Below are 72,089 nucleotides of genomic sequence, written 5' to 3'. Positions count from 1 at the left end.
TGAGTTTCTTACAATTGTCTGCATCACTGATGTTGAAAAGAAGAATTCAAACAACTGCAGAGGACTGTATGATGTGGTGGAGATCAACTGTGGGCCAGGTGTTCGGCGAGGTGTAAACATCGGTTTAGGTGGTTCAATATCAGGCTCATCCACTCCGTGCCACTTGCCATCGGAGATGCTTTTTGAAAATGGAAGGGGCTGTGTAATGCTGCTTCTCTTGTCCTTCCTTTTGCCACTTTTTGCAGGGGCAGGTAAAGAAGATTTCAAAGATTTTGCTTGAGATGATGATATGGAAGACGGATCAGATCTCTTCCTCTTTTGTGGGTTGGCCTTTGGACTGCAGTCCTCATCAGAAGAGGAATCATCATTTGAAAGATTACTGCAAGATTACATAAAGCAAATGGCTTTAATGATGAACAGACGCAACAATTCCTAAATCACATTTTTACATAGTTTTTACATCAGAAATGACATGTGGTGTAACATTCCAAGGTAGTGGAGCACTGATCAGGAAATTTGAAGCCGATATCGATCTAACGGCAAGATCGGCCAAAACCGTTTTCTTTTTTTTTTTAAGTGCCCATTCGAACCTTTTATAAAGTCACCAAAATTACATTAATTTGTGAATTATCAACAGTTATGATAATAACTGATAGTTGTCAATATCAAAAGGTCACTGTGACATACTGGTAAGCAGTAGAACACGTGAGAGCATCACACACAGCAGAGATACAGTACGTTCAAAAATAATAAAAATACAGTAGATCCATTACAAGCTCTAAAACTGCTCCAATGAGGAATCATTCATCTCCACGATTTGTCTTTGGTGTTGTCTTAATGTACTACCATAAAGACTCTCATATAGAGAGAAAATGGTCAACTTAATAGGTGCAATATGTATTATTTTACTGTACTAAATCATAAAATTACCATAATATGTCATTAGAGAATTAGGAAACATGCCAAGTTGAAATACTGGCTTCTCCGATAGCAATGCTACAGCCAGTATATTCTACTTTGAAGTTTCCATTCGGTCTGAATTTCTGTTTATGTTTTGGCCTGTGTGATCCCGCCTACTGCCCACTCACCAATAGTATCTCGACACCACCGGGTTGCCAGATTTGAGCAAGTTTGAAGGCAAACAACACTGCACGCTGCAATCATGGATGCCAGCAAACGAACTGGATCAGAGATAACGGATTCCACCTGACCTAAAAAGCCTCGCCATCCATCTAAAAACCACCATGACCAGAGGCGAAGTACAACAAGGATAAATATTGGAGATGCCTTTGGAAGATGGAGACCCCCTTAAAGCCCAGAAATGCTTTATAACGAATGCCGAGTTAGCTAATTTGCAATTGTCAACATTCTGGCAACCCGCATGAGCTTTGAGTCTGTGATGGGGCAGACGACTCTCCAATATTTTGAATTTGGACTGCAGTACCCATTTCAAACGCTTGTTGTCAATCTTACATAAAGCACCTTTAATATTCATACACGTGTAATCCTTACACATTTTTAAAAACAACATGAATAACAGCATGTCTGAAAGTTTAAATTGCGTGAATACTTAGAATTGCCAACAATTCAGGGGCTCTGCATCGCTCAGCAAGTAAAGACACTGACTACCACACCTGGAGTCGCAAGTTCGAATCCAGGGCGTGTGGAGTGATCAAGGGCCGAGCAAGCCCTCACTCATTAGAGTAGCAGTGTATGTGTGATTCCTCGCGTGCTGCAAAAAGATGGTGCCTATTGCCAATCACAGACTTAAAACGAAGATCGACCGATTTAAATCCTAAATTGGCTAATCGATCGGTGCACCCCTAGTCCAAGGATAGTGAAAAAAAAAAATGAGTATTTTTCTTATACAACTGAAACTTTGTATTGCAGCACTTTTCATGTTATTGTCATCTTAAGATAAATCGCTGATGTTGTATCCTTCCTCATACTGTAAGTTGCTTTGGATAAAATATCAATTAAAAGAAGAAATTCTTTTTAAAAATAGTTGTTGAAAAGTTTGAAAAACTTTTCCCAAACATGTAACCAACATGTAGGTAGCCATTTTGTTGACAAATTAAATAAGACCGCTTTAGATCCTAAAGAGGTGTGATATTTGCCATCACTTTGTCAGATCATAAATATCAATATTTTGACATTTTATGAAATTGCATATTTTGATCAGGTCATTCGGGTTGGTTTTCATTTAGATTTATTTTCTAAAGATTCCTCATTTTAATCACCTCTGAAAACCTGTCAATGAACATGGTTTAATTTCTGATTTTGGCATATATTTTCCTCCATATTTGACTGCTATACTGTAAGCAAGTTGGATTTTCCAAACTTTTTGGATTTTTCCATGAAATGCATTATTTAAATAAAAAATAAAGTGATTTCACATTTTTAGAGCCAATAAAATGTGAGAAAACTCACCGATCGAGGAAGTAATCAAGACCATCGATAAACATCTCCTCTCCGCTGGAGGCGTCGCTCTCCTCCTCAGATGATTCATTCAAATCTGTCGTCTCGTCGCTCTCTTCCTTGTTGATACTGTTTACAACATCTGTCGTCTCGTCGCTCTCTTCCTTGACAATGATTACAAAATCCTCAGAGCTGTCCTCATCCTTGTTAGTTATCTTCTTTTTACGTGGACCCATTGCAAAATACAGTGCTGCACAGGGTCGCAGATAACGAGCCAATCACTGCAGCAAACAAACCGCGCGCGATACTTGTTTGAGGAATGCACAAATCCCCCTTCTTTCTTCTTCTTGGCGGTGGGCAAACTAGCTCATGGTGCAATACTGCCCCCAACTTAACAGGAGTGTGGAGTGCCGAATGTCTGTGCAAGCTCTTGTGTTTTTCTTATGCCGTGTGTGCATGCTAAGAGCACGTGCTCAACAGTTTATTTGACTGCAGTTTGTAGTCCTGTTTCATCCTTCCCTATTCTGGATAATGAATCATTTAAACATTGTGCATCAATTAAAAAAAAAAAGTTAGTCTTTAGAGGACAGAAATGTCCATGTCAAAAAAATGCTATTATAATATTATATATTAATATTATTTTCCACTTGCAATTAGTTAATTTTCCCAGCAAACATGCAAGTGTGGGTTTACTGTGGGACATTGTGAGCAGGGCAAACCCACACTAAAGCCACGTGGGCCCACAAATAATCATATTTGAGTCCATTTCTAGCCTTTGATGCCACCATTCTTTCATCAATGGAGATGTTCTGAAAGGGATGAAAATAGGACAAGCAGGCCTCTCGAATTTGCTGGTACAGCGGCTTGATCTTAAACAGGCAGTCATATTCAGGCGTTCCCTTCTTCTTGTCATTCTCTTTATCTTCTTTGGGATCGCTAATATGAAGATCACCAGCGATGGTGAGAAAAACATGCACCTCCCTAAAGCACACGTACATCATCAAGTCATATATCTGAGGTGTTGTTTACACCTGGAAGACCATTTTTTTAGGTTATTTGCTCATCTGCAATACGTCTATAAGAAGTTTCCTCTCGGATGTCAATAATACATTCAGCAGATTTCCTTGAGATGCTTTTTTTAAAAACATTTTTTTTTTAAAGTAGATCAAGTGGAGAAACCTTTAATACTGCTACACCTCAACTCTTTGGAAAAAAAGTAGCAATGCAGTGACACGATCAGAGATGAAAAAAGTAATTTTATTGATAGTAAACCATAGCAACAATACCCATTTCCACCATTTCATCTGTCCAAAGGCACGCCAGCAAATTGTGCTGTGAAAGCATTTGACCAAAATTGGTCCATTCTATGGTAATAATGTCCATTCTGTTCTAGGGTAAATCCCCCGAATCCCCATTAATAGTAAATATTTGTTCTCGACGACAAGTCCTCCTAATGTTCCATATGTAACTTGTGTAAAATAAAAATGTCAGAATGTACTCAAACACAAATATTGGTGATTAATCTTCTAGTATTCTTAAAGTTGACAACCTTTAGTAGCTAAATGTCCTAAATAAACTCCTGAAAACAGGAAGCTAAACATTAAAATTTGAAAATTAAATTGAATAGAATAGTTTGACGATCTACTGCAGTACATCATTTCTCTTGGTCCACCCACCCAAATGGAAAGTGCAGCTTTTAGCGTCGCTGCTTTAGCCATTTATTCTCCAAAACTGGTCACTTCTGAATGCTTGAGAACTTGTGCCCATTTCTTAATGATACTACAACAAGTTTAAGTTTAAGCCTGCATGTACCTCCAAAGATATTTTGAAAGGACAGCTGGAAACCAAACTATTTTACACATACACCTCCTGTACATTTTGTAATTATCATTCAGGTAAGAAATCACAAAATAAAAACATATTTCTTTTGTAATTTAGTACCATAAAGACTCTCATAAAGAGAGAAAATGGTCAACTTAAAAGGTGCAATATGTATTATTTTACTGTACTAAATCATAAAATTACCATAATATGTCATTAGAGAATTAGGAAAAAATTTTTTGAGGCAAAAAAGATAGGCCCTATTTCTAGGCACGATCGCCAATCACAGACTTAAAACGAAGATCGACCGATTTAGATCCTAAACTGGCCAATCGATCGGTGCACCCCTAGTCCAAGGATAGTGGAAAAAAAAATGAGTATTTTTCTTATACAACTGAAACTTTGTATTGCAGCACTTTTCATGTTATTGTCATCTTAAGATAAATCGCTGATGTTGTATCCTTCCTCATACTGTAAGTTGCTTTGGATAAAATATCAATTAAAAGCTGAAATTCTTTTTAAAAATAGTTGTTGAAAAGTTTGAAAAACTTTTCCCAAACATGTAACCAACATGTAGGTAGCCATTTTGTTGACAAATTAAATAAGACCGCTTTAGATCCTAAAGAGGTGTGATATTTGCCATCACTTTGTCAGATCATAAATATCAATATTTTGACATTTTATGAAATTGCATATTTTGATCAGGTCATTCGGGGTAACCCTGCCTGGTTTTCATTTAGATTTATTTTCTAAAGATTCCTCATTTTTATCACCTTTGAAAACCATTCATTGTTTAATTTCTGATTTTGGCATATATTGTCCTCCATATTTGACTGCTATACTGTAAACAAGTTGGATTTTCCCAACTTTTTTGGATTTTTCCATGAAATGCATTATTTACATAAAAAAATAAAGTGATTTCACATTTTTAGAGCCAAAAAAATGTGAGAAAACTCACCGATCGAGGAAGTAATCAAGACCATCGATAAAAATCTCCTCTCCGCTGGAGGCGTCGCTCTCCTCCTCAGATGATTCATTCAAATCTGTCGTCTCGTCGCTCTCTTCATTGTTGATACTGTTTACAACATCTGTCGTCTCGTCGGTCTCTTCATTGACAATGATTACGAAATCCTCAGAGCTGTCCTCATCCTTGTTAGTTATCTTCTTTTTACGTGGACCCATTGCAAAATACAGTGCTGCACAGGGTCGCAGATAACGAGCCAATCACTGCAGCAAACAAACCGCGCGCGATACTTGTTTGAGGAATGCACAAATCCCCTTCTTTCTTCTTCTTGGCGGTGGGCAAACTAGCTCATGGTGCAATACTGCCACCAACTTAACAGGAGTGTGGAGTGCCGAACATCTGTGCAAGCTCTTGTGATTTTCTTATGCCGTGTGTGCATACTAAGAGCACGTGCTCAACAGTTTATTTGACTGCAGTTTGTAGTCCTGTTTCATGCTTCCCTTTTCTGGATAATGAATCATTTAAACATTGTGCATCAATTTAAAAAAAGTTAGTCTTTAGAGGACAGAAATGTCCATGTCAAAAAAATGCTATTATAATATTATATATTCATATTTTTTTCCACTTGTAATGAGTTAATTTTCTCAGCAAATATGCCCGTGCGGGCAAGTGAGGGTTTACTGTGGGACAGTGTGGGCAGGGCAAACCCACACTAACACCGCAGTTTTGCCTTTTGGGGGCCCTATGTGGGCTTTCTGTAGGCACAGTTGGGCTTCCCCACAGAAAACCCACACTAGCCCCCTGTGGGTTAGCCCATGCAGGGCCCACAGTGGATTTGCCCTTTGGGCACCCATGAGGGTTCTCTGTGGGGAAACCCCCTGTGTCAACAACACAGGACAGTTCAAACTTTGTTTTAAGATTATCGATGCTCTAGGGCAGTGGTTCCACTGTTCCACAGTGGTTCGGTACATTTTCTGCCCACAGTGGGCTCACACGGGCCCCAAAGGGGCATGTTTGCTGGGTTTTAACCAACATAAGTCCTGATCATAACTACCAAATATTCAATCATTTTCAGGATGTTTATATAATGCCACTGTTGTTTTTACACACATACAAAACACATTTCTCAATAAACACATCTCTGACATCCATACCAACACCCACACAACTTTATCTGCATCATTTATTTAATTGTCCAGCAGGTCTCTATAATACAGCAAACAGAAAATAGGCTGAAATCCTGTATTTGCTCCATAGGCTAAACATCAGAAAAATGGCGCCACCTGGTGGGAAATATACAAATATTCAATTTTGAAGCCAGGGCTCTGGAATGAAAAGTATAATATCATAGAATTCATGATTTGGGGGTGGAGGAAATCTGGCACAAACGTTGGGGGAGGGGGGTTGGTAGGGTCGTATGGATTTAACCGCTGGAGTCGTATGGATGATGTTTATGCTGACTGTCTGTGATTTTGGAGCTTCAAAAGAGAAATCTCCATTCACTTGCATTATAAGGACCTGCTGAGCCGAGATATTTTTCTATTTGATGTCATATGTGTTCTGGTGAGAAAAGAAAGTCAAATACACCTGGGATATCATGATGAGTAAATAATGAGAGAATTTTCACTTCTGCAAACTATCCCTTTAATATAGAGGCGAATTGGAAGTCTTCACAAGAATACATGGCATGCTGAGTGACTCCAGTCAGGTCTCCTAAGCATCCTAATTGGCCCGGTTGCTTAGGAGGGTATGAGGAGGCATGAGGTAACCTCCTTGTGTTCGTGATTAGTGGTTCTCGCTCTCAAATAATAATAGTTGAGTCCATTTCTAGCCTTTGATGCCACCATTCTTTCATCAATGGAGATGTTCTGAAAGGGATGAAAATAGGACAAGCGGGCCTCTCGAATGTGCTGGTACAGCGGCTTGATCTTAAACAGGCAGTCATATTCAGGCGTTCCCTTCTTCTTGTCATTCTCTTCATCTTCTTTGGGATCGCTAATATGAAGAGCACCAGAGATGGTGAGAAAAACGTGCACCTCCCTAAAGCACACATGCATCATCTAGTCATATATCTGATGTGTTGTTTACACCTGGAAGACCATTTTTTTAGGTTATTTGCTCATCTGCAATACGTCTATAAGAAGTTTCCTCTCGGAAGTCAATAATACATTCAGCAGATTTCCTTGAGATGCTTATCTAGTCAAAATAAAAATAATAATATAAAAAAGTAGATAAAGTGGAGAAACCTTTAATACTGCTACACCTCAACTCTTTGGAAAAAAAGTAGCAATGCAGTGACACGATCAGAGATGAAAAAAAGTAATTTTATTGATAGTAAACCATAGCGACAATACCCATTTCCACCATTTCATCTGTCCAAAGGCACGCCAGCAAATTGTGCTGTGAAACAATTTGACCAAAATTGGTCCATTCTATGGTAATAATGTCCATTCTGTTCCCATTCATTTTCAAAAATATCTAGGGTAAATCCCCGAATCCCCATTAATAGTAAATATTTGTTCTCGACTGACAAGTCCACCTAATGTTCCATATGTAACTTGTGTAAAATAAAATATGTCAACATGTACTCAAACACAAATATTGGTGATTAATCTTCTAGTATTCTTAAAGTTGACAACCTTTAGTAGCTAAATGTCCTAAATAAGCTCCTGAAAACAGGAAGCTAAACATTAAAATTTGAAAATTAAATTTAATAGAACAGTTTGACGATCTACTGCAGTACATCATTTCTCTTGGTCTACCCACCCAAATGGAAAGTGCAGCTTTTAGCGTCGCTGCTTTAGCCATTTATTCTCCAAAACTGGTCACTTCTGAATGCTTGAGAACTTGTGCCCATTTCTTAATGATACTACAACAAGTTTAAGTTTAAGCCTGCATGTACCTCCAAAGATATTTTGAAAGGACAGCTGGAAACCAAATTATTTTACACATACACCTCCTGTAAATTTATTCAAAATAAAAACGTATTTCTTTTGTAATTTTTTTTTACCCACAGATCATAAACTAATGTAATCTTAGAGCATGCATCAACACCAGGGGTCACGGTCACCCAAGTTTTTCTACTGTATCCATCAACTGTCTATCTTAGACATATCCTTGATACCACACCCTGATTCATGCCATTTCTTAAAACATTCACGCTTGGGAACAAAGCACAAACCCACATTACATGTTGCACATACCAATGGAGTTTTATAATGGCACATCTTGCATGTCCTCCTTCCGATAGTGCTGTCCCCACAGATGTACTTGGGCAAGTGTAATTCCTGAGGAAGAGATTGCTTAGGATCTTGTGCAGAGGTATGAGAAATACTTGTTCCTGTAAGCTCCGAGACAAGTGCCTCCCGAAACTTCTTCTGGGTCAGAGGCTTCAGATTCTTCACTTTGGCCATGTGCCGGTGCAAAATGAAGGCATTTACAACAGCGATGTCCACAAAATGGTAAAAAAGGATTGATACCACTTCCTCGTTTTATGCAGAACTGTGTAATTTCCAATAAATTTATCAGACAGATCCACTCCCCCATGTTTCTGCAATTAAAACATACACTTGATTACAAAACTTGTTATTTCAAAAGGTACATGCAAAGTTCAGAAATTAACAAATGTTACTAACTTATTGTAGTCCAGCACTGCAGCTGGAACTGGGAAGTCCTCAGTGGTCCAAACACCATCTTTTCCCTTCACCCTCCTTTTCGCTGTGTCACCATTGTAGGCTTTATGAAAGGTGGAGCACATCAGCACATCATTCTTGTCCGTCCACTCCACAAACAGGAGGTTGTCGTCCCGAAACCAACGTTTGTTGCCGCAAGGAGCTGGTTTTTTTGAGTGGCCTATTCTGTTTGTTCGAACAGTGCCACAAGCCCAGATCTTCTTACTAAGGAGGTCCCTGAAGAGTATGGGACTGATGTGGGAGCTGTTCACAAACAGTTTGTAGCCAGTGCCCAACAACTTTTCATTCACCAGTGCCATGACCGAATCATAGGCAATACCTTTGCTCTGCTCTGGATTTGGCTTTTCCTCGTAAACGAAGAAGTCCCAAGTGTAGCCGCAGAGGGAATCTGCCAGTACAAATAGTTTGTAGCCCCATCGTTTAGGTTCATTTTTCATAAAATATTGGAGTGTATTTTTAGCTTTTGATGCCACCATTCTTTCATCAATGGAGATGTTCTGAAAGGGATGAAAATAGGCCTTGCAGGCCTCTCGAATGTGCTGGTACAGCGGCTTGATCTTAAACAGGCAGTCATATTCAGGCGTTCCCTTTTTCTTGTCATTCTCTTCATCTTCGTTGGGATCGCTAATATGAAAAGCACGAGAGATAGTGAGAAATTTTTTACCAGTCATAATTTGAGCAGGAAACGGCTGACTGTAGATCTCCGACTTCTTCCAGTAGTCTGTCGATGAGGAACATTTCAACAGTCCCATGTAAATCACCAGAGCCAAGTATGATCTGAAATCTTTTATAGAAAAGTTCTGCCATGGCTTCTTTCCACCCTGACACTTGGCCCCATAGGCATTTGAGTTTCTTACAATTGTCTGCATCACTGATGTTGAAAAGAAGAATTCAAACAACTGCAGAGGACTGTATGATGTGGTGGAGATCAACTGTGGGCCAGGTGTTCGGCGAGGTGTAAACATCGGTTTAGGTGGTTCAATATCAGGCTCATCCACTCCGTGCCACTTGCCATCGGAGATGCTTTTTGAAAATGGAAGGGGCTGTGTAATGCTGCTTCTCTTGTCCTTCCTTTTGCCACTTTTTGCAGGGGCAGGTAAAGAAGATTTCAAAGATTTTGCTTGAGATGATGATATGGAAGACGGATCAGATCTCTTCCTCTTTTGTGGGTTGGCCTTTGGACTGCAGTCCTCATCAGAAGAGGAATCATCATTTGAAAGATTACTGCAAGATTAATAAAGCAAATGGCTTTAATGATGAACAGACGCAACAATTCCTAAATCACATTTTTACATAGTTTTTACATCAGAAATGACATGTGGTGTAACATTCCAAGGTAGTGGAGCACTGATCAGGAAATTTGAAGCCGATATCGATCTAACGGCAAGATCGGCCAAAACCGTTTTTCTTTTTTTTTTTTAAGTGCCCATTCGAACCTTTTATAAAGTCACCAAAATTACATTAATTTGTGAATTATCAACAGTTATGATAATAACTGATAGTTGTCAATATCAAAAGGTCACTGTGACATACTGGTAAGCAGTAGAACACGTGAGAGCATCACACACAGCAGAGATACAGTACGTTCAAAAATAATAAAAATACAGTAGATCCATTACAAGCTCTAAAACTGCTCCAATGAGGAATCATTCATCTCCACGATTTGTCTTTGGTGTTGTCTTAATGTACTACCATAAAGACTCTCATATAGAGAGAAAATGGTCAACTTAAAAGGTGCAATATGTATTATTTTACTGTACTAAATCATAAAATTACCATAATATGTCATTAGAGAATTAGGAAACATGCCAAGTTGAAATACTGGCTTCTCCGATAGCAATGCTACAGCCAGTATATTCTACTTTGAAGTTTCCATTCGGGTCTGAATTTCTGTTTATGTTTTGGCCTGTGTGATCCCGCCTACTGCCCACTCACCAATAGTATCTCGACACCACCGGGTTGCCAGATTTGAGCAAGTTTGAAGGCAAACAACACTGCACGCTGCAACCATGGAAGCCAGCAAACGAACTGGATCAGAGATAACGGATTCCACCTGACCTAAAAAGCCTCGCCATCCATCTAAAAACTACCATGACTAGAGGCGAAGTACAACAAGGATAAATATTGGAGATGCCTTTGGAAGATGGAGACCCCCTTAAAGCCCAGAAATGCTTTATAACGAATGCCGAGTTAGCTAATTTGCAATTGTCAACATTCTGGCAACCCGCATGAGCTTTGAGTCTGTGATGGGGCAGACGACTCTCCAGTATTTTGAATTTGGACTGCAGTACCCATTTCAAACGCTTGTTGTCAATCTTACATAAAGCACCTTTAATATTCATACACGTGTAATCCTTACACAATTTTTAAAAACAACATGAATAACAGCATGTCTGAAAGTTTAAATTCGTGAATACTTAGAATTGCCAACAATTCAGGGGCGCCTGCATCGCTCAGCAAGTAAAGACACTGACTACCACACCTGGAGTCGCAAGTTCGAATCCAGGGCATGTGGAGTGATCAAGGGCCGAGCAAGCCCTCACTCATTAGAGTAGCAGTGTATGTGTGATTCCCTGCGTGAGGCAAAAAAGATAGGCCCTATTTCTAGGCACGATCGCCAATCACAGACTTAAAACGAAGATCGACCGATTTAGATCCTAAACTGGCCAATCGATCGGTGCACCCCTAGTCCAAGGATAGTGGAAAAAAAAATGAGTATTTTTCTTATACAACTGAAACTTTGTATTGCAGCACTTTTCATGTTATTGTCATCTTAAGATAAATCGCTGATGTTGTATCCTTCCTCATACTGTAAGTTGCTTTGGATAAAATATCAATTAAAAGCTGAAATTCTTTTTAAAAATAGTTGTTGAAAAGTTTGAAAAACTTTTCCCAAACATGTAACCAACATGTAGGTAGCCATTTTGTTGACAAATTAAATAAGACCGCTTTAGATCCTAAAGAGGTGTGATATTTGCCATCACTTTGTCAGATCATAAATATCAATATTTTGACATTTTATGAAATTGCATATTTTGATCAGGTCATTCGGGGTAACCCTGCCTGGTTTTCATTTAGATTTATTTTCTAAAGATTCCTCATTTTTATCACCTTTGAAAACCATTCATTGTTTAATTTCTGATTTTGGCATATATTGTCCTCCATATTTGACTGCTATACTGTAAACAAGTTGGATTTTCCCAACTTTTTGGATTTTTCCATGAAATGCATTATTTACATAAAAAAATAAAGTGATTTCACATTTTTAGAGCCAAAAAAATGTGAGAAAACTCACCGATCGAGGAAGTAATCAAGACCATCGATAAAAATCTCCTCTCCGCTGGAGGCGTCGCTCTCCTCCTCAGATGATTCATTCAAATCTGTCGTCTCGTCGCTCTCTTCATTGTTGATACTGTTTACAACATCTGTCGTCTCGTCGGTCTCTTCATTGACAATGATTACGAAATCCTCAGAGCTGTCCTCATCCTTGTTAGTTATCTTCTTTTTACGTGGACCCATTGCAAAATACAGTGCTGCACAGGGTCACAGATAACGAGCCAATCACTGCAGCAAACAAACCGCGCGCGATACTTGTTTGAGGAATGCACAACTCCCCCTTCTTTCTTCTTCTTGGCGGTGGGCAAACTAGCTCATGGTGCAATACTGCAATACTGCCACCAACTTAACAGGAGTGTGGAGTGCCGAACATCTGTGCAAGCTCTTGTGATTTTCTTATGCCGTGTGTGCATACTAAGAGCACGTGCTCAACAGTTTATTTGACTGCAGTTTGTAGTCCTGTTTCATGCTTCCCTTTTCTGGATAATGAATCATTTAAACATTGTGCATCAATTTAAAAAAAAGTTAGTCTTTAGAGGACAGAAATGTCCATGTCAAAAAAATGCTATTATAATATTATATATTCATATTTTTTTCCACTTGTAATGAGTTAATTTTCTCAGCAAACATGCCCGTGCGGGCAAGTGAGGGTTTACTGTGGGGCAGGGCAAACCCACACTAACACCGCAGTTTTGCCTTTTGGGGGCCCTATGTGGGCTTTCTGTGGGCACAGTTGGGCTTCCCCACAGAAAACCCACACTAGCCCCTGTGGGTTAGCCCATGCAGGGCCCACAGTGGATTTGCCCTTTGGGCACCCATGAGGGTTCTCTGTGGGGAAACCCCTGTGTCAACAACACAGGACAGTTCAAACTTTGTTTTAAGATTATCGATGCTCTAGGGCAGTGGTTCCACTGTTCCACAGTGGTTCGGTACATTTTCTGCCCACAGTGGGCCCACACGGGCCCCAAAGGGGCATGTTTGCTGGGTTTTAACCAACATAAGTCCTGATCATAACTACCAAATATTCAATCATTTTCAGGATGTTTATATAATGCCACTGTTGTTTTTACACACATACAAAACACATTTCTCAATAAACACATCTCTGACATCCATACCAACACCCACACAACTTTATCTGCATCATTTATTTAATTGTCCAGCAGGTCTCTATAATACAGCAAACAGAAAATAGGCGAAATCCTGTATTTGCTCCATAGGCTAAACATGAGAAAAATGGCGCCACCTGGTGGGAAATATACAAATATTCAATTTTGAAGCCAGGGCTCTGGAATGAAAAGTATAATATCATAGAATTCATGATTTGGGGGTGGAGGAAATCTGGCACAAACGTTGGGGGGAGGGGGTTGGTAGGGTCGTATGGATTTAACCGCTGGAGTCGTATGGATGATGTTTATGCTGACTGTCTGTGATTTTTGGAGCTTCAAAAGAGAAATCTCCATTCACTTGCATTATAAGGACCTGCTGAGCCGAGATATTTTTCTATTTGATGTCATATGTGTTCTGGTGAGAAAAGAAAGTCAAATACACCTGGGATATCATGATGAGTAAATAATGAGAGAATTTTCACTTCTGCAAACTATCCCTTTAATATAGAGGTGAATTGGAAGTCTTCACAAGAATACATGGCATGCTGAGTGACTCCAGTCAGGTCTCCTAAGCATCCTAATTGGCCCGGTTGCTTAGGAGGGTATGAGGAGGCATGAGGTAACCTCCTTGTGTTCGTGATTAGTGGTTCTCGCTCTCAAATAATAATAGTTGAGTCCATTTCTAGCCTTTGATGCCACCATTCTTTCATCAATGGAGATGTTCTGAAAGGGATGAAAATAGGACAAGCGGGCCTCTCGAATGTGCTGGTACAGCGGCTTGATCTTAAACAGGCAGTCATATTCAGGCGTTCCCTTCTTCTTGTCATTCTCTTCATCTTCTTTGGGATCGCTAATATGAAGAGCACCAGAGATGGTGAGAAAAACGTGCACCTCCCTAAAGCACACATGCATCATCTAGTCATATATCTGATGTGTTGTTTACACCTGGAAGACCATTTTTTAGGTTATTTGCTCATCTGCAATACGTCTATAAGAAGTTTCCTCTCGGAAGTCAATAATACATTCAGCAGATTTCCTTGAGATGCTTATCTAGTCAAAATAAAAATAATAATATAAAAAAGTAGATAAAGTGGAGAAACCTTTAATACTGCTACACCTCAACTCTTTGGAAAAAAGTAGCAATGCAGTGACACGATCAGAGATGAAAAAAGTAATTTTATTGATAGTAAACCATAGCTGACAATACCCATTTCCACCATTTCATCTGTCCAAAGGCACGCCAGCAAATTGTGCTGTGAAACAATTTGACCAAAATTGGTCCATTCTATGGTAATAATGTCCATTCTGTTCCCATTCATTTTCAAAAATATCTAGGGTAAATCCCCGAATCCCCATTAATAGTAAATATTTGTTCTCGACGACAAGTCCACCTAATGTTCCATATGTAACTTGTGTAAAATAAAATATGTCAACATGTACTCAAACACAAATATTGGTGATTAATCTTCTAGTATTCTTAAAGTTGACAACCTTTAGTAGCTAAATGTCCTAAATAAGCTCCTGAAAACAGGAAGCTAAACATTAAAATTTGAAAATTAAATTTAATAGAACAGTTTGACGATCTACTGCAGTACATCATTTCTCTTGGTCTACCCACCCAAATGGAAAGTGCAGCTTTTAGCGTCGCTGCTTTAGCCATTTATTCTCCAAAACTGGTCACTTCTGAATGCTTGAGAACTTGTGCCCATTTCTTAATGATACTACAACAAGTTTAAGTTTAAGCCTGCATGTACCTCCAAAGATATTTTGAAAGGACAGCTGGAAACCAAATTATTTTACACATACACCTCCTGTAAATTTATTCAAAATAAAAACGTATTTCTTTTGTAATTTTTTTTACCCACAGATCATAAACTAATGTAATCTTAGAGCATGCATCAACACCAGGGGTCACGGTCACCCAAGTTTTTCTACTGTATCCATCAACTGTCTATCTTAGACATATCCTTGATACCACACCCTGATTCATGCCATTTCTTAAAACATTCACGCTTGGGAACAAAGCACAAACCCACATTACATGTTGCACATACCAATGGAGTTTTATAATGGCACATCTTGCATGTCCTCCTTCCGATAGTGCTGTCCCCACAGATGTACTTGGGCAAGTGTAATTCCTGAGGAAGAGATTGCTTAGGATCTTGTGCAGAGGTATGAGAAATACTTGTTCCTGTAAGCTCCGAGACAAGTGCCTCCCGAAACTTCTTCTGGGTCAGAGGCTTCAGATTCTTCACTTTGGCCATGTGCCGGTGCAAAATGAAGGCATTTACAACAGCGATGTCCACAAAATGGTAAAAAAGGATTGATACCACTTCCTCGTTTTATGCAGAACTGTGTAATTTCCAATAAATTTATCAGACAGATCCACTCCCCCATGTTTCTGCAATTAAAACATACACTTGATTACAAAACTTGTTATTTCAAAAGGTACATGCAAAGTTCAGAAATTAACAAATGTTACTAACTTATTGTAGTCCAGCACTGCAGCTGGAACTGGGAAGTCCTCAGTGGTCCAAACACCATCTTTTCCCTTCACCCTCCTTTTCGCTGTGTCACCATTGTAGGCTTTATGAAAGGTGGAGCACATCAGCACATCATTCTTGTCCGTCCACTCCACAAACAGGAGGTTGTCGTCCCGAAACCAACGTTTGTTGCCGCAAGGAGCTGGTTTTTTTGAGTGGCCTATTCTGTTTGTTCGAACAGTGCCACAAGCCCAGATCTTCTTACTAAGGAGGTCCCTGAAGAGTATGGGACTGATGTGGGAGCTGTTCACAAACAGTTTGTAGCCAGTGCCCAACAACTTTTCATTCACCAGTGCCATGACCGAATCATAGGCAATACCTTTGCTCTGCTCTGGATTTGGCTTTCCCTCGTAAACGAAGAAGTCCCAAGTGTAGCCGCAGAGGGAATCTGCCAGTACAAATAGTTTGTAGCCCCATCGTTTAGGTTCATTTTTCATAAAATATTGGAGTGTATTTTTAGCTTTTGATGCCACCATTCTTTCATCAATGGAGATGTTCTGAAAGGGATGAAAATAGGCCTTGCAGGCCTCTCGAATGTGCTGGTACAGCGGCTTGATCTGAAACAGGCAGTCATATTCAGGCGTTCCCTTTTTCTTGTCATTCTCTTCATCTTCGTTGGGATCGCTAATATGAAAAGCACCAGAGATAGTGAGAAATTTTCTACCAGACATAATTTGAGCAGGAAACGGCTGACTGTAGATCTCCGACTTCTTCCAGTAGTCTGTCGATGAGGAACATTTCAACAGTCCCATGTAAATCACCAGAGCCAAGTATGATCTGAAATCTTTTATAGAAAAGTTCTGCCATGGCTTCTTTCCACCCTGACACTTGGCCCCATAGGCATTTGAGTTTCTTACAATTGTCTGCATCACTGATGTTGAAAAGAAGAATTCAAACAACTGCAGAGGACTGTATGATGTGGTGGAGATCAACTGTGGGCCAGGTGTTCGGCGAGGTGTAAACATCGGTTTAGGTGGTTCAATATCAGGCTCATCCACTCCGTGCCACTTGCCATCGGAGATGCTTTTTGAAAATGGAAGGGGCTGTGTAATGCTGCTTCTCTTGTCCTTCCTTTTGCCACTTTTTGCAGGGGCAGGTAAAGAAGATTTCAAAGATTTTGCTTGAGATGATGATATGGAAGACGGATCAGATCTCTTCCTCTTTTGTGGGTTGGCCTTTGGACTGCAGTCCTCATCAGAAGAGGAATCATCATTTGAAAGATTACTGCAAGATACATAAAGCAAATGGCTTTAATGATGAACAGACGCAACAATTCCTAAATCACATTTTTACATAGTTTTTACATCAGAAATGACATGTGGTGTAACATTCCAAGGTAGTGGAGCACTGATCAGGAAATTTGAAGCCGATATCGATCTAACGGCAAGATCGGCCAAAACCGTTTTCTTTTTTTTTTAAGTGCCCATTCGAACCTTTTATAAAGTCACCAAAATTACATTAATTTGTGAATTATCAACAGTTATGATAATAACTGATAGTTGTCAATATCAAAAGGTCACTGTGACATACTGGTAAGCAGTAGAACACGTGAGAGCATCACACACAGCAGAGATACAGTACGTTCAAAAATAATAAAAATACAGTAGATCCATTACAAGCTCTAAAACTGCTCCAATGAGGAATCATTCATCTCCACGATTTGTCTTTGGTGTTGTCTTAATGTACTACCATAAAGACTCTCATATAGAGAGAAAATGGTCAACTTAATAGGTGCAATATGTATTATTTTACTGTACTAAATCATAAAATTACCATAATATGTCATTAGAGAATTAGGAAACATGCCAAGTTGAAATACTGGCTTCTCCGATAGCAATGCTACAGCCAGTATATTCTACTTTGAAGTTTCCATTCCGGTCTGAATTTCTGTTTATGTTTTGGCCTGTGTGATCCCGCCTACTGCCCACTCACCAATAGTATCTCGACACCACCGGGTTGCCAGATTTGAGCAAGTTTGAAGGCAAACAACACTGCACGCTGCAATCATGGATGCCAGCAAACGAACTGGATCAGAGATAACGGATTCCACCTGACCTAAAAAGCCTCGCCATCCATCTAAAAACCACCATGACCAGAGGCGAAGTACAACAAGGATAAATATTGGAGATGCCTTTGGAAGATGGAGACCCCCTTAAAGCCCAGAAATGCTTTATAACGAATGCCGAGTTAGCTAATTTGCAATTGTCAACATTCTGGCAACCCGCATGAGCTTTGAGTCTGTGATGGGGCAGACGACTCTCCAATATTTTGAATTTGGACTGCAGTACCCATTTCAAACGCTTGTTGTCAATCTTACATAAAGCACCTTTAATATTCATACACGTGTAATCCTTACACATTTTTAAAAACAACATGAATAACAGCATGTCTGAAAGTTTAAATTCGTGAATACTTAGAATTGCCAACAATTCAGGGGCGCCTGCATCGCTCAGCAAGTAAAGACACTGACTACCACACCTGGAGTCGCAAGTTCGAATCCAGGGCGTGTGGAGTGATCAAGGGCTGAGCAAGCCCTCACTCATTAGAGTAGCAGTGTATGTGTGATTCCCTGCGTGAGGCAAAAAAGATGGTGCCTATTGCCAATCACAGACTTAAAACGAAGATCGACCGATTTAGATCCTAAACTGGCCAATCGATCGGTACACCCCTAGTCCAAGGATAGTGAAAAAAAAAAAAAAAAATGAGTATTTTTCTTATACAACTGAAACTTTGTATTGCAGCACTTTTCATGTTATTGTCATCTTAAGATAAATCGCTGATGTTGTATCCTTCCTCACACTGTAAGTTGCTTTGGCTAAAATATCAATTAAAAGCTGAAATTCTTTTTAAAAATAGTTGTTGAAAAGTTTGAAAAACTTTTCCCAAACATGTAACCAACATGTAGGCAGCCATTTTGTTGACAAATTAAATAAGACCGCTTTAGATCCTAAAGAGGTGTGATATTTGCCATCACTTTGTCAGATCATAAATATCAATATTTTGACATTTTATGAAATTGCATATTTTGATCAGGTCATTCGGGTTGGTTTTCATTTAGATTTATTTTCTAAAGATTCCTCATTTTTATCACCTCTGAAAACCTGTCAATGAACATGGTTTAATTTCTGATTTTGGCATATATTGTCCTCCATATTTGACTGCTATACTGTAAGCAAGTTGGATTTTCCCAACTTTTTTGGATTTTTCCATGAAATGCATTATTTACATAAAAAAATAAAGTGATTTCACATTTTTAGAGCCAATAAAATGTGAGAAAACTCACCGATCGAGGAAGTAATCAAGACCATCGATAAACATCTCCTCTCCGCTGGAGGCGTCGCTCTCCTCCTCAGATGATTCATTCAAATCTGTCGTCTCGTCGCTCTCTTCATTGTTGATACTGTTTACAACATCTGTCGTCTCGTCGCTCTTTTCCTTGACAATGATTACGAAATCCTCAGAGCTGTCCTCATCCTTGTTAGTTATCTTCTTTTTACGTGGACCCATTGCAAAATACAGTGCTGCACAGGGTCGCAGATAACGAGCCAATCACTGCAGCAAACAAACCGCGCGGGATACTTGTTTGAGGAATGCACAACTCCCCCTTCTTTCTTCTTCTTGGCGGTGGGCAAACTAGCTCATGGTGCAATACTGCCACCAACTTAACAGGAGTGTGGAGTGCCGAACATCTGTGCAAGCTCTTGTGTTTTTCTTATGCCGTGTGTGCATGCTAAGAGCACGTGCTCAACAGTTTATTTGACTGCAGTTTGTAGTCCTGTTTCATCCTTCCCTATTCTGGATAATGAATCATTTAAACATTGTGCATCAATAAAAAAATAAAAAAATGAGTCTTTAGAGGACAGAAATGTCCATGTCAAAAAAATGCTATTATAATATTATATATTAATATTATTTTCCACTTGCAATGAGTTAATTTTCTCAGCAAACATGCCCGTGCGGGCAAGTGAGGGTTTACTGTGGGGCAGGGCAAACCCACACTAACACCGCAGTTTTGCCTTTTGGGGGCCCTATGTGGGCTTTCTGTGGGCACAGTTGGGCTTCCCCACAGAAAACCCACACTAGCCCCCTGTGGGTTAGCCCATGCAGGGCCCACAGTGGATTTGCCCTTTGGGCACCCATGAGGGTTCTCTGTGGGGAAACCCCCTGTGTCAACAACACAGGACAGTTCAAACTTTGTTTTAAGATTATCGATGCTCTAGGGCAGTGGTTCCACTGTTCCACAGTGGTTCGGTACATTTTCTGCCCACAGTGGGCCCACACGGGCCCCAAAGGGGCATGTTTGCTGGGTTTTAACCAACATAAGTCCTGATCATAACTACCAAATATTCAATCATTTTCAGGATGTTTATATAATGCCACTGTTGTTTTTACACACATACACACACATTTCTCAGTAAACACATCTCTGACATCCATACCAACACCCACACAACTTTATCTGCATCATTTATTTAATTGTCCAGCAGGTCTCTATAATACAGCAAACAGAAAATAGGGGAAATCCTGTATTTGCTCCATAGGCTAAACATGAGAAAAATGGCGCCACCTGGTGGAAAATATACAAATATTCAATTTTGAAGCCAGGGCTCTGGAATGAAAGTATAATATCATAGAATTCATGATTTTATTCTTTAATGGCACATGGATCAAATATGACAGTTTTAATGGGTTTCAATTGGGACATTTTTGGCCTGAAGGTCCTGAGTGTAACTATTTTGTGTACACAGTGTATTATAGATGTATTATAGGAACTGAGATTGAAATATCAAAATTCCCCAAAAATACACACCTTTGGCAAAATTTATGCCATTGGCATTAACAGCCAAATTGATAAAAAAAAAAAAAAAACATTGCGTGAAAACACCGTCACATGGTCCTCCATCACTTCTCCACCCTCTCAGGCGGACAACATGCCGCTTCTGTCCGGGCGGACCGGAGTCAGACTCACGACCCCCCACGGTCAGAATGCAGCTCCGCGTTCACGGCGACTCGTGGGAACACTCCTCTGCCCCTGCTCCAGGAGGTCGGGGAGACACTTCCCTCCTCCCCTTGCGGACGGCGGTCTTCCTCCGACCCCTCCGCGTTTCTGGGGATGGCAGGGCTCTCCTCCGCCCCTGGCAGCGGCTCCATCGCTCCAGGCGGTAGGGGAGTCCAGTCCCCACTCGCCTCGCGGACGCCGGCCATTCACCGCATCCGGGCAGTCGGTCTACTCCCTCCCCCGGTGGATGGCAGCGGTGCTCCCCTGGGTGGACGGCAGTGTCGAGGACTCCGTGACTGGCATCCCTCCTCCTTCCCGGGCTTCGGCACGTGTTTGTGACAATGAGGTTAAGGGGATAGACTTACTGCCTCTTCAATGGGCTGTGCTGCAGTTTAAAGTGTTTTTGGGACGTTCCGTGGACAAAACATTGATAAAATATCTATCCAAGAACATTCGGTAGACAAAGAACTCCAGACAACATGAGTTGTGGAAAATTAGATATGATCGAGGAGCTTTATACAGCTTTAAACTGTGTACCCCTCACAGCCTCGTTTTCATTCCCATTAAAAATGAAAGATGGCGCTAGCGTGAATAAAGTCTATATATCCAGGACTCAAACAGTGCGGTGGCCAGAGATACCGACCCCAGCAGTCAGATGAAAGGAGGAGGGCTCCCTTCCATTGTGCACACTCGAGGAGGGCCGCACTTAGCATTTTATAATAGTGGCGACAAGTGACCATTAGCTTCTGATATGCTCGTGTCCGTTTCTTTTGTCCGGGCTTGAGCACGTAAACTGCTCATACCTCTATAAATAACCGTCCAATGACAGGTCGTCTTACATCTCGTTTGAGTCCCGTGTGGGCGAGGCGTGTGCCTTAAAACTGAGTTGAAATTCCATTGGCTGCTCCAACGAGCCAACTGTCCAATGGCATTTTTTAACTTGATTGCCAATGGAAAAAGAAAGGCCATTGGCAAATAGATGAAGAAAAGCAACTGGAAGTTGCCAAATGGTTTTTTAAAACACAATTTAAAAGGTGCATTTAAGAATGGCTTAATAATGGGCTATTTTATTGTTACATTTAATTGCATTTTAAACATGAATTAAAGACATGATTTATTAATGCACAATTTAGTTGTTAAAAGTGGAGATTTATAGACAAAAGGACATAAATACTGATCTGTTTCTTACACACACCTATCATATTGAGTCAGAACACATAGATTTAACTACTGGAGACTTATGGATTACTTTTATGATGCCTTGATGTCCTTTTTGGAGAGTCAAACTATTTGTATTTATTATTATTGTTCTTTTGTTTTGTTATAATTGCTATAAATGTACATTTAAAAAGTATAAAGTGAGATTTTCTCTATTTATACATTTGGGCTAAATCATATATTTTTTCTTCTTCTTTTATTTTAGTGCTGAAAGATTTGGTGCTGGATGAAAGATTTGGAAATATTTTGGATGAAAGCCTTACCACCAGATAGAGCTCTCAACGAGCCTTTATCTAGTCGACAGGGAAGCAAGGAAGAATTACACTTAGTTTGCATAAAATGAAACCATCTACCACAATATACCAATAACACATTAAAACCAGCGAAAGAGCAGTGAACATAGACCAACTAAGAGAGAGCAAAGCTTCACTTTAAACACAACAATGCCTTGTTCTTGTTTTGAACTCAAACAATAATTTAAAATTAATGTTGTAATGGATATAGCCTTTTATTCAGAACAGAAATGCTTTTACACGGTTGCTATTTGACACACCTTGTATCCCAAACCAGTAATAGGAAGGGTTGGTTTTATTCTGAGGTCTATGGTACAGTGAGCAGGAAAGATCATTTCAACGTTGCAGACATTTTTGCCTACACATGGAGGGCATGAGATTACAACTGCTTATTCTCAAATGAGTTGACCACAGGTCATGTAATTAGTTTGAGAATGCTGTTGTCATGGGTCGCATTAAAAATGTAGATGATATTTGAGCACACTGTACACAAAAGTAAGAAAGAGAATCAGCGAGCTTATGTGTTCACTGCAGATCAGGGAGCTCAGATAAAGTGGGCAGTGTGTATGTGTAAGTGCGTCCTGAAACAGGTTTTCCCACAATAGAAACTCTCCACCCCATCCTGGTTGGACTTTAAAAGCCCAGCCTCTCTCCGTAAGGACACTTGTTTCGCTCAGCTCTGCCCACCTGCTCTCAGTTGAAATATCTTTCATTTCAGCCCGTCACTCTCGTTCCTTCTCTAGCCATGAGTCTGAGAAACAAGCGCATCAGTTCCAGCAGCTCAGTGAGGAGCAGCGGGAAAATGGCAGGTTACGGCTACAGTAGTCTCAGCGGGATCTCTCTGGGAGCATCTGCCCCTAACTTCAGCACCAGCTCGGCCTACATTGGAACTCCCATCGCCAGTGTCTCGGTCAACAAGAGCCTGTTGGCGCCTCTCAACCTGGAGATCGACCCCAACATCCAAATGGTGCGCACGCAGGAGAAGGACCAGATCAAATCGCTGAACAACCGCTTTGCCTCCTTCATCGATAAGGTACAGTTGGGTCTCTTGTTCCCTGAGATGGTAGAGTGTGATAAGTTAGTGGAAGTGTATACTGAGACGCTTGACATTTTGTTGAGTGCCATCAAAAGGTAGAGGTCTTCATATCTGTTAAATCAATGCAGAATCTTAATGGTGATGATTATTATAACTTCATATGATCATCTAGCATCAACATGCCTTACAGCACGTACCTCTGAGAGCCTCAAGAAATGTCAATCTTTGATAGACTCAAATGAGAATGATAGTTCTGTAGCGCGACCCACTTCTCTGAAGCCTGTAACCTGATAAAAGCAGGTCGGATCTGACCAAGCCATCGAAGACGCCACTATCCAAGAGCGTATGAAGGAATCTTTTGTGTGCCAGAGGACAATGCAACCAAATCCCAAGAGCCCAGCTGGACTGAAATCAACACTTCAATCGCATTACAGTACAACCAAGTCTCTGTTGTGGGTTGGGGCAGGGTTGGGTCCTCCAACACGGGCCTCGGGTCAGCTTTTAAAGTGCTTGAAATTAAGGATTTGCGAGGAAAGAACCCATCTAGGTCAGCCACAACTCTCTAGAGTGTTTCGATGTGGCTAATGTGGAGTCATATTGCTCTGTTAATGTGTCTGTCCTGGCATGGTGGGCATCACTTAAAAGTGGTCAGGCTTTCAGGATGTGCAGTGGTCTGACAAACTCTCAAAGAAGAGCGTCTTAAAATACAGAAATTCCTCAGAAATGGAGTCTTTCTTCTCTGTTCGTCCAGAGAAATGACAGAAATACAGGAAAAGAATAACTTTTGTAACAGAGCTCCAGTCAAACACTAATTCAGAAGGTTTTCCATTCACAGTGTTCCTCTAACTTACAAGTACATTTGACACATACAACTTTAAAATACTCAATATATCAATACATACTGAATTCATTCATTTTCCAGAAATCAAAATTTATGCTTAATATGACATTTATCACACTTAATTCATAAAAAATACATCCAGGACTGACAAAACTAAAGCACTAAAAATGCACCATTCCATTGAAGATTTCACATGTCAGATTCGTTAGGCACAAATTTGGTTTCTTTCTTTTCTTTTAAGCCTCCATTTTAACATTTATTTTCCTGCCTATCCAATTTATTATACAATAAAATTTCTAAAATGTATTCGAGATGCACCGAAGTGGGGGCCTTGGTAGCACAGTACGTAAAGATGCTGACTACCACACCTGGAGTCCAGGGCGTGCTGAGTGACTCCAGTCAGGCTTCCTAAGCAACCATTTGGCCCGGTTGCTAGGGTGGGTAGAGTCACATGGGGTAACCTCCTTGTGGCCGCTATAATGTGGTTCTCGCTCTCGGTGTGGTGCGAGGTGAGTTGTGCTTGGATGCCGTGGAGAATAGCGTGAGCCTCCACACACGCTAGGTGTGACAGGGCGGAGGCGAAGCCGGTCGTGATGCTGCACACCCGGTCCCTTATCAGGCTAATTAAGCCTCTGAGAGGGATAAAGGCCGACTACGGATGGTGGTCGCGAGAGAGAGAATGTTTATGGGCAGCTGTCCGTCCTATTTGTGTATTTGTGTCTATTGGTTTATTTCTTCATAAAACTATTATTTATATTATCAAGCCGATTCTCGCCTCCTCCTTTCCATTTAACCCCTTTACACTAGGTTTCTCGCGGTAACATGCTCAACAAGCCACGTGATAAGATGTGCGGATTGACGGTTGTAGACGCGGAGGCAACTGAGATTCGATCCTCTACCACCGGAATGAGGCTGAGTCACTACGCCACAACGAGGACTAATCATCAACGAGTTCAGCATCAAATCTGGTGCTCCTGCCAATGTTCCACAAATTTTTCCTGCATTTCTTCAGTCCAATGAGACTTGATACCACAGCCATGCTAGTTGATGTTATGTTGCAGGTACATCAAGACTCCTCCCACTGAAACTTCCCGTGACCCGTTTCTTGCTCTCTCATTGGCTGTATGTCAACGCTGCTGATGTATTCAGTCAAAACACATTTCACATTGCACGATTTGGAATCGCAGACGGGTCCAGATATTTAACATTCTAGATATCTCGGCGACATCGGCGGCACGTCGGCGCTTCTCTCACATCGTGTCTTTGATAGTTCATACATTGCAATCGTCGCTCACGGGAGCTTTGCCCACGATTTCAGACTTTTGTCGGCGATCTCCACAGAACTGTTGGCGAGTGAATATAGGGCTTAAAATCATGTAGTGTAAACTCAGCATTAGACGAATAGCCTACAACTTGTTCTGTGTGTAAAATAAAATATGTTTTTGTCCCCGCTACAGGTGCGCTTCCTGGAGCAGCAGAACAAGATGCTGGAGACAAAGTGGGACGTTCTGCAGAGTCAGACCCCGGGCCGGTCCAACGTTGAGCCCATGTTTGTAGCTTACATGGCCAACCTGCGCAGGCAGCTGGACATGGTCAACAACGATAGGACTAAGTTGGACGGAGAACTGCGGAACATGCAGGGTCTGGTTGAGGACTTCAAACACAAGTACAGTGCAGTGCTCAGATCTATACTTAAGTACATGCAAAATTTCTTAAACGTAATCTTTATCTATGTTCACTCATATCCAGCCAAACTGGTCTCGTAGAACCACGTTACTACACCTACATTTTTGCAAAACGTTTTTTACATGGTTCATTGTACATGTTGTAACAGTTTCCTGGTGAAATGAACACTAGAGGTGCTACAACAACAATTACTTTTATTCACTTTAACACAAAACATGAGTAAAACGGCAGATTATCAGTTAATAGAAACTTACTCTTGGCTTTGTTCCTCATACAATGCTATCTTATGAAACTTAAACACTTCTACTTTAGCTCATGACATGTAAGGCGATGAATTTTAACGTTTGCATTACATAACTAACTACATTTACAAGCTTGTTCATGTATGATCAAATTGCATGTTAGCTTAACTGATAGAGGGTTGCACTTGCAAAAGAGTCCGCAAGAACATGCGAGTTGACACGTTAACCGAAAGAGTCATGTAAGCACCACAAAATGACATTCATCTCACATTTGCTTTTCTGACACTATCACTTAACTCGCTTTTACTGCCACACAGTGGACATTTCACCGCTAAACTGCTGCGATACATGTAATGAACCGAGCAAAAATGTCACCATAATCACGTAATTTAGATCAGGCGGTATCCAGCACTTTGCTGTGCACTGAAATGTCTACTTTGTTTCCTCTATGATTTAGATATGAAGACGAGATCAACAAAAGGAACAACCTGGAGAACGACTTTGTGATTCTGAAAAAGGTTTGATCCCTTGACTTTTATGGTCAAAGGTCAAAAGTAGTATGTTTTGAATTATGCAAAGCAATGCAAAAGGTATGACCTCACTTTGATGAGGTGTAAGGATAGGGTACCAGTGGGAAAAATAAAGTTGGACTTAACAGGATCAGGGAAAGTTAAACTTTCACAACACTTTCAATAACAAGGAGCCAAGGAGAGGCAACAATGGGTAGTTTGGGAGTGGTAAAGCTCTCTAAGCTTCTCAAGTTGAGCCTGGAGGGATCAGATCACCACTGACAAAAGCCTGGGTGGATACACAAGCATTATTTATACACGCTAATAGATCCATTTTCAATTGCCTTCAGAGAGAAGAAAGAAGTCCAAGTTGCATATTAAAGACCTACAACAGGACAATTTGATTCTATTCCTGTTGGGTAACATCCTGTAGTTTAGTTATAACCTGAATCAAACACTCCTTCCTGTAAGTTTCAAGTAATCCTGACTCCTAAATTAATGAGTCCAATTAGCTGGTTCAGGTTTGTTTGATTAGGGTTGGAACTGTGCAGGACGTGGCCCTCCAGAAAGGGAATAGAATAGCCTTGATCTACAAGATGTAGTTTGATTCATAGATTGACACGGGGTACTGTGGCTTTCAGTGTTAGTTAGCAAGTTCGTTAGGGCTGAAATCGAGAAGGAAACGCTGAGTGCTGTGTGTCTCACAGGATGTGGACTCGGCGTATCTGGTGAAAGCTGACTTGGAGGACAAAGTTGGTGCCCTGACTGATGAGATCAACTTCCTGAGGACCATCTACGAAGAGGTGACACACACACACCCCCTATACTACAACATACTTTGACAACCAGTTATTAAAAGTGTCTAACCATCCGGGATGCTTCAGGATGGATTAGCATTCACACATTAAATGCTACGTGGTCACATGCATTTTTGAGTACCTCTGTATGTGGTTTTTGTGACTTGATTGCGAAACGTTTTTCAACAGTATTTAGCGCTGACCGCTTGTGATCGGATCACTGAAACGCATCTTAATACCAGGTGCAAATCAGGGCCTTTTTGGTTGTCACCTACAATGTAAATTAAGTTGATCCTGTGTAATTTAAAGAAAGATATAGTCTGTACGGTAATGAAGCTCAGGCGCCCCCAGGGCTCAACTGGTAATCTGGCATACCAGGCATTTCCCTGTGGGCTGACGCAATTTGGGGCTGATCAGGGATGGACTGTCCATCAGGAGAACCAAGCGGGCAGGTGGGTCGGCGCGAAGCGTGCCGAATGGGCCACGATAAGCTAAAATGAGCCGCCGCATTATGCAGAATGGACCACAAAACGGCGCGCGATATGCAGAAAAGAGCAGCGAACACCCCCTGCCCCAACCAAACACCACCCCTCCCCCAACAACTTTAGGCTTACCTCCAACCCTCCTCCTGCCAACAGTTGGGCCAGTTACCATGTAAAATACCGGGCCGATTTCTCTTCCCAGTCCAGCCCTGGGCACCCCATTATCTGGATTGGTTCCCGATGGCCCCCTCATGCTCCCATTCTGCAAATGATGAATATTTGCACAGGGTGGCATCCCTAGTGGTGTGAAAACACCAAAGTGTGTGAATGTTTCTTTGTTTCTATAATGATCAAACCATTTTGGTGTCATTCCAATAAAATCAGGTCTTTAATTCCATTAGCAATTATTTGAGTACTTTTTAGGTGGTCTGAGTTTTTCAGTTCAGAAGTTGAGCTCACAACACAAATTTCTAAATAATGTTTTTTTGTGATCAGGAGCTGCGTGAACTGCAGGCCAGCATTACAGACACGTCTGTCGTTGTTCAGATGGACAACTCACGAAGCCTTAACATGGATCACATCGTGGCTGAAGTCAAGGCTCAATATGAGGATATCGCTGCCAAGAGCCGTGAAGAGGCTGAATCCTGGTACAAGTCCAAGGTGGAGGAAACAAGCTAAACTTTCTTCCAGAGTATTTAAAAATTGGTTGATTGGTTGAAGTAATAAAAGATAAAGTGTGTGTGTGTGTGTGCTGAAATTGTGTCTAATGGATTGTACTGATTCGTTTTTCCATTTCGTTCTACTCAGTTTGATCAGATGTCCTCTCAGGCAATTCAGTACAACGATCAACTGCGGAACGCTAAAGGGGAGATCGCAGATATCAACCGCATGATCAGTCGTTTGCAAAGCGAGATTGAAGTCATTAAATCTCAGGTGAGAAAAGTACTCCAGCAAGTCTTTTATACCATCAACCAAGACCAAGTCATTGACTCTTGATGCACCAATTATTGTAGCGTGCTAACCTGGAAACTCAGATCGCGGAGGCTGAGGACCGAGGCGAGATGACAGTGAAGGAGGCCAAAGGTCGTATCAAAGACCTGGAGGAGGCTCTGCAGAGAGCCAAGCAGGACATGGCCCGCCAGCTCCGTGAATACCAGGAGCTCATGAATGTCAAGTTGGCGCTGGATATTGAGATCGCCACCTACAGGAAGCTGTTGGAAGGCGAAGAGGACAGGTGATATTCTCATTAGCACATTTAATAACACACAAGAGGCATGAAACTCAACTGTTTACATTGATAAATATTGATGAATTATTTTTTGTTTATACCTCTCACAGAATTGGGCAGCAATCCATCGTGAACATCCAGTCTGTCCCCAACTACAGTGAGTCCAAAAGTGACAGCAATGGCCACAATACACTTATATGACACATACCATATGATCTTTATACACCGACCTAATCTGAAAACTAAATATTATTTGATCTTTTTCTTCACAGGTTCCAAAGCGTCAAATAGTTTTCAGCAGAACAGCTCTCCTTCGCCGAAAATCCTGATCAAGACTACTGAAACTAGAAACAGCACCAGATTCAGTACCCACTAAAAGTCTGAAGTACAATAGACATGATAGAAAATACTATATATACTATAGCTGTGAACAGTCTGCCTTAAAGTCAACAGACCCTATTTACTTTCTTAAACTCCTGGTCTAATTGTGCACAGTGCATGCTATTTGTAATATTTCGTCAAGGCAAAATAACTCGCTCTGCCTCTGAAACGACGATAGCAATTCAGTCCCTCATTCGAGTCGACATTACAATGGAAGTGAATGGGGGCCAATCTGTAAACATTAAAATACTTACTGTTTCAAGGGTTTGGCGACAAGACGTGAACAATATGCATGCAAAAATTATTTTAGTGTGATATAATGGCTTACGAACCTTTTCTGTGTAAAGTTATATCCGATTTTACAACGTTGCCATGACGACTTAACGCTGTAAACCCTGAAACGACTGTAAAAATGAGGATATTAACAACTTTACAGTTTTTACAGAAGAATGAACGTAGATGCTTTTATAAAATTTAAAGCTTCCCATTTCTGCCTTCAAACCCTCCAGAAATTGGGCCTTGAATTGCCCCAGCGACGTTTGTTGGTAAGGCAGCGTTCTGAAATTCTTGCAAGTAGTTCAAGTAATTTAACGCCGGTTAACATTGACGTAGGCCTAATTAAAGTTGAGGCTATAGCAAATGGAAAAAAAGAGTAAAATAAGCATTACCTTATAATCTGGAGGGGGAACTTGATCTTCATCCTCCACATCCATGTAAAAAAACCTCCTCCATATCCTCCTCCATTTTTTACTTGTTTTATTGTTTTACCTGGAAAAATGCATCACATCATGGAAGTCAAATGGGTTGTTTTCTGTTGACTTTAAATATAGGAGTAGTTTTCTTTTTTGTGAATCAATGGTTGAAATCTTAAATAAATCTGAATTATCTGATCTTCGTGACTGATTAGAATATGATCCAAAAATAAACTACTGTACAAACAATTATGAAATTGTGGTATCAGTTATCCTGTAGGTTGAAGTCAATGTAAAAACTATCGCCCAATTAAGCCGCTTTCACCACCTTGGTTATCAATTTCGGCAAAATCCCAAACGGTCCACCTCTACACCGTGGTGCAGTATGACTACCACATTCATACACAATTATGTTTGAATGCTCATCTGACATACTTCAAATATAGGCACTACTTTGATACATATTCAGAAACATATTATTATCCTGGTACATCATGTCCGAAAACCATTTGTTTTACCATTGTGATCACATTATGTAGAAACCGGACAATCTTTTAAATAATGTACATATCTAAAAGAAGACGAAGAACATGATACATACAGGCTTACTCTACTTACTCTTATGAACAGCAAAGAAGCAAAGAATGAAATATTATACCAGACGAGCCCCGCAGACTCGTTTCAACAGAGCAATAAAAGTAGCGATTTCTGTCTATTGACTACAGATAAATCCACATACCAAAACATGATATGATGATGATATTTTGCAGGTCTCAAAATGTTCTCAGCTTGAGGCTACATAAACCGAGAGCCGGATACGGACACTAACAGGACAAGGATCAGCCTTCAGGACGAAACTGTGATTGAGGATAAAGAGCTGGTTTCAGTTTTACTGTAATCCTAGAGATTAGAATTAGAGTAATTTTAGTGGGAGAGATAAGATGAATATGATATCTGAAAAGGTCAAATTATAGTCAATGACAGTTTAATATTATCTCAAATCAGACAAACCATATTGCCCCAAAATGAACAAAAAGCATCTGATTTAGGATGGAGACACACTGACTATTGTACCGGAATGGTGCTATGAAGGTCATGATACAGCTGCTGCTGTTCCCTAAATTCTTCCAAATTTAAAGCACATGGTAGTGTATGTGTTAAAAGCCTTACATAACACATAATAGCCAAAGTTTGCCCCACTGAAGACGAGTGTCTCAGTAACAGTGGGAAAACAACAAAGCCTAATTTTGAATTGGTAACTGAGTCACCAACTCTTAATGCCTCCTGGATCCTATGTGGTGAAAGTCATTTGCAAGTTAGAGGTGCACCACGTTTGTGCTTATTATGATGTACACAGTACACAAGTCATATCAGTAATTAAATAAATGGTGTTTAGTTTGACATGGAGCGGATCACCTAGGGTTGCCACTTTGAAGTTGTAAAATAAAGCTTATTCACGCTAGCGCCATCTTTGATTTTTAATGGGAATGAAAACGAGGCTGTGAGGGACGGTTTAAAGCTGTATAAAGCTTCTAGATCACATCTGATTTTGCACAACTCATGTTGTCGAGTTCTTTGTCTACCGAATGTTCTTGGACAGATATTGAATCAATGTTTTGTCCACAGAACATCCCAAAAACACTTCAATCTGCAGTACAGCCCATTGAAGAGGCAGTAAGTCTATCCTTCACAACCTCATTTTCATTCCCATTCAGAATCAAAGATGGTGCTCACCAAAACAACAAACAATAATAATTTACCTTAACCCTTGTGCGACCTTTGGGACATTTTTGTCTTTTTCCATTTTTTTTTTTTAAATGTTAATGCCAACGGCATACATTTTGGCAAACATCTTGGGGGGAATTTTTATATTTCAACCTCTAATACATCTATAATACACTGTGTACACAAAATAGTTACACTCATTAAAGCATAAAATCATGAATTCTACGATGTTATAGTTTCATTCTGGAGCCCTGGCTTCAAAATTTACATTTGTAATATTTTCCACCAGATGGCATCATTTTTCTCATGTTTAGCCAATGGAGCAAATAAAACTGAATAAATGATACAGATAAAATTGTGTGTGTGTGTGTTGAGAAATCTCTCTATGTGTGTGTGTGTAAAAACAACAGTGGCATAATATAAACAAACTGGCATTTAAGGATTAAAATCCTGAAAATGAATGAATATTTGGTAGTTGTGATCAGGACTGAAGTCAGTTAAAGTGGAAAATAATATTAATATATAATATTTTTAAGGCAGTTTTTTGACGTGGACATTACTGAGAAACCTTTTTTTATTGATGCACAATTAAATTTAATTAAACTTAACTATGCCAAACTAAGATTTTCTTGCTAATTTACCACAGAGCTGAACCATTTAGCACAGGCTTTTCTCCACTTTACCGTCCATAAAAATGTCCAAACAGTTTCGTTCTGTTAATATTAAATAAGAAAACACTATATATGTGTGAAACCCCCCCAAATACAAGCAGGAAAAAAAGCGAATGGCCAATTAGTCCATTTATTGGTCGAGTTTGAATTGTGGAGGCGACAGGGGCGGGAAGCACGTGCCGATATCTAATTCTGAATTGTATTAAAGTTACCCAGATTAATATTTAATAATTAATTAATATAAACACAATATTCCGTTTTGGCAGCATTTCTTTTCTTTTTTTTTTTTTTAATACCATACATATAAAATCTTTATGAGGTTAAGCACAAACATTGGTGACATCATGTTTATCGACAAGGGGAACCGCTTCCTCAGTTTCTCATAATAGGCACATCGTACTGCCCCCTTGTGTTTGGTCAATAGAATCACAAACAATAATTTGGCCTAAAGATTTGACATGATGGCCACAAGCCATCAAACCAACCCAAGATGCTTGAATTGTTGCACCAGGAGTGGCATAAAGTCACCCAACAGCAATGTGAAAGACTGGTAGAGATCATGCCAACACACACAAAAGCTGTGATTGAAAATCAGGGTTATTCCACCAAATACTGATTTCTGAACTCTTCCTCAGTTAAAACATTAATATTGTGTTGTTTATAAATGAATATGAACTTGTTTTCTTTGCATTATTCGAGGTCTGAAAACACTGCAGCTTTTTGTTATTTTGACATGCCATTTTCTGCATACAAATGCTCTAAATGACAATATTTTTATTTGGAATTTGGGAGAAATGTAGTCAGTACTTTATAGAATATATTCATTTTACTCAAACACACACCTATAAATAGTATATCCAGAGAAAATAATAAATTTGCAGTTGTCTCTTGTTTTTTTCCAGCGCTGTATCTGAGTGACTAAAATAATAAAGCTTGTTTGTGAAGTTAGGGGTAACGCAAACGACATTTGTCCCTTCTGGTTTCCCATAGAGTTACGAAATGAAACGCGCATGCGCACATAACCCACACGCATCTGACATTGAAAGCACAGCAGTATTTCCGGAGGTTTTGAATTGGAAATTAAACAGGTAAAAAGCCCACTTTTTTATGAAACTTAAGTTATGCTAATCTAGTTATGACTTTAGAGTTATGGTGTTTATGTAGAATAAAGATGCATATAGGCTGTTTGCTGACCTTTTTAAGTGGAACAATTAGAGTAGTAGTTCAGATTATAAAGCAGAGATACACATTTCTCAAAAACTACAGCGAAATAAAACTAATATTAATTAGCAATAAGTACTATATAGTATTATAATGTTTCATGTGTCATTGTAATAACATGATGTTTATATATATATATGCACCATGATAAAAACGTTATTTTTCACATGTACCATGGTAAAACGTAAAAGATAACATGGTTTTGTACACGTACCATGGTAAACACATGGCTTTTGGATTTATAGCAAGGTAAAACAAATTGGTTTGGACTTCTTCCATAGCAAAACAAATGGGTTTGGACCTCTACCATAGTAAAACAAATGGGTTTGGACCTCTACCATAGCAAAACAAATGGGTTTGGACTTCTTCCATAGTAAAACAAATGGGTTTGGACCTCTACCATAGCAAAACAAATGGATTTGGACCTCTACCATAGCAAAACAAATGGGTTTGGACCTCTACCATAGCAAAACAAATGGGTTTGGACCTCTACCATAGTAAAACAAATGGGTTTGGACCTCTACCATAGTAAAACAAATGGGTTTGGACTTCTTCCATAGTAAAACAAATGGGTTTGGACCTCTACCATAGCAAAACAAATGGGTTTGGACCTCTACCATAGCAAAACAAATGGGTTTGGACTTCTTCCATAGTAAAACAAATGGGTTTGGACCTCTACCATAGCAAAACAAATGGGTTTGGACCTCTACCATAGTAAAACAAATGGGTTTGGACCTCTACCATAGCAAAACAAATGGGTTTGGACTTCTTCCATAGTAAAACAAATGGGTTTGGACCTCTACCATAGCAAAACAAATGGATTTGGACCTCTACCATAGCAAAACAAATGGGTTTGGACCTCTACCATAGCAAAACAAATGGGTTTGGACTTCTACCATAGCAAAACAAATGGGTTTGGACCTCTACCATAGTAAAACAAATGGGTTTGGACCTCTACCATAGTAAAACAAATGGGTTTGGACTTCTTCCATAGTAAAACAAATGGGTTTGGACCTCTACCATAGCAAAACAAATGGGTTTGGACCTCTACCATAGCAAAACAAATGGGTTTGGACTTCTTCCATAGTAAAACAAATGGGTTTGGACCTCTACCATAGCAAAACAAATGGGTTTGGACCTCTACCATAGCAAAACAAATGGGTTTGGACTTCTTCCATAGTAAAACAAATGGGTTTGGACCTCTACCATAGTAAAACAAATGGGTTTGGACCTCTACCATAGCAAAACAAATGGGTTTGGACTTCTTCCATAGTAAAACAAATGGGTTTGGACCTCTACCATAGCAAAACAAATGGATTTGGACCTCTACCATAGCAAAACAAATGGGTTTGGACCTCTACCATAGCAAAACAAATGGGTTTGGACCTCTACCATAGCAAAACAAATGGGTTTGGACTTCTACCATAGCAAAACAAATGGGTTTGGACCTCTACCATAGTAAAACAAATGGGTTTGGACCTCTACCATAGCAAAACAAATGGGTTTGGACTTCTTCCATAGTAAAACAAATGGGTTTGGACTTCTTCCATAGTAAAACAAATGGGTTTGGACCTCTACCATAGCAAAACAAATGGGTTTGGACTTCTTCCATAGTAAAGAAAAATGGTTTATGGACATGTACCATATTAAAAACAAAATTGTTTATGGACATCAACCATACTAAAACAAATGGTTTTCGGACATGATGTACCAGGATAATAATATGTTTCTGAATATGTATCAAAGTAGTGCCTATATTTGAAGTATGTCAGATGAGCATTCAAACACAATTGTGTATGAATGTGGTAGTCATACTGCACCACGGTATAGAGGTGGACCTTTGCGATTTTGCCAAAATTGATAACCAAGGTGGTGAAAGCGGCTTAATTGGGCGATACTTTTTACATTGAATGATGCAAATATTGCTTGGCCATTCCTCACTATGAAGGGCACAGACATTGAGGTTCCATAATATATAAAATCCCAAAATAAGTTTGTTTGCCAATAAAAGCATCTATATGCACCGATTAATCTGTAAAACCAATACCTCTATCTTGGTATGATACCATATCTATTTGTGAATCTAAGATTACTTGCCAATCTACAACATTGAATCTTGAAAATACCAGTTATTATACTTCATGTTCCTATAGTAACACTTGACATCCAACTGTAGGCCTTTATTCCACTGTCTTTGCTAATAAGATGCACTAAAGCAGATTCCTCATGATCTCCACAGAACCGTCATGCCCGGTGCAAAGCGCATTGCTGATGTGGGATACAGGCTCTTCTCGGGCTCCATGATGCTGTTAACGGTCTACGGAGGTTACCTGTGTGTTATGCGGGCTCAACGGTACATGCAGAAGAGGAAACAACTTGAGCTGGCTGAACAGAATGGGAGTACAACATCAGAGTCAATTAAAGATTAACACACCCATGCCTTATTTCAAAAGAGATGGGCTGTAAATAATCAAGCAAACGTGTGGGACATTTTATGTGGCCGAGCAGATGTGTGTCAACAGAAAACCCACCTGTGTTCATGACCCACAGGGTGGGTCTGGGCGTTTATTGGCCTTTTGTGCAATTCAATGGGTGTAAACCAGTCATTACCAAACTATTAAATGTTCTGATTATGAGTGTTTGTGTATCTCATCAATTTGCATGCACCATTTCATGATTAATTTCCATGTCTTTTCTAGTTGTTCGCCATTACTGGATAAGGACTTTTCAAAATCATTTTCTTTAGTGATTGCACATGTTATGTTCCATCTAAAACTGCAGTTCTTTTATAATTATAATGGAAAATTATGGAATATTTATACTTTTAAAAATTACCATTTATAATGAACTAGTTTAGAAAAAAAAAGGTGATTAATAACGGTGACAATTTTAAAGAAATTGTGACCAGTTACAGAACCAACAATATACACTTTCACTTCTGCTTTTACATATATGTTAACTTTAAATCTTGATGGTGAAGAAAAGACCATTGACAAGTTAAGCATCAACTACCCAGAAGAGCAATTCCTAGCCAATCAGATATTTTAGAGTTCAACATAGATGGAAAAATTCATTATATTCACTATAAAGTTTTCTAAGACTTTTCCATTTATTTCATGTTTATGACTTTTTCAAAATATTAAAAATTCCCAGATATGTCTTGGTTTTCCATCACCACCGGAACCTTGAATTTATTATTGCCTTTGCATTAATCTTCCCTAATTTCTTTTTAAAAACACTGCTTTCAAAAATAATCTCATTACAGGAAAAAGCCCCAGCCTTCATTTAATAATCTTATTTAGTTTCCAAAATGAAAAACAGAACAGGAAACAAATTAAAAACACAACAGTAACCAAAACAAACAATGAAACAAATCTTATATAGAAACTCAAGTACATCTGATCATTAAAATCATAAGAGAATGCTCCTCTCCGACTTCAGTAAAACGCGAAGCACGGAGCAGAACGCCAAAGCTCCCGAAACAAGGAAACGAGCAAATGCAAATATCACTAATTTAATCGTTTTCTCTTTCACAAGCTTCTTATAGTGGCCACATTGTCATCGTTACGGTCCATCACTGTAATAATCACCCAAATAAAGCCCCAAACTCTCAAAAAGAGTGCCTGGAAATTCAAAGCAGTCTCAAAATATCCTGTAATGGGATCGTTTTGTTTTTACTCATTTTGGTTTTGAACGGAAAGTGAGGTACAGGAACGAGTCCCATTGTGATATTTCTGTGACAAAAGTTCTTTGTGCACAAGGCCACATGGAGTGTCACCAGTCGTTGTGGTTTTGGTTCCAAGATTTGGAGCCAAAATGGCCATTGGAGCCGTTTTCTCCTCGGGGTGAAGTTCCCGTTTTGAGTCGCTCTTTGGTTAGTGTTTCGGATTCCTCCTCTGAGCTGCTTTCTATGTCGCTGCGGTCATCTTTGGACACCTGAAAAGACACCAGAGTTATTAGCTGAAGTACACTAAATAGCACAACAGTTTTGATTCTGGAAGTATCAAACCAATTTATTTCTAACATGGGGATTTCATAAAATCCTTCATCAAAGAGTTCTAACCCATGAACCGATGTGAATCACAACATTATACATTTTGATTTAGAAAACTGTCATTCACACAGTCCGTTGTAGTAGAGGGCAGTCGCTGCAGAGCTCTTTTGGCGTGCTTTGTTTGCCGCCATTCTCTGATTGGTGGATCTTTCTCTTCAGGATCATGGGTAGTGTAGTTCTTCACTTGGAATTTAAAGTAATTTCATAACAATAAAGCTGAAATAATGTGGACTCATGGCTTTAACCGAGGCATATACCATCGATTAACGACCTCGGACCTCACGGTTGGACTGTCTTTAAATGAATAGGACCTTTACTTCTGAAACCAGACAGTTACGCTTTATCATTTGGGTGTAATCTAATGTACATGTATAAACATATCGGCAATTTTGCATACTTGAATTGATAACTATCCAATGGTCAGTGATTAATTAAAGGAATATTCTAGGTTCAGTACAAGATAAACTATCAACAGCATTTCTGGCATAATGTTAAAAAAGTAAAAAAAAAAAAAAAAAATCACAAAATTACAAGACACTTAAAATTGAACTAAACTGGTCAATGCAATAAAAGTTTAATTGCATACTATTTCAAAAGGACAACTGCAAATCTAAATGTGGGTTAACTAGCTTAAAATGTTTTATAAACCTTGATGCACAGCTTTATCAAATATTTCTGTAATTTATGAAATTATAAACTCTTTGAATATTTCAATATGTTTGACCATGTTAAGCTGCAAAACCCTGTAATTTTCACTCGATAGGCACAGTTGTTTATATAGAGAATAATGTCACATCAGTGACAAATAACAGGAAGCCCATCCAGCTTGACAAGTAGTCCCACTGCAAAACTTTAGAACTCAAATCTATCATATTTTTCACTGCACAAGTAATATAACCACTTTAACAAAAACATAAACTTAATAAATTCTATACATTAATGTAATGACCTGTAAGAACTAGATAACAAACTTTGATGTTGGCTGGCCTGAAAGTTTAAAAAGTAAGCTGAGCTAACTGTAACAGACCTTACAGATAGACAGACAGGAGAGAGAGAGAAACCGAAGGCAGAATAAAGGTGTTGTGTGGGTTTGTTTGCATTTGAATTTTTGACATTTAGAGTTTGAATTCACAAGCATTCCATTGGAACGTTTGAACATTCTGTCAAAGAGTTTTTACATTTTTGAATGTCCGCTGTACGAAAAATAAGTCCTGTCAGTTAGAAAAGATAAACTACACTTTTCCAGAACTGTCTGAAGGTCTGTGCAATCTTTACTGGATGTAGAAGATCTTGTAGAAGATACAGTCAGAAATGTTGGTCTCGGTTTAAGAATTTTGGAAAAACCCAAAAGAGTCTGTAGAATAACAGTATGTTGGATTTTACACATACATATATATATATATATATATATATATATTTATTAACTAGATAGGTAAAGTTTGTCAAGACAAGACTATGATGTTGGCTTCACAAAGACTTGTCTGAATGTTTAAACTTGTCTTAAATGTTTTAAGTTTAAAGGTTATACAGATGTTACAGTAAGACAAACCGCCAGCTAGCTAGTCATACAGACTGTCAGATCGATAGATTGATAAAAGGTCAAAGTCTTTCTAGCAAGTCAGTTCACTGTCAGTCATCTTTGGAATGGTCTCGGAAGGCTATTTTCCAGTCATGCCAGTGCAGCTCCTATCTACTTGAATGGGAAAAGACAGAAATCTCAAAAACGGATGGTGACGATTACAATCAAAGGACATAATTCAAATCAGCAGTAAAATCTGACAACACTGGTATAATAAATTGTGCGTCTTTACCTCAGATAATGCAAAAACACACCATTTTCCAGGCTTGTATAGCTAATGGGTATGCGCGTTGTCGAGTTGTTTGACAGGCAATGTCTGTATCGAACAGCTGATTGGCTCTTTTAACTGTAAAGTGGTACTTTCTGTAACCATTGACCGTTGGCGTTCCAATTTTTCCCATTAATTTAAATAGAAGTGGCCCGTCTCTGCTAAATAATCTCTGTTAAAGATCTTGTGTGGGTTTGTTTACATTTGAATTTTTGACAGATAGAGTTTGAATTCCCAAGCATTCCATTTGCCCGTTTGAACATTCTCTCAATTATTGGTTTTACATCATCCGCTGTATGAATACGAAGTCCAATCAGTTAGAAAAGATAAACTACACTTTTCCAGAACTATCTGAAGATCTGTGCAAAGTTGGCTGGATGTAGCTTGAAAGCTCCAGGAAGAGTTAGTGTTTGAAATTTTAGTCTCGCTTTTTTAAATGACCTTAAAACCAAATTCATAGAAGAACAGTATGTTGGCTTTTACATCCAGTACACTGCCCTGTTTACTTCCATTGTAAGTATGTTAGTGTAATCATAATTTTTTGCCTTTTAAAAAGCTCAGAGGGACATGTAATGTTCTGTAGTAATCGACAACATTACACAAATGCTGTTGATGGAGCTTGACATGTGTTGAACCTGTAAACACACGGTTTTGGCAATGAACAGAAGGCAGACTTACAGCTGAAGAGATACAGAGGGAAAGACTCTACTAAGATGATAGAAGCGAGTGAGTTTAGCAGAAAGAGTGAAAGATCTCTATTGGGAGAGAAGCTGAAAGACAGCGACAGGATTCCAGCCAGCAACAGAAGGAAAATATAAACCAGTTCTGCAGGACAGAAAGATAAGAAAGAGCGAGTGTAACTACAAGAAATACAATTTTGCTGTAATTCCCTCGATCCTTCATGCATTCTTGTGCTAAAACAGTTTGAAGTTTACAATAAGCAACTAATCAAAGGCGACAGCTCAAGGGATCTGCTGCGTTCAGACCTTTCCTCTCATGATGGCTTTGAAGGCGATGCGAGCGATGAGGTAGGACCAGATGATGTGCAACACCTGCAGGACCAGCAACAGGGAGTTAAAGAGCCACCAGGACGGGTACGGCCCAATGATGTCCCAACTCTCAAATAGTGTTGTGTTCAGAATCCTGTAATACACAACATGCATCAAGGGATTTCCCTTTAAATCACTTAAAATTGTAGGAAAAATAAAAATAGGCAATAAACTCTTCCATAAATGACTAACATTAATGCATTTTAGATACATTTCCAACAGGCAAGTTTGTGGTTTTAATAATGTCCTAATGATTCAGGGTCACGTCTGCATTGGGGAGGTCAGTTTTCAGGACTGTATTTAAGTTCTGTCAGCGGTACGTCCTCCCCAAAGCATCATATGAGTTTCAGTGTGCACTGAATCCATCCGTTCGTGTTTCAGCTCTCTGCAGGAGATCTTCAGCAACAGTCTAACGAGCCACTGATCCCAAACCTGTTAATTGACTGTTAAATGAATGTGCACAAACACCGATCTGATACTGACCAGAAGGGGAAGATGATCAATCTTGTGCCGAAAAAGAGGATTCCAAACACCACGAACAGGACGTCACATAGACGTTGGTATTTGGCATAATTTGCTAACTTTGCAGCCTATAAGAGATACAAATATGGTTTATTTACTAAATAAAAATACAATAAGTAAATACTATATATGATGCATTAAATTAAAAAGAAAACTGCTAATGTTGCCAACCCAGATTTATAAATACTAAATCAGAAAATATTTAAATATTGCATTTTTGGGAAAAAGTTCAAATCAACCCTCAGTTTAATGCTTGTTTATTAATACTAATCATATAATAGCAATCATGTAGCATTGAAAATGTCATTTTGGAAACAATTAGTGCATAAAGCCTTAAAACCTGTTTAAAGGTAAACCAGGTGCTCTTACCTCCAACAGGAAGTCAGATGCGTCGTGAACGAACATGACTAGACTTCCTACACGTAACATGTTATTTACATACGAGAAACTGATCAGGCTGATTGTAGCCAGATGATGAACAAACATTATGAGAAAATCCTGCAGAAACACAAAAGAAATTCAATAAATACAGCCAGACTTCAGAGTACACAAACATTTTACTAACAAATGCAAAATGCAAATTCAAATAAATGCATCAAACACATTCACAATTCAACAGAATTACAATACAAACATTTCATGGTTGTAAGTACATTACAAATACAATATATATATTTATATATTTATTTGTATTTTTTATTGAAAATGTTGATTTGAATGAGGTAAGGACAGCACTAAAATGCAAATGCTAAAACTTATGATTTTTAGCTAAAATTATTTAGCTTTTTAACAATTTTAGTTTTAAGTCTCTGCAAAACTGTTTTTTAAGTGTTTATTCTTTCAGCGTGACATTTTTCCTGTGTGGAACAAAACCAATAAAAAGACGCTTAAAATATTAGATTTGAATGAGAAAATAGCAGCACTAAAATGCTAATGCTAAATGCTAAAAATGAAGATTTTAGCTTTTTAACAATTTTAGTTTTAGGTCTCTGCAAAACTGTTTTTTAAGTGCTTATTCTTTTTGCATGACTATTGTCCTGTGTGGATAATAACCAATAAAAACCTAAAATGCTAATGCTAAATGCCAAACATTCTTACCATATTTATAACAGATTTGCATTTAGGTCCCAGTTAAACCGAAACTATTTATGATATTTGAAGAGATAAATGCCACTTCAAATGAACTACATTCAGATTCATATATTTATCCACATCGATTTAAGGCTCAGTTAAACTGAAACCATTTATAATATTTTAAAAGCTTTTTCTCTTAACGCAGCACTTTTCCAATTTGGACACAAACATTATACGCTGAAATTTGCATATTTGTTTCCACCGTGTCACTTCCTTTACAGCATTTGCCTCCAAACAGACAGGAACAACATTTCTTTGTTACCATCATGCCCTGAGGACAGTAACTTATTATACAAAACGCCGGTCATTCAACGAGCACATTGGGGCTGCATCATGGATAAAGAGATGCGCCCCACCCTGAAGATGATCACCAAAGTGAAAAAAAAAAAACTGCATTATTTGTCTACATGCAGCCGAATTAATAAAAGAGAAAGGTGAGCTACCAGGAATCGAACAACAGACTAACCCCCCCTCAAAACAAAAGCCATGTGCATCTGACAGCTGTTGCATCCAGAGTGCACTCTGTACTCATGGTCACTGTTAGTATCGCTCATACTTCGAGTCAGAGATTTCAACAAACCCCAGACACTGGCACGGCACACAACTGGATTAATTTCGAGTCTATCTGGAGAACAGAATATCATAGAGACTTAATGGTGCCACATATTTGGGCGAACTGTGCCTTTAAAGTCTAACTTCACAAAATGTGAAATGATAAAACTCTATGGTAGAAAGGAAGTGAGTTTGTGTGCGTTCAATGCAGCGTACACTATACAATAGGACTAATGACAACAGAACAGGTACACAAACACGGACACCTGTGAATACTCACCTTTCGTTTGATGTCTGTGAACTGTGAGAACATCAGCGACCAGTAGAAGGCAAGTTCTGTTACATAGTAATAATAAATGCCTGGAGTCAGCACCTACAATCGCACAAACATAGATATTAAAGACCAGAAACGACATAAGCAATGACAAAAAAAAACTGTCTGGAGTCAGCCGGCCATTATTGTCAAATAAACAGCAGAGGGCTCTTTTGTCTCTCTGAAGTCAAGGCTGACTCTAGGAAAAAGTAAATGGACAATTAAAGTTTATTTGCATCTGCTGAAGCCGATATCATTTTACATGAAACATTACCTGATAGGGGTAGTTGTACCAGCATTGTCTCGTGTCCCACATCCAGGTAGACTAACACACACACACACAATTAAATCATTGTTCAAAAATACTCAATTAAATGAAGTCTGATCTTAAACAGTGGTCATATATAATGGGCACTGTCATATTTGATAAACCGGACAAATATATATATAATATCTGGCTATGATTATGAACAGTAGTCACACTTTAAAATGTCCATATGCCATTGCATTTATATCTATATATAATTCAGTAAACCGGCACTCATCATTGAGCCGTACAGCTGTAGCTCACCTGCCAGAGGAAATGGATCCCGTAGGTAAATATACACAGATAAAACATAAACCTCCACCTGCAACAAATCACAACACTCATTTACAGACGAAACAAACTCAAGTACTCAAATCATCAAACTACTCAACTGCTCTTTATAAGACGAACCGCAACATAGTAGAGATATTAGCAAACGCCTCTGTTATTATGAAATCAAGAATGGACGTAAGCACCAGATTGGTCTGCTTCCAAAATATGCAAGCGTGCACGATGACGACAGAACATGTAACAAATTCCCTTGTGAATGACAACAACCCGCTTCTCCAAATTCAAGTCCTGTATTTACTCTTTTATGGCCCATTTAGATCGCTCTCAGCGTGGCCTGTGAAACTATAATGGTAACAGCGTCTTCTGCAATTGGTGGATAGAGGAAATATGGCAATTAAAAACCATTTATTTGTTGAAATCAATGGCTTGTGGCTTTTACAACAGCATATCCCATTTTTTAACAGCCTCGTTGCTCATGAAAGGTCGGTCTTTTCACTATGGAGGTTTTAAATGGTATTTTTAGCTCTGGACCATTGCATTTACAGTACATTACGTAATTTTGTCTTGTTTTCCAGTAAAATATCTAAACGTTCTTAAAACAAGATGCATTTACTTGAGAAGGTAAATTATATTATATATTAGCTCTTGTTTTTAGAGCAATGTAACAACATTTTGTAACGTTTATGCTTATAACTTATAAAAGGAAATATACGGGTTTGCCAATGGGATACGATCAAAAACTTGATTCAAAGGCAAAACAAGTTTATTTTTCTTATCCCATTGGCAAATCCTTTTTTATCATACAAGCATAAGCCGCACCAAATTTTTTTCAATTTCGGCATAACCAAGACGTAATATCTAATGCCATTTTGCATCTGAAGTCATTTTTTTCCCCTTTTTTCAGAATGTTTACATATTTTTTTTACTAGTAAATAAGTCTAAAAAACATATATATAAATTTGCAGCGTATAAAAATAAGAGAATAAAACTTACATGCTCTCATAAAACTTGGTTCTTGTGCTGGGTTTGTCCTGGTTCCGCCGGTGTCGAAACCATCTCTGGATCTTCCGAACATCCCAATCCAGCTGTTTTGACAAACCTTCTAGATGACGTGTGTCCGGGGACTAATACACAGAGCGATAAAGAGATAATTGTATTTACAGGTAGACGATATACCAGTTTACAGATTAATCGGTTCCAATTGTTGCTTTTTGGAGATGTTAGCGCAGCATAGTTCTAGCGGGAAGACTAGCAGCTGTACATCATTGCACCATTAGCGGGGTAACTTCTAGCCAATCACATGTAAGCCATTGCTTTATAAGTCTGCTCACAATCCATCACATTGCCGTTTCAGTGTGCTAACACAGCAACCTCCTCCACCCCACCACCACCAGTTGACTCCGGTCCTGCTCCTCGGCCCTGCCTCCTATCTCCGGCAGGATATGACGGTTCTGAGTGCAACTTCTCCGGACCGCCAGACAGGGCTTACGTCAAAGAGAGACATTACCTTTCTGTTTTATATTCATCAAATAAATGTCATCTTAAATTTCACTCAAGTCTGCGAGTCTTCCTGATAGAATTATTGGTCAAAATCTAGGCTATAGTTACCAATAGATTTTGTTATATTCCTCTGTGTTTCCCCTCTGGAGGATTATTCATATACAGATATAGATATATATACGCTTCTACATATACAGTATAATATATATATATATATATATATATAAAAAAACATACGTTTCTGGAGCAGTAAGTGGATATGCTCTTTTTTTCTGATTTGAGACCATTTTTAAGACTCATCACCAGACAAACTTTACTCAGATTCAATATTTTTTAATTAAAATTGCATAACTACATTTTGAAAACTATCAACTGATTAATCGGTTATCTACAGTTTCACCCACCTTAGCAACTTTAGTTGTATGTAACGGCGAAATCCACTATCTGTCAACCTCTAATTGTGGTCACCATGAATGGACGTTATATGGAAGACAGTTGCACGAAAGAGCTTTAAAATGTCACACTTGTGTTCGTGATACAGGTGAATGCAGTACCCAATCCAAAATCAGGCCACATATCAACAGCTTTTCTCTCATGGCTAAATTAAGTTCTCAGATAAGATCTACACCCATAACAAAAAAGATTTCCGTTTCAAAGCTGATAAGGAAGTTTTACAGCAGCTGGCCTTTGACGTATTTGGTTATCATAAAGAAAAAAGGTAAAACTATTCATCTGTCTGGTAATGCTGAACCAGGTCAGAAGAACAAACTACGTTTAAACAGTTTCTCGGTTAAAGGTGATGATATTGCTCTGATGGCCTCATAAAAGCAGAGTTTAGTGAAGAGGATCAACAGGGCGTTCATTAAAGCGTTAAAGCTTCATTAAAGCTTAAATTACCAAGAATACTTTGAAAAAAAGTGTCTGAAGATGTTTCGAAAAACATTAAGAACTAAATTACAGCAGAGCTCAGAGACTATTGGGCATCCCACACCATACCGAAAAAAAGATAGTTAAAACTGAATAAATTCTGAAACGGTGGAGCAGAGTTGCACACCAAAGTTTAATTTGTACTTTCAGGGCTTTGTTCGAATCCCTAAGCCTAAATATGACTAATAATACAGTGGTTTTACTACAGTTATGGGGGTTTTAGGGGCTTTGCTTCCCATTGTGCCAAACCAAATCCCTTAAATGATGTAAAAATCTCTGCAACGTACCAACATATTACACTGCTACTTTTCCAGTAGAATTATCAAGAAAAATGTACTTCAGAAGCAGAATGGCAAGATATTTGGTCATGTTTTTAGAGAAATCGGACTAAATTTAGTAAAGTTTATGCTTATAACCAGAAAAAAAGATTTTGCCATTGGGGTAAGAAAAAAACTGGATTAAAAGGGAAAACAAGTTTATTTTAAGTTCCCTATTGGCAAATAATTTTCTCTTCTAGTAAGCATAAGCTGCACCAAATTTTATTCGATTTCTTTGAAAACAAGACAAAATATCTCATGCCATTCTGCATCTCAAGTAAATATTTCCTGTTTTAAGAAAGTTTCGATATTTTTAATAGAAAACATGACAAATAAAATATATTTTTTTGCAGTGTAGAAGAATTTAAGGACAAATGATGCTCTCTCTGGCTGAAACCGCTGAAGTTTTGTGTACCTTTGTGATGGATGTAAACACTTTCTCCAGGACGGCGTTAGGCTGAGCTCTGCGGCTCACCTCCGTCTGGATCTGAAGCATGGAGGCACATGGACCCGCTGATAAACCTGCAGGAGAGAAAGACATGAATCAGCGGTGACAAGAGAAATTTCATCCAGTTCAGAGTGACATAAAAGTGCCCGAAGTTTATAAGAATATGCTCCTTATTTTTCCATTTGATAGTTTCTTCAAATATATCTATTACAAATAATTACTTAATCAGAATACCAATGAGTACACAGTAGAATTGAATTCATAATTTATTTTTACATCATAATGTTATAAAACTGATCTACATCCTAAAAGTCATTTAGTTATTTCAGCTAGCACTGGTTTACGATTTTCAGCAGATTTTCAGATTGCCTTTATCAGCAGCTTTTTAAAGTTGCAGGACAACTCATTCATTAGACGTCTAAAACTCAACAAAATGCAAAACAAAAGGAGTCTGTGAGTGCCTGAAGCTTCAGACAAATTCAAAATAGTGATTTAGATCAAGGAAAAGACACAAACTGCCAGTCAAAAATGGAAATCTATTTGCATGGCCAAATCCAAAAGATCTTAATTTGTCATGCGAAGCAAGCGCTATATAGAAATCAAATAAGACTCAAATGCGCAGAGTCCAGACAGTCCTTGACTTGTGATCCGTTCTCAGTTGTAAAGAAAAAGGAGATTGGAGAGTTTTGACATTTTATACTGAAATAAAGTAAATACTGTAGGGTCTTAAGCAATGCATTGTCATTTCAAAGCCATTTCCTTTAGTAAATGCTTGTTTTATGAATCAGACAGCAGTTGGTTTTCTATGAAACGCATCTAACAAACAACTAAGATCATACGTCAACATGAAACATCATTCGCTACCCAGTAAACTTCCGTAATGTGATGCGTTTCCAAGTTAAACAGAAAATTAAAAGGCAAATAAACGTAGAGTGGGACTTGATTTGACCAATTGTATCATGAAAAATGGGCGTTCCATAATGGGTAGTTACAAAGATTACACAGGCAAAGTGGTTTTCATCTGTTTAATGTACACAGAGGACAATGTACAATTGTGCACAATAAAAGTAGGAATGTGTATAAAAATCTTAGAAAATCAGGGGGCCTGGGTATCTCAGTGAGTATTGACGCCGATTATCACACCTGGAGTCACGAGTTCGACTCCAGCCAGGTCTCCTAAGCAACCAAATTGGCCCGGTTGCTAGGGTGGGTAGAGTCACGTTGGGTTAACCTCCTCGTGGTCGCTATAATGTGGTTCTTGCACTCGGTGGGGCGTGTGGCGAGTTGTGCGTTGATGCCGCGGAGAAAAACGTGAAACCTCCACACGCCCCATGTCTCCGTGGTAACGCGCTCAACAAGCCACATGATAAGATGCGCAGATTGATGGTCTCAGACGAGAAGGCAACTGAGATTCGTCCTCCGCCACCCGGATTGAGTCACTACGCCACCACGAGGACTTGGAGCGCATTGGGAATTAGGCATTCCAAATTGGGGAGAAAATCATCCATTTTTATTTCATCTTGACTTGAATGAATCTTTTCATAACAGAAACGATTTGACCAATTGCGGTCAAAGTTCTTCATACAAAAGAGAATCACTCGGCGTCTCTCAGGCTATAAAACCAGGCCAGTGAGCAACTTAATAAATGCAACCCTCCATAATGACCCTAAACAATGTTGTAGCAATGAGAGACAATGGTCGTTTTGAGCCGTTCATTTATCCAGAATTGGCATGAGCTGGTGAACTATGTCTTCAGGTTAAACCACGCTGGTAACCCATAAAGACGGCAAACAAGGCTGTGGAATTTGACACTCGCTAGGAAAAGTTAACTTTACCAATGCATTTTTATTAAAACAGACAAACTTAGCATCTAATGGTGATTAATGTAGAATGAGGCAAGTATTGAAACATCTGCAGTGTTTTAGCACTGGTGTTGTTGGCTTGCACAAGGCTAAGACAGTGACATCCATTGTTTGACACAAAGGCATTCGCACTATTCCCTCATAACGAGGCTTCAACTAAATATTAGCTTGTGCATCATCACCAAAGAATTTTATGTATGCTAAAAGCATATGAAACGGATTATTCGAACACTAAAAGCTAACTTTCATTTCAAAGTAATTCCTATTAATCACATTTTTTACACTAATAAATTAAGTACATTTGCAAAATGCATTTCTTGCAATGTTCTACAAAAAGGTGTTTGGGAATGCCAGGAAGTTAATCTCTTTGGTTGGCGCTGCCAGTCTCGGCAAATATCTGTGCAAGTAGCAACTAGTGTTTGTTAAAGGCATCTTAACTGGACTTGGCCTCTTGTGTCACATGAGCTTCTGTGTTTTGTTCCAGGCCAATGAACTACATCGGTGGGATGTCTGAAGTCATAAACTATTGACTCCATGAGAACATCCAGAGTCCACATGGAGCGAGCGCTTTTCTTAAGACAAGACGCCCTTGTCACTGCGATCATGTGAGCTTTTGGTGGGTTTAAAGATGGACCTGTATATACAATTGCCAGCTTAAAGTTCAGCATACTATAATGGAAAACATATTTACATTCAAGACCTTCAGAACACTAATTCACTTTTTGTATTCCACAGAAGAAAGTCATACAGGTTTGGAATAACATTAGGAGTAAATGACAGTAAATTCAAATGTTTGGGTGAACTACTGCAAAACAGGATGAAGTGAGGCATTGGAACAACTGCACAGGGTCAAAAGCAGAACACTTGATTCATCAGGATTACATCACTGCGCCATTTTTGGCACAGATCTGGCCGATTTTGTCATACCGGAGATTCAGAATTGTACACATTTTGGCAGCCATCTCCACTAGACACCCAGGCTCATTTTTTTTGCACTATGTACAACCCCCTCATACCAGGACAGCCCTGCTTACAACTTTTGGCAATTTCTTGCTAATTCAATTTGAGTCACTGATAAGTGTAACATGATCTGGTGATGTCATAAGTGGACGGAAACACCCGGCATGCCTCAATGTCTTTACTGTACTTAACACTGAAAATGACAACAGCTCCTGGAAAACATGAGCCAAATTTATGACAGCATGACATGGTAACCAGTCGATGGCTCAATTTAGCTTCAAGCATATGACCAACACTCCTGCACAATCACATCCAGCCCAAGCAAGAACAGTTCAAACAGTTTAGATACTTCACAAAATGATACTGAAATTGAGACTTGTCCTCCGCCACCCGGATTGAGGAGAGTAAAAGCGCCACCTTGAGGACCCACTAAGTAGTGGGAATTGGGAATTCCAAATTAGGAGAAAAAATTTTTTACAAAATGATGTGATGCATCTAGAAATCTGGTCACAATTAAATTTCATGCGATTACAATTTGTTTTACTGGATAAGATACATCTGTTTTTTTTGGGAGATTTTGACTTTTTACAAAATGATGCGATGCAGCTTGAAATCAGAAATGTGGTAATGATTTGATTCGATTACATTTTTTAACCAAGTTATGCATAACACCATGAAATCAGAAATTAGGTCATCTCGTTTATGTTCTCTTATAAAAGTTGCAATGCATAATGAGATCTGAAATGGTTTCACAATCCAATATTACAGTATAACAATTTACCAAAATAAAGCAATGCATATTGAAATCAGAAATTCGGTAATGATTCGAAATGATGCGTTCACGGTTTTTGATAAAATGCCACGATGAATCATGAAATCAGAAATTTGGTCACCATTCAATTGGACGTGTTTACAATGATACATGATTTTACCAAATGAGGCGATGCATCTTGAAATCTGATTCAATCCAACGTCCTAATTTATGCGCTGATTCGAAACAATCTGGTCATGATTCAATTTCGGTACATTTCAGTTTTTAATAAAATGCCACAATGCATAATGAGATCTGAAATTGTGCCACAATTCGATTTCAAACTTTTTTCCCCTAAATGATGCAATGAGTGATGAATTCATCAATAAATGCAGCGATGGATCATGAAATCATAAATCTGGTCATGAATCGATTTGATACGTTTATGTTTTGTTTTTTAACTAGATGATGCAATACATCATGACCATCATGAACGATTTGAAACAATCACAATCCTTTACTTAATTATGCTATACATCATTAGAAATCAAATTAACCAAATTTTACATTCACAGCACATTTATTTTTAAGAAGTGCCCTACATCAACAACACAAGGAAAAGATACAAAATTGTATATTGGATGAGAAATAACGCATAACACATTACATTTGATTTTCGCAATGCATCAATACATTTTTACACCCCTGGCTAAACCCACAGCAACAAAGACTTCACAGTGTCTCCTAGACTCAAGGAGAGCTTTACTGCATTAACTATTCAGTGACAGACTGAATTCTAGAGGGAAGAAACCTGGAAACCCATGATGACACATTTCCAGGACTAAACCTCTTGAGTAACCATCTCTAAACACCAAACTCACTCCTGCAGCATAACTATGATCTAATGTTATCGGCACGACAGTTTCACACATTCCTTTGAGCGAATGAGCCCAAACAAGAGATGTGTGAATAAGTGCATAAGAGTGAGTAATCGTTGTGGTGCGAATTAAAGTTGAATTAAAGTTGAGTCATCAGCAAATTAACAGATACAAAGCAGTTGTGTGCATAACTGTACAAAGAGTGCAGTGATACACCCCAATAAAATGTCTCAGATTGTTTGTGCATGAATGTTTAAGCCTCCAATTTAGATGTTGAAAAAGTCTGAGACCACATTTTGTACAAAAATATGGTCAACCTGGAAATAAATACAATGTTTTAGTGGTCTTAGACTTTTGGACACATACAGTGGTGTATATATATATATATATATATATATATATATATATATATATATATATATATATATATATATATATATACACACACACACATACACACACACACACACACACACATATACATGCGTGTGTGTGTGTGTAACTCCACAATGCCAAAAGGACATCAACACTATCTGTGATCACTGATGAATAAATTAAGAGCAAGAGCTTGAGACCGAGAAACTGCTGATGTCATACCATCCCATTGTTCATGGCCGTCCCCCTGAAACCGGACCAACCCCCTGTAGACCAACTAGCCTAATTGGCCTCCTCAGAGGTTTGGCCAGATCTGCGACATCAGAACATACTGAAACGTGACAGTGGAGTGCCTGACATGCTCGTCAACCACGAAACCAAGTAGGCCAACGGAAAACAAAAAAAGAGACCCAATTGAGTTGAGAGTCATAATCCGCAATATAAACCACACGTGTGATGCTAAACTCTGTAACCTGCTCAACAAAGCAGCACGTAACTGAAAAAGTCAATGAGTTCTTGCACAAGAATGAGGCCTGGCTTCATTCTCAAGACTTGCTCATCCACAAGATGAACATTTCATTATGTGACAGGTGGTACCACAACTAAATAAACACAATTAGCTAGGCTGAGGGTAAATGATGGTATATCCCATAACTAAAAGATGTGAATCCAACAGAAACACAAAACACTAATCTTCATTTTAGTAAACCATTTAGTGATCCAGCTTATGGCCTTAACAAGACAAAAGCACAGTGGAAGTACAGTGGTAAACTGATGCAATGGTTTGGTGATATCATGTTACTTGATGGAACTTTGGTTTTCATTTTCCATTGTTCTTTCACCATTGAATTAACATAGTGTTCCGTGGTACTGGCAGAAGCATTGCAACCAATGTGCACGTAAAAACAAAACAAAACCAACTGAAATATAAATGGTACTTTTTTGTTAGTGACAGTAAGTAAACGCAAAAATCTAGCTTCTATTACATTTTAGTTTTATGTATAATTCTACAAGAAGAAACTAAATCACATCTAGTAGTTTTCTGGACTGGTTTTGCTTGATATTTTAAGTGCTTGCTGCATGCCGTGGACACATGAATCAAGTGAAATTTCCATTTTAAACAACTTCAACAAAACTGGTGTAACCAGAAACAAAGCCACTAAATAGGTTTAGCTCAACTGGATTGGTAAGAGACTCGCATCGATACTTCTAACAGTTTCCTCTTGTTTGTTTTTATCATTCTGCACATCAACAAACCCTCAGGAATTGACATTAACGTACAAGCTACATGGTATAATCTTGTTTTTCTAGTGCCAAAGTATTCTTTTAAAGGAGTGTTCCGGGTTCAAATACGAGTTGAGCTTAATCGCAAGCATTTGTGGCATAACGTTTATTACCACAAATAGTTTCGACGTCTCCCTCCTTTTCTTTTAATTAAAAAGAAAGCAAAAATCGAGATAACTTTCAATGAAAGTAATTGGGGCCAATATTTGGAGGGTTTTAAGGAAAACATGTGAAGCTTATAATTTGATTAAAAAGCACTTATATTACATTTCTATTAAAACTTGTGTATTATTTGAGCTGTAATGTTGTTTAAATGAATTTTTATGGTTGTTTTAGGGTTTACGGCGTTATCGTCATGGCAACAAAGTTGTAAAATTGGATTTAACTTAACACAGGGGTAGGTTAGCAACTGATTTCATCACACTAATCGAATCGTTGTTAACACACGTTTAGGACTTGCGGCTATACATTTGAAACAGTGAGATTTTAATGTGTACGGATTGCCCCCCCCCCCATTCACTTCCAATGTAAGTGCCTCACTTTAACCCAGAGTTTTGCTTTTTTTTAAGAAAAGGAGGAAGAGTCAAACAATTTTTTTATGGAAATCAACATTATCCCTTCAACAAATGCTGACGATTGAGCTTAACTTGTACTGAACCGTGAATATTCCTTTACATACCCTGGCCACAGACGGATTATGACTGGCAAAGGACCCGGGGCCAATTATATCCAAGGGCACCCCCTCCAAAAGTTGTTGACTGGGGAGTGTTTGTCCAAATGAACAATGGTCGTTTTCAATGATGATGGGTTTTTGGGGGGGAATCACCAAACTGGATCATGCAACCTTAAAGCCCAGGACCACCCCAGGCAGTCAAGAGCCCCTAGGCACTGGCCCCATTGGCCCGGTCGGTAATACATCCCTGACCCTGGCTTACGAAGTAAATGGGTCGTTGACGTGACATTTCAAGCATGTTTTATGTAGTATCCCATGTGATCATTTGGCATGGTATATATTAAAGTTCCAAGGTACAACTAACTGATACTTTTTGTATGGGTAAAAAAAAAGGCTAGTTTTACCCATGCACATTGGGTTTTAAATATCCAACGAGAACTGTCGTAAATCCCACACACCGATCGTTCAGCTCAGACGGTTCTGGAATGTTTCTGCAGTCTTAGTCCTAAATCTAAAATATTAATTCAAGACGTTCAATGCACTTCCTGCACCAATCCAACAGCAGATAGAGAGAAGCTGTGATTCAGAAGTAACTAAATCATGCCTGTGGTTTGGGGTATCTTGCATAGTAATTTGCCTTAATGTTCATCTTGTGTGAAAATCAGTAGCTTGTTAATTAAAGAGATAGTTCAGCTAAAAGTAGCAATCCTGCCATTATTTACTCACCCTCATGATGAAACCTGTATGACTTTCTTCTGTGGAACACATAAGAAGATAAGCACCATAAACCTAGAACATACGATTTACGCAATGAAAACAGAAAATAACATTTCATAAAAATAAAAACGTTCACGATTGGCCGCAGTCGGACGGAGCAACAACCAAGGGAGACCCCCCAACCCCATTTCCCAGTTACACAAAGAGAGAAACTAGTGCCTAGGCCCATCACGATAATTACGTCATTGACTTATCGTACGTGTCGTATGGACATGACCATGATCATTTTTGCTGGCCTTGATATTGTCCATTGCGTTTACATGCATGTTTGTTTACATGAGAATTAATGCCGCCAACATTTTAGACAACCGCGCTGCTTCTGTCCTCTCGTCCGACAGGTGAAGATTACGTGTTACTCGAGGCTAATAGCCGTTTTTCCCGATGACTGCATGATTCCAGCCAGAAAGTTTGGAAGAATAGGTCCAATTGGACTTGGTATCAAAGTCTCATCCCACAGCTCCAGTGTGGGAACATTTCAGCTTTAAGCCGTTTGAGAGAATCCCCCATTAACGTGTACGAGCTGGTATATCGAATTGGTTTAAGAACAGTGGCAACGAAAATGCCAATACAACAACCCCTAAAAGTTCATCTAAAACATAACCATCTCATACAGTTTTCTGAGCTGGGAACAAAAATCCACAGTTGGAGATGGAGAAGGGCCTTCCCGTGCATTGGACATCGAGCATTCCAAATTGGGGAGAAAAAAGCGGGAAAAAAGTATTAAAAGTTAATTGCTCTTTGAAAGGGTGTTCTTGCATTATTATGCCATTGTATTCTCATTATATAAGTGGAATAAAATGGTCTTAAAATGACAATAATATTGTTTTATCGCAATTATTTCTGGGACAATATATCGTCCAACAAAAATACTTATCGTAACAGGCCTACTCATGCCCACCCTAAAACTTAAAAAAGCCCCCCTCCCCTCCAAAGAAAACATCCCAGTACCGCCCCTGTTTCACGAGTTGACAGGCAAATGCCATTGTGACTCAAGAATGGCTGAACTGAAAGCATTGAGAAATTGAAAGCAAATGTTGCATTCATTAATGACCCTAAAAGTCAATTGTTGTGCCTCAAATGCCTTATGACAATAGCCAAAATATACCATAATCAACCATATCTATTCTACATCTATCTGCCCTTCTCTTAATCAAGGGAGTTTGCCTGAAAAGCATGCTCTCCATAAAGTGGGAGAGAATTTGTAAAAGGTAGGCCAAATGCACTAAGACAAATAAGCATGCTTTTAAGTACTTCTAGTTTTAAGCAGTACATGCAATCCTCTTTACTAAATCTAGGCCCTGCTGGTCAGCTGACAGATTCATTAGGCTGGGAGTTCATTGCTAGCAGGCTTGAAATTTCTCTGATTTTCAACCAGCCCAAATGGGCTTAGCAAACGTCTGGAACCAACTTCTTTAACAAGTTTGGACCAGAACTGTTAACATGGATGCATGCATGAACATTTACAGGATTAAAAAGACATGTGATGCGAGTTTAAAAGATAGCAATCTACATCTCAGATGACGTGTTGGTGATCAAATAGATGCTAACCCCAAATACAGTTTGCCATCCAACACGAATCATCATACCTCTCGAAAAAGATCCGCACCGCAAATAACCCCAGAGCCAGCGGCAGCGCGGAGAACAAGTGGCCGGCTTTCGGGTACTCCACCCCGGGCGCGGGGTCGGCCAGATCCGCCCAAGTGACATTGTGCGGAAGCCAGAAGCGCTCGTTCCAGAACCAGGCTGAGAGCGCAGCCATGTTAGAGTAAAAACTAAAGATTCAGAGAGAGAAGAGGACTTAAAGAAGACCGATTCACCGCCCTTCCTCCTCTCTCTCTCTCTTTCCCTCCGACTGTGTGGTTCAGTGTATTAAAGGTGTTTCCACACGCGTGATGGAGCAGCTGCAAGAGGAAGTGCAGCCCGATTCTTCCGTGTGATGCGCGCAAGATTACAAATATTAAGACACAAAGTGCATGTTTGTACTCAAAATGTAGTATAAGATATACTATTGATCTAGCATAGACATTTCAGATCTAGTCGTTCATATATTGTGGCTCAAGCGTATGAAAGTGGTGACCAGTGATATCCGAATCGATTCTTTTAACGAATCGGTTGATTCTTTTGAATGAATCAGTCAAACCGATTCGCGAAGGTTTTGTAAATCGCTCGACTGTAAGAACTTTGTTAGGTAGTAAAAATGAGAACACCGTTATAGATAGACATCGGTATTTAATTAAACATGTATTTCACTCGTGTTATCTCAAATGAATTGGTGAGCCAACATTGAACCGATTCATTGAAACCAACCGTCCAAAAGAACCGATTCGCTAAAAATCAGACTTCTCAATGCTAGGAGTGGCAACTCGGCACCACCTGTTATATATTGCCCTCCTTTGGCCAAACTAGGAACAATGATATAATCCTACCTCCTGAAACAAACCTTTAAACAATGTCGACCGGGTCAAAACCGGTTCAGTTTGTTTCCTTCATGTTCAGATGTGTACAAATGACTTGAACAGTGCAGCCATGCCTTTATGTCTTAATATCAGCATTCATTTCCCCTCTAAACAAATCAACACAAATCAGTAACTATCACAAGAATATTTGTTGGTCTGTCTCGTCCAAAATCCAACTTTCTCCATAATTACAAAAATGTCATATTGAAAACTGAAGTGAACTATGAATTAAACTCTCATTTTGTATCACTTGTGTTTGTGAATTTAAAATAAAGATACAGCATATGCAATATGATTTTAGTGTTCACAGTAGATATTAATATTATTAATGAAATAATAAGAGAAATCAAACTATAACAATGTGTGGCCAATAGATGTCGCTCCACTTGGGGACAAAGAATTGAAAAATAATAATAAAATGTGCAATCTGAGTCACAGAGTTGGAAAAACACACATGATGTAATAAGTGAGTACGATCAGGGCATTTATATGACACTAGATGAACATTCACATTTATTTGGGGCCTTTCGGAGGTCAACAAAGTGTCTTTTCTCCACTTCTGGCACTTTTATCCAGTGGTGTACCCAAGGGTGGACCCCTAACCCAAACTAGAACCAGGCCCACTTAGAATAGTAGATATTATTCTTTGACTTCATTTATATATAAAATAGCTGCATATAATGTATAAATGCATAAATTCTGATTTCTGAAAGGACTGTTGAATGTGCTGCTTCTCTGCTGTTAATGAAAATTTGGTAAAAAGAGAAATTTGGGTGAAAACTTGCCCCATCCATTTTTATTGCCAACAGTATCTTCCTGGCTACACCCTTACCTGAATCATTCTTAAAGTACAATTACAGCCCTTAACTATGTATATTTCATGATTTAAAGCATTAATCTGTTTAAATGGTGATGATGAATAAAATATTTAATGTAAAAGAATGAAAGAGGCAGATATATTTATTCAGATGTTTATTAAAGCAAATATAGATCAACACAATCTGCATTGTTATAAGACAGTAACAGTATAAAAGCTTCAATGCAAAGTTGCTCATTAAATACATACTAATACTACAGAGATGAATGTAACAGTAGATTAGTTCTTTGGTTGTTGTTATATTTGATTTTATATTCAGTATATAAAGTGACTTTGTTGCATGCAGAACAGCATTAAAACAGTGATTAAAAAACGATTAATTGTACTGCCGTAACTGCCATAAAGGGTTAATATGAGTAGAAGAAAATATATCATCAGAGAAGAACTGCACACTTCAAAACTTACATGTATTTCCCAAAATAAAGTTGCATCTTAATATAAGTTGCACCGGGTCAAAATCATGTTGAATAAAAAAATATTTAAAAAGTATTTACACTTAAAAGTTTTGAAACACTTGACTGAAACGTTTCTCATGATCTTAAAAATCTTTTGATCTGGAGGAGTTTGATTAAATGTTTGTAATTAGTTTTGTAGAAAAAAATACAATTATGCCACCATATTAATTTATTTAATTCTAAAGCTAGAATTTAGTAAAAAAAAAAAAGGTTTTCAAACTCCTTCAATACTGTTTAAAAATAATCTCAGGGTGAAACCTCAAGAAGTGTCAAGAGTACATTTCGGCAAATTCTAGGCAAAAGTGTGTCTATTATGAAGATGCTAAAATATAACAGTTTGGATTTCTTTAGTCACAACATAATTCCCATAATTAAACTCATATTTGGCATTTAAATATGTAATCCTGTTACATGTATTCTGTTACTCTCAACACATAATTCCATTTATTTTATTCCATAGATTAGATGACTTTAGTATTATTCTAAAATGTGAAAAAAAAAATAATAAAAAGTGTTTCAAATCTTTTGAATTTTGAGTGTGTAATATACACATACATATACGGTTGGGAGGGTTACTGTTGAAATGTATTCCACTACAGATTACAGATTACATGCTGTAAAATGTCATTCGTAACATATTCCGTTAGATTACTCGAGGTCAGTAATGTAATCTAAATACTTTGGATTACTTCTTCAGCACTGGTAGATTTTTTTCACTCGTTTTGACAATAAAAACTCAAAATATACATATTAAAAACTTAAATATCTTATGCTGTGTTGATAAAATAAGATCAATCAAATTGATCTTGTTTTAAGGATTTTATATATTTTTACAGAAAAATAATAAAAATATTATTATCAAGAATATGATTTTTGCCCTAATATCAAAGGTTTATTTCTATTTCTTCTGCTCCAAACTTCAAACGTACTTCTCTGTCTGCTCGTATGAATGTAACATCATAAGAAAGTGTTTCACCGCTGTTCAAATGCACTTTGGATCATTTATATTATAAATGTTTTCCATCTGAAAGAACTAAATAGTAAATTAAACAAATGACAATAAAATGCAAAGTAATCTCTTCAGTAATCTAAATACTTTTTTAGTATAACTGATTTAAATTGTAACTGTAGTGGAATACCGTAATCCTGTTACATGTATTCTGTTACTCCCCAACACTGAGTGTGTATATATATATAAATCACAGATAAGTCACACTGGTAGAGATGATATTCATCAGGCACTGAGATTTCTCGTTTACCTGGCCAACATATATATATATATACAGCTCTGGTTTGAGTAAAATTTAAAAAAAAATTGTATTCTATAAAGTACTGACAACATTTCTCCCAAATAAAAATATTGTAATTTAGAGCATTTATTTGCAGAAAATGACATGTCAAAATAACAAAAAAGCTGCCGTGTTTTCAGACCTCGAATAATGCAAAGAAAACAAGATCATATTCATTTTTAAACAACACAATATTAATGTTTTAACTGAGGAAGAGTTCAGAAATCAATATTTGCTGGAATAATCCTGATTTTCAATCACAGCTTTCATGCGTGTTGGCATGATCTCTGCCAGTCTTTCACATTGCTGTTGGGTGACTTTATGCCACTCCTGGTGCAAAACTTCAAGAATCTCGGCTTTTCCATGTGGCCATCCATCTTCCTCTTCATCATTATTATATAAAATGCACTATAAGCATTTATAGGCCAACTTTTTTTTTTTAATAAACAAAATCTGTTCATTTGAATTTATTATTAAAATAATATTTTTTAATAATTTTTAATTACTGTTTTATTATTAATTGATTATTAATTACAGTCAAGGTAATGACAGATTACATGCACATGCACGGATAAGAAAGCTTTTATAATCTTATAGCGAAATATCAATCAAAAATATAGACAGTAGACCTGCCAGTTGCCTATATTTTTAAAATAACGCAAGTATCGATGTTTTACTGTTGTATTGTTTTTCTATATATTTATACACTAAACGCACAAAATTATTGTAGGACTACAGTGCACCATCTATTGCATTACAGCCTTGAGCGGCACAAATAAACATGATGTGGACGCGAGGCGGCAAAGTCGCTAAGTTGGCAACACTGTTTAAGACATTATTATTGTTTTGTTTATAAATGAATGTGAACGTGTTTTCTTTGCATTATTCGAGGTCACAGCAGTAAATGCACGAGTGTTACCAGTGTTAGTTAGACACAACCCAACGTGCGGGAGGAGTCGCTCTAAACTCTGGTGTTACTAAACCACCGGACGAAGCAATTCTGTGGTATTTCGCAGGTGTTGTCAATACTTTATAAAATAAAACTAAAATGTTCATTTTACTCAAACACACACCTATAAATAGTAAATCCAGAGAAACGGATCATTTTGCAGTCTCTTATTTTTTCCAGATCTGTAGATCACTTCAGATTATTAGCAGCATGAACTTTCAGATGAAGAAATAAAAAAACTTGTCTTGTGTTCTGGAAAACACGATGATCATGTTGCGATGATTGTTTGCTGTTCATCAATGATGTTAGAATCCTGTGATGAACTGCAGTTTCACTTTGTATAAACTGACTTTCTCTTAAAATGGGTTATAATTTACTCCTCGCTTTTTAAGTAATTGTGAGGAATATGAGGGACTGTCACACAACTTAAAATTTTCTAGCATAGTTGCCCTCTCTGAAACTAAAGGCAATTAAATTTAAAGTGTTTATTTGTGTCTCCAGGTGTTGCTGGTGATGAAATGACAGTAAAGGTGGGAGAGTCGGTCAATCTAACGACTGGTGTTGAGAAAACCCCAGATCAAGCAGTTCTGTGGTATTTTAAAGGTGTTTTCGTTACTCAGATCAATGGAAATATAAATTATAAAGTATTCTAAATTCATTTGGGAGAAATGTTTCAGTACTTTATAGAAAACTAAAATGTTACACATAGTTATAAATTGTAAATCCAGATTAACTCATTATTTTGCAGCGGTCTCATAATTTTTTCCAGAGCTGTAATTCACTTCAGATTATTAGTAGCATGAACTTTCAGATAGAGGAAAATAAACTTGTCTTCTGGTCTGGATCAGGATCATGTTGCGGTGATTGTTTGTTGTTCATCAATGATGTTAGTTTGATGATTAAACTTCAATCGTCTTCTGCAAGAAAACAGAATGAAATGAATTTTATAAATGCAAACTTTGCTGAAAAACTTAAAGTTGATGCACATTAATCTGTCAATATAGGATGATGTGAAAAGTGCAATGCATTCATTTCCATGTTTTATGATGAATAATGAAAATCACTAATGGACTCTTTTAACATCTCCAGGTTTGGGAACGATCTTGTGATCGGACGCCATTTTATAAAATCAAAAACATCAACACAAACATACAGATGATATCAAACACATCTGAATCACCGCACACAGTAATAAAACATTTACCTCATGTGGTCACTTGTTTGTATTTCTCTGGATCTGTTTGGGAAAAATTAAACACACACGATTAAACAGATTCTGCACAACACAGATGGTCTTCCTCTTGCTGTATTATCTATATGTAATACTTGCTTTCTCCACGGTTCCTGCGTTTATAGTAAATCACAACAGCAACAGCAGCTGAGCCAGTAGCAGAACACCAACACTAATACCAGCTATAACACCGGAGGACATCCCAGTTTCTGCAGGACGTAAAGAAAGACAATGTAGTGAGTGTTCCTGTCAGTCTTATTCTGTAAAGATAAACAGTCACAAGTGTGAATCCTGTCAGTCTCATAACAAACATGAACTGAAAATATCTGATTCAAACTTCAGGGAAAAATCTTGTTATAAAATATTCCTCTTGTTTTATCAGTTTAAATGATAATTAAAATAAATAAGAAGTGCATATCTATTAAATAAATGTGATCATGTGATAATTATAACTGGCAGTTCTGTTATGTGCATTTGATCATATTACATTAAACAATGAGGCTGATATTAAGATTACTTGTTCTGCTGCACAAGTTACAAAAACTGATCTGAGGACAGTTCAAACACAATCACGTGATTCTGACACAAATGATCCGTGACAACAATATAAAGTGAAACATGACGGACACATATTTTAGCATTTGCTTTAGTAATAAATACAGTTTAGCCAGTCAAATAAATAAATAACTGCCTTAAAAGACCAATAATTTTTTGATCACCATCCACTTGCATTTTAATGACCTGCTGAAGAAAGAAATACACATCTGGGATATCCTGAGGGTGAGTAAATAATGAGAGAATTATCATTATTAAGTAACTATCCCTTTAACATTTCTTCAGTCACCTGCATTACAGTTTGAATCACTGCTATCAATTAAATACACATTAAACAACTAAACTGCACTCACTAATGACTGTAACACTGAAGGTCTTTCTGCTGCTGAAGCTGATGCTGCGACGACGACTGATGCTGCTGCTGGTGATCTCTCGTTGATATTCTCCAGTGTCTGTGATTCTGGTGTTTATGATGGTAAGAGATCCAGTCTGATGATTCAGCTCCAATCGTTCTCGCAATCTCTCATTTCCAGTATCACACTGCACATCTGTACAGGCCTCACTGGGATTCCCATTGATCTGAGCTATGCGAATACCATTAAAATACCATGTGATCGAATCATTTAGTTTTTCAGTTACACCAGAATCTAAAGAGACAGACTCTTCCTCCTTCACCTTCTTAATTACATCAGTCCCGGAAACACCTGAAACACAAATGCACAATCAATCTTTTTAGGGGAGGAACAAAACAACACTTCAGCTTCAGATATGGTGACTCTGTCAATACCATCAAATCTCAATGATTCTTGAATCATGAAGTTTGTTTTCAAGACGAGTAAGAACATGTTGATGTTATTGACGTGGACACCATATCTGATTTGGGCACCGTCTGTTCATCAAACAAAGTGATTTTTTACTTAAAAGTGCTCGAGTCGTGTCATCTTTTACTGGGGTTTTGTTGTGTTTTTTGTCCTTTATGGAGCGAGTCACTTTATACCTTCATAATATGACTAAAGGATGTGTGAAGATTTATTTTCATTTTGTGCTCCATTAAAGAAAGTCAGAAGAGTTTGGAGCATTATGGGGAGAAAATAATAATAGAATTTAATTTTGGGTAAATTATTCCTGAAATGAGATGAGATGGAAAATCCAGTTTAAGATGGGAACTGTGTTTTGGAACATGACTGCTGGTTTCTAGCTGGTCCAAGCTGGTCATTAACTGGTCCATTAGCTGGAGACCAGCTTAGACCAGCTACCAGCTTGTCATACCAGGTCGAGGTGGTCAAGCTGGTTTTTGGTAGATGGTCGACCAGCTTAGACCAGCTACCATGTTCCAAAACACAGTTACCAGTTTAAGTAAGTTTAGTTTTAAACATTCATTAAGAGACTCACCAGCTTCAACAGTTAAATTGAAGATCTTCTCACTGAAGTTTGAGCTGATAATCTCTAGTAGATAATTTCCAGTGTGTTCAGTTGTGATGTTTGTGATGTTCAGATCTCCAGTCTGATTGTTCATCTGCAGTCTGTCTCTGAAACTCTCATCACAATGTTCATCAGTGCAGATCTTCATGACGGTTCCATTGATTTGAGCTATACGATTGTCTTCAAAATACCATCTCATCTTGTCTTCTGGTTTTCTTATATATCCAGTGTGTAGAGTGAGCGAATCCCCCACATTCACTGACACAGATATTTGCTCATAACCTGCAGAAACAACTGAGACAGAAGAGTAGAAATATTCTTCATTAACTTTAATTCTATACAAGTCATAAATTCATGCACATTTACACAGACGTGTTATTATTATTATTATGTTAAAGCTGCCTAACCTCCTGTTAAAATCCACTCAATCCCACAATTCACAACCTGCATTTACATCAAATCTTCTTCACTCGAGTCTCAGAATTAAAACTATTATTAAGAAATAAGAGATGAATGCCTGAAATTCACAACCTGTTTGTCAATGAACTAAAACAGTTTGACTAAAGCTATAAAAATTACATTAATACAAAACAGGTTAATATGACCCTTTATATTTATCTTCCGTTCCTCATGAATATTAACGGATTCATAAGTGATGTTTTTAATCTGTTGTGACGTCATTAATTCTGGTTTCGGGCGACACAAACATGAACTGAAGAAATATATGTTCACATTGTTTTCACACAAACACATTAAACACTCTTATTTTAAACAGTGAAGATGAAGTAATAATGGACGAATTTCTGCAGAAAATAACGAGTTTATCGCTGAAAATGAAACTGCGTCACTTCCTTGTTGATCCGAGTCCAGAAAAACTCGAGTTTAAATTCGCCCAAACTGAGATACTTCTAAAACAGTTTGTTCTGTGTAGGAGATAAAGTAAGAATAATACATTACATACATGACAATATAATGACCCCAAAACTAAAAGATTGAATATAATAAGCACTGTCAAGGTAAAAAGGTGTAAAAAGAGGAAATAAAACCTTTTTTCGCTCCTGTTCTAAATATTGCCGAATCTGTTGGTTCCTGATCAGAGACTCTTTCCCTTCTCTATAAAAAATATAAACATTTAAATACCATTGCGAGATCATCAGTACCTTTACACGACCCAACATCTCTGCGTCTTTCATGTGCGATAACAATATTGTCGATTTTACAAAGCACGAAACTTCAGCGGCCATTTTCTATAGACCAGACCCGAACATGAAGAATGAAAAATCACTTATCATGCACAATAAAAACACATAATGCGACAATCCTCCCTCATATTCCTCACAATTACTTAAAAAGAGACGAGTAATAACTACTTTTTAAGAGAAAGTCAAAGTTTATACAAAGTGAAACTGTGTAGTATTTCATCGATGAGATTAAAACTGTAACAAATATTACCATTAATGAGCAAGAGAGAGAGAGCAATGAAGACGCTTTCCATCGTTTTCTTTGTTCATTCGAAAAATGTATGAATATTAAAATAAAATCCGTTTTTTCATGTTCAATAATGGCGCGCTGCTTTCGTCCCGCAACATTCATGCTTTTACTTTCACTTACAGATAGATGGCAGTGCACTGAAAATATCAGCTAATCCAGGAAGAAACAACAGGAAGCACTTGACTGAACGTTAATAGACAGATATTATAATAATATAAGATCATATGCATGAGGTGAACAACACAAAAACACATAATAAACATTAATAGATATTTACACTTCCGGTCAGTGACTAAAATCAAGCACTTTTATTATATAGATTTTTCATTTGGCAGACGCTTTTATCCAAAGTGACTTACAGAAGAGGCATAATAGGCAACAATATAAATTATTCATCTAAAGGAGACAGTTGTGTAACTACACTGGTTTTAAATGAGTCCACGCTTCTTACTGATGTTCACATTCACATTTATTTTTCTTTGCCGTATCATGGAACACCGTGAAAACTAAAAGACAAACAAAACAGTTTTCAAATACAAACATTCAACGCAACACACTTATACTCCATTTCTTATACAGACTAATACAACATGTGTCACATCCCTTGTACACAAACTTTAACATTGATTAACAACATAACTCGATAACTATCCGTGTTCGCCTGGTAAACCAGCTGTAGAAAATAGACGGAGCTTAAAAGTTCGCTGCTTTCACCCGCCACTCTCTCTTCTCTCTGACACGCTGCTCTCAGAGCTTCTGGGGTTAATCATGTGACTATCAATAAACAACCCTTTTTCTTCTTCAATAAATTTAACAATGACAACATAACAGCTTTAAGTCACACTACTACACAGAATTACAATAAACAAGACACATTATAATTTACATTACAAACCAACGTTATCGTCATAGTGGTTGAGCATGAACATTTCCGGTGTAGTCATGGAAACGAGTTTACGCTGGACTCAGAGTCAGCTACAAGTTGTATGAAAAGTGCTGCATTACAAAGTTTAACCCTCCAAATGGCAACATTGTCTTTGTGTTCATTTCCTTGCCACTGTCTCTTCCGTATTCTCTTTAAGAAAACATGACAGATTTGCGGGGGGAAAGAGAACTATTCTGTTATGTTCTATCTTTAATGTATTTATTTGATTCTCCCCCTGGCTCTTTGTTTGTTTAATATGCTGTATTCTGTATTAATGACGTTTTTGTATGTTCTTACTATTTGTTTTGTTAAACTTAAATAAAAATAAAAAAAGAGTATAATAAATAAATAAAAAAAAACTTCCGTTTACCCAATGATGTGCTTTGGTTGAGTCACGTGACATGCAGCGCTTCTTTGTGGCGCGATTTCTGAGACATATCCAGCTGCAGACCCGCAGCACCACCAGTTTCAGAACCCCAGTGCCAGAACCTGAAGTGAGGGGCGGAGTTATTGTCAATGAGACAAGCATGGCGGAGAGCATGGTGAGTTGTGTAACGTTTTTGACATCATTTATGGTCGGGCAAAATGGCGGATCAGGTGCACCTTGTGTTCTGAGCGCTATAGAATTGTCCCAGTTTTAGACTTATTTTGCTATCCATTTGTCATTATTTGGCCCATTTTGAAGTGACTAAAGGCCCTCTAGTATTTAAACTGAAAATAACTGGAAAACAACGTACACCATGACGTCGAAAAAGAGCTCTGCTCTAACCCGTTGCAACGAGGTAATTGATTGTCATGACTATGCCGTAAGGATGGAAGATTCCACCGAAAAGGCTAAAAGAAAAGATCCCTTCTCGCCATTGAAGAATCCTCCAGCAACTAAAAGAAAAGACGCTGGATCCGATGGTAAAGAAGGTATTAATGCCATCATGGATGCTATAAAACATTTAACTGATAAAGTGGAATCATTTGGATCCCAGCTACAGCAAAATACCGTCATGTTAGCTAGCATAGTTAAGACTGTCGAGTTCAACGCGGCAGAAATTAAAGACTGCAAATCCCAGTTACAAACTACTAGCCGGGATATGTTGGCTTTAAAGAAGGACAATGCAGAGCTAATGGAACGTGTCTTGGAACTTGAACGGTACAAGCGCCGCTGGAATCTTAGGATTCGTGGATTAAAAGAAAAGGATGGTGAAAATATACGCGAGGTGGTATCTGATTTACTGATTAAAATCTCCCCATCATGGTCTCCAAACATCAACCACATCGTGGATTCGGTTCACCGCGTGGGCAGACGTGAAGAAAACAACACAAGGCACGTCATCATTCAATTTACTCAGAGGATACACAGAGATGCGTTGTGGCGGATGACCAAGGATCTCACCATCTGCAAAGAACTTGGAATCGGCTTCCTTGAAGATCTCTGTAAGGCTGATAAGGAGATGCGGGCAGCGTTGTGGCCAAAGATACAACAGGCGAGAGCAGCCGGGAAACGCGCTTACTACAGAGGCGGCGCTGGGTACATCAACGGACAGAGAATCACTTAGGTTTTAGGTTAACTAACGAGGGCTTGTTGGGTTAAGTATTGAAAATATCTTTGGTTTGTTTGTTAGAATTCAGAATGGATGGCATATAGGCAGTTATTGTATAACGAAGGGACTTTGCCATTTCTAAGGTTTTTTTTCTTAATTTTATATTGTCCGTTGGACTCATTAGCATTCTATTGCGGTTACTAGTTTGTTTTTGTTATGAATCTTTTTTTTTCTTGTATTTCACTTAACGCTAGGGGCTTAAGAGACAATATTAAGAGAAAGTCAATATTTTTGTTTTGTAAGGGCGAAAAAGCCAATTTTATTTTTTTACAAGAAACACACTCAAAACCTGAGGATGAGAAATTCTGGGTAAACCAGTGGGGAGACAAAATAATTTTTGATCATGGTTCATCTAAATCTGCAGGGTTAGCCATTCTATTTTACAATTCACCTGGTAAATGTGTGACCTCTAGGGGTAGTAATGACGGTCACTGGTTAATTTGTGTTTTGAACTTTGACGATCAATATATTTTTCTGATAAACATTTATGGTTTTAATAATCTAGTTCAAAACAGACAATTGATTTCAGATGTTTCCGATGTTATTGATGACCTTAAGCTCAGCTATCCTACTGCTAACGTAATTATGGGTGGCGACTTTAATATGGTAAATGACTAATGGCTTGATAGATCCCCCCTAAATGTCATCATAGCTCTTATAACCCTACCCTATCTGATTTTTGTCGTAAACAAAACTTATTGGATCCCTGGCGCACCAAATATCCAGACTCTAAGCAATATTCTTGGTTTAAACCTAATAATGCCGTTAAATCAAGAATTGATTTCTGGTTAATCTCTTTCTCTGTGATTAATTTTGTTTCGGACTGTTGTATGTCAGCTGCTCCTCTCACAGATCACGCTGTTATTAAGTTGGTCCTTAAACCTTCTGATGTTAGCTTTAATAATAAAGGGTATTGGAAATTCAATTCTAATCTATTAAAATGCCAATCATTCCATGAGGGTATTACAAATATAATCTCTAATGTTATGAATGATGTTTCTCTAACATCTTTTATTACCAAATGGGAATTCCTTAAATTTAAAATGAGAGAATTCTCTATTCATTTTGGAAAATCACTTAATAGAAACAACAAATTAACAGAAATTAGCACAATTAAAGATATAAACAACTATTATAACAGAACATCACTCACAGATAATGATAAACAGAAACTACAAGCTCTGCTATCTAATTTGGATGATATGTATCTTCGAAAAGCTGAAGGAGCCTTCATAAGATCCAGAGCAAAGTGGATTGAGGAAGGGAAAGAAGCACTTCATATTTTTGTCGTCTTGAAAAAAGAAGGCAGGAGAGACTTTCAATTAAAACATTATTGATTAACGGCAATGAAGTTACAGATCGATCTCTGATTAGTAAGGAAGCTGTTTCTTTCTATAAAAATTATATTCCTCAGCCTTTTCTTCGGATGATGCTGAATCTTTCTTTAGCCAAATTAATGCTCTAATTCCTCGTATAGATGATGAGTATGTGTTGTTATGTGATGCTGATATTACCTCTGTTGAGCTGGATAATGCTGTAGACAACTTATCATTAAACAAATCTCCAGGTAGTGACGGCTTTACAGCTAATTTCTATAAGCACTTCTGGAACTTATTAAAAGACCCTTTTTCTCTTATGTTAAAAGAAGCTACTGATAATATGACATTCCCTCTACTATGAAACAAGGAGTAATAACCCTAATCCCTAAACCAGATAAGGACCCCAAAATTTTAGATAACTTTAGACCCATTACCTTATTAAACACTGATTATAAAATTGTAGCTATTATTTATGCTAATAGATTGAAAAAATTCCTACATAAAATTATAAGTGACTCTCAATCTGGTTTCATGAAAGGAAGATCCATCCACAATAATATCCGTTTAGTGCTAGATATTTTAGATTATAGTAATGTTATAGATGATGATGGTTTTATTTTATTTCTTGACTTCTTTAAGGCATTTGATTCAATCGAACACCCATTTATTTACCACTGTTTAAGTTTATTTGGTTTTGGAGAGAAATTTATAAGCATTATAAAATCTCTTTACTGAAAATTCAAATAGTTCTATTTCCTTACCAGGAGGTACATCACCCAGATTCCCTATCAAACGTGGAGTTAAACAGGGTTGCCCCTTATCCCCATTTCTCTTTATAATGGCTACAGAGCTGCTTGCTATCCTTGTTAAAAATTCTAACATAGCTCCATTAGAGGCTTTTGGGCAACCAGTAATCATTAGCCAGTTAGCTGACGACTACTTCCATTTTTATGAAGCAGTTGTCAGAAATTCTGAAAATTCTACAAATTATTCACACCTTTTCTAAAGCCTCTGGCTTAAAATTAAATCTGAACAAATGTGAGTTAATGCCAATTCATCAATGTCAATTAACTGAAGCCTACAATATCCCTATAAAATCCACAGTGAAATATTTAGGAATATATATCTCCAAAGACTCAATTGAACAAGAAAATATGAATCTGTGGAAAATTGTTGAGATATGCCAATCTAAACTTAATTTGTGGTTATTAAGAGATATCAGTCTATTGGGAAGAATATTTTTAACTAAAATGGATAGTTTATCTAGGTGCATTTATCCTGCATACTCATTGGCAATTCCTAACAAAGTGATTAAAAAAATTAATCAGATTAATTTTGATTATATCTGGAGAAAGAAAGTGCATTACATTAAAAGAGCAAAGTTGACTAAAGATTTCAAGGAGGGAGGTCTACAAGCCATTGACTTTGATTCCATAAATGGTACTCTGAAAATTAACTGGTTAAAAGCTTTTTAAATAACAACAACCTTTGGTTTCATATTCCCAGAGAAATTTTTAAAAAATTGGGAGGGATAGAATTTTTACTTAGATGTGATTTCACTCCCCAACGTCTCCCTGTCAAACTATCCCAGTTTCACCAGCAAGTCTTGTTGTACTGGAAACTTTTATACAATCATAATTTTACGCTACATAAGACCCCAATATGGAATAATAGATATATCACAATAAGAAATAAATCACTATATAATAAGGACTGGATGGAGAAAGGTATCTGGTCGGTGCTTCATTTAGTCAATAGCAGAGGATGTTTTATTTCATATGAGAACTTTTGTCTTAAATATGATATTATCTGTAATCGGAACACATTTGACTCTATAATCAAAGCCATCCCCAACTCTATTATAACGCCTAATCAAAGGATTCCTTTCAACCTCTAATTCCACCACCCTGTGTCTCCCATCACTTTTAATTGGAGGTTACGATTTCAAAGAAACTACATTCTCTAACAAATCTATCAGAAATTTGTTTGATAATATTTTATTCCCTTTTGTAGGTTATAGAAATTTGATATCTCAGTTCTTCTCAAAAGAAACCATTTACAGGTTACTGAACTAATTATTTAAAATTCCCATTAACCCCCAAAGCCAAGGAAATCCATTTCAAAATGTTAAATGATGTTTATCCTTCCAGTGAATTAGTACTGACAAAGATTTGGAATTGAAACTAGAAATTGTGTATTTTGTGATGAAGTAGAAACCACTGATCATTTATTTTTTCATTGTATGTATGTAGAGGCTTTATGGCTTGACATTCATGAGTGGCTCTTCCCAAAGGTTCCTCTTCTTTCAGATTTCTCTCAGAAGGACATTGTCTTTGGACTTGTTATGAACAGTTACAAAGATGATTTTCTGGTTAATGACATTATTATTTTTGGAAAATTTTATATACACAAATCGAAATATTTGAAAGTAAAACCCAGGTTTTCTGCATTTCACAATGCTTTTCTTTTCTTACACAAAGGCCCTGCAAATGATGAAAAGTAAATATGCACAAAAACTTTTTGAAATAATTGAAGAATATGATTTAAAAAACAAACCCTAGCTTTTTATTTAAATGTTTTTTTTATTATTTTTTTATTTTTATTTTATTTATTTTTTTATTTTTTTGTTTTCTGTAATGCAATTTTGCACCTGATTTCATTGTTATATTGCAATGATATATGATTGTTGCCATGCTGTTTGTATATGCTATAGTTCAATAAAAAAAAAAAAAAAAAAAAGACGACATCATTTTGTGAAAAATTATCGCATATATTAAGTTGTAAATGAGCCTTGCGGTGA

At 38.0% G+C, this 72,089-nt stretch overlaps 5 protein-coding genes across 6 annotated transcripts in view; 2 read left to right on the top strand and 3 right to left on the bottom strand.

Moving 5' to 3' along the window:
• wu:fc11c11 (piggyBac transposable element-derived protein 4) overlaps positions 1 to 2,744 on the bottom strand; it is a 33,092-nt gene extending 30,348 nt beyond the window's left edge. The window contains exon 1 of the mRNA XM_052121811.1: positions 2,431 to 2,744. Within this exon, the coding sequence (XP_051977771.1) occupies positions 2,431 to 2,654 (224 nt within the window). The 5' untranslated portion in view covers positions 2,655 to 2,744. The remainder of the gene's footprint in view (positions 1 to 2,430) is intronic.
• A 20,331-nt stretch (positions 2,745 to 23,075) lies between these two features.
• Positions 23,076 to 30,645, top strand: si:dkey-222f2.1 (keratin, type II cytoskeletal 8). The gene is made up of 9 exons (XM_052121807.1): positions 23,076 to 23,426; positions 25,728 to 25,936; positions 26,656 to 26,716; positions 27,415 to 27,510; positions 28,482 to 28,646; positions 28,794 to 28,919; positions 29,000 to 29,220; positions 29,325 to 29,371; positions 29,487 to 30,645. Exons 1-9 carry the CDS (start codon positions 23,139 to 23,141, stop codon positions 29,588 to 29,590), a joined length of 1,317 nt encoding a protein of 438 aa, XP_051977767.1. The 5' UTR covers positions 23,076 to 23,138; the 3' UTR covers positions 29,591 to 30,645.
• A 3,032-nt stretch (positions 30,646 to 33,677) lies between these two features.
• LOC127639980 (cytochrome c oxidase assembly protein COX14 homolog) lies at positions 33,678 to 36,549 on the top strand. Its single transcript, XM_052122342.1, has 2 exons — positions 33,678 to 33,771; positions 36,144 to 36,549. Exons 1-2 carry the CDS (start codon positions 33,683 to 33,685, stop codon positions 36,331 to 36,333), a joined length of 279 nt encoding a protein of 92 aa, XP_051978302.1. The 5' UTR covers positions 33,678 to 33,682; the 3' UTR covers positions 36,334 to 36,549.
• Positions 36,550 to 37,163: 614 nt separating this feature from the next.
• On the bottom strand, positions 37,164 to 56,766 carry LOC127639704 (ceramide synthase 5-like). 2 transcript variants are annotated; one of them, XM_052121873.1, is made up of 11 exons: positions 56,312 to 56,766; positions 52,956 to 52,963; positions 47,133 to 47,230; positions 44,967 to 45,097; positions 43,947 to 44,004; positions 43,650 to 43,700; positions 43,343 to 43,435; positions 41,746 to 41,874; positions 41,338 to 41,444; positions 40,792 to 40,948; positions 37,164 to 37,840 (listed from the first exon to the last, which is right to left on the bottom strand). In XM_052121873.1, exons 1-11 carry the CDS (start codon positions 56,482 to 56,484, stop codon positions 37,679 to 37,681), a joined length of 1,167 nt encoding a protein of 388 aa, XP_051977833.1. In that variant the 5' UTR covers positions 56,485 to 56,766; the 3' UTR covers positions 37,164 to 37,678. The 2 variants fall into 2 exon arrangements, with proteins under 2 accessions (XP_051977833.1, XP_051977832.1); XM_052121872.1 differs by lacking the exons at positions 52,956 to 52,963; positions 56,312 to 56,766 and having other exon boundaries at positions 47,133 to 47,273.
• Positions 56,767 to 58,148: 1,382 nt separating this feature from the next.
• Positions 58,149 to 65,555, bottom strand: LOC127639408 (uncharacterized). The gene is made up of 6 exons (XM_052121397.1): positions 65,412 to 65,555; positions 63,930 to 64,253; positions 62,891 to 63,241; positions 62,082 to 62,191; positions 61,956 to 61,988; positions 58,149 to 61,668 (listed from the first exon to the last, which is right to left on the bottom strand). Exons 1-4 carry the CDS (start codon positions 65,452 to 65,454, stop codon positions 62,112 to 62,114), a joined length of 798 nt encoding a protein of 265 aa, XP_051977357.1. The 5' UTR covers positions 65,455 to 65,555; the 3' UTR covers positions 58,149 to 61,668; positions 61,956 to 61,988; positions 62,082 to 62,111.
• Positions 65,556 to 72,089: the final 6,534 nt, after the last annotated feature.

The sequence above is a fragment of the Xyrauchen texanus genome, chromosome 48 (assembly GCF_025860055.1).
Source record: "Xyrauchen texanus isolate HMW12.3.18 chromosome 48, RBS_HiC_50CHRs, whole genome shotgun sequence".
Lineage (NCBI taxonomy): Eukaryota > Metazoa > Chordata > Actinopteri > Cypriniformes > Catostomidae > Xyrauchen > Xyrauchen texanus.
This window is presented reverse-complemented; position numbering and strand designations above follow the sequence as displayed.

Coding starts and splice junctions, on each gene's coding strand:
- LOC127639408 (XM_052121397.1), bottom strand. CDS start 65,454: ATGGAAAGCGTCTTCATTGCTCTCTCTCTCTTGCTCATTAATG. Junction 64,254..65,411: donor CTCTCTCTTGCTCATTAATG/GTAATATTTGTT, acceptor CTTCTGTCTCAG/TTGTTTCTGCAGGTTATGAG. Junction 62,192..62,890: donor CTTCAGTGTTACAGTCATTA/GTGAGTGCAGTT, acceptor TACGTCCTGCAG/AAACTGGGATGTCCTCCGGT.
- si:dkey-222f2.1 (XM_052121807.1), top strand. CDS start 23,139: ATGAGTCTGAGAAACAAGCGCATCAGTTCCAGCAGCTCAGTGAGGAGC. Junction 27,511..28,481: donor TGAGGACCATCTACGAAGAG/GTGACACACACA, acceptor TTTTGTGATCAG/GAGCTGCGTGAACTGCAGGC. Junction 29,372..29,486: donor CCAGTCTGTCCCCAACTACA/GTGAGTCCAAAA, acceptor TTTTCTTCACAG/GTTCCAAAGCGTCAAATAGT.
- LOC127639980 (XM_052122342.1), top strand. CDS start 33,683: ATGAAACGCGCATGCGCACATAACCCACACGCATCTGACATTGAAAGC. Junction 33,772..36,143: donor TTGAATTGGAAATTAAACAG/GTAAAAAGCCCA, acceptor TGATCTCCACAG/AACCGTCATGCCCGGTGCAA.
- LOC127639704 (XM_052121873.1), bottom strand. CDS start 56,484: ATGGCTGCGCTCTCAGCCTGGTTCTGGAACGAGCGCTTCTGGCTTCCG. Junction 45,098..47,132: donor TGTTTACATCCATCACAAAG/GTACACAAAACT, acceptor TCTGTGTATTAG/TCCCCGGACACACGTCATCT. Junction 43,701..43,946: donor GGATCCATTTCCTCTGGCAG/GTGAGCTACAGC, acceptor TGTGTGTGTTAG/TCTACCTGGATGTGGGACAC.